Source organism: Tyto alba, unplaced genomic scaffold (assembly GCF_018691265.1).
Source record: "Tyto alba isolate M040663 unplaced genomic scaffold, T.alba_DEE_v4.0 Super-Scaffold_24, whole genome shotgun sequence".
NCBI classification, from domain to species: Eukaryota; Metazoa; Chordata; class Aves; order Strigiformes; family Tytonidae; genus Tyto; species Tyto alba.
In genome coordinates this window covers 29,274-97,274 of record NW_024881298.1, presented here as the reverse complement: position 1 = coordinate 97,274, position 68,001 = coordinate 29,274, and the positions used below count along the sequence as shown (strand labels likewise).

The 68,001-nt window shown below is 60.8% G+C and overlaps 4 protein-coding genes across 11 annotated transcripts in view; all 4 read left to right on the top strand.

The window, feature by feature from the left end:
- Positions 1–7,533, top strand: part of LOC122153849 (rRNA 2'-O-methyltransferase fibrillarin-like) — an 8,198-nt gene extending 665 nt beyond the window's left edge. Inside the window, exons 2-9 of the mRNA XM_042797231.1 lie at positions 267–311; positions 1,170–1,313; positions 1,579–1,673; positions 2,286–2,456; positions 3,268–3,400; positions 4,698–4,810; positions 6,663–6,808; positions 7,317–7,533. Coding sequence (XP_042653165.1) covers positions 267–311; positions 1,170–1,313; positions 1,579–1,673; positions 2,286–2,456; positions 3,268–3,400; positions 4,698–4,810; positions 6,663–6,808; positions 7,317–7,338 — 869 coding nt within the window. The 3' untranslated portion in view covers positions 7,339–7,533. The remainder of the gene's footprint in view (positions 1–266; positions 312–1,169; positions 1,314–1,578; positions 1,674–2,285; positions 2,457–3,267; positions 3,401–4,697; positions 4,811–6,662; positions 6,809–7,316) is intronic.
- Positions 7,534–8,360: 827 nt separating this feature from the next.
- LOC116963033 (dual specificity tyrosine-phosphorylation-regulated kinase 1B-like) lies at positions 8,361–24,451 on the top strand. Of its 7 annotated transcripts, none has more exons than XM_042797216.1 (12): positions 8,361–8,560; positions 10,107–10,225; positions 10,958–11,088; positions 11,510–11,629; positions 12,580–12,768; positions 14,333–14,480; positions 15,530–15,816; positions 17,424–17,570; positions 19,223–19,363; positions 20,182–20,485; positions 21,387–21,493; positions 23,723–24,451. In XM_042797216.1, exons 3-12 carry the CDS (start codon positions 11,026–11,028, stop codon positions 24,416–24,418), a joined length of 2,202 nt encoding a protein of 733 aa, XP_042653150.1. In that variant the 5' UTR covers positions 8,361–8,560; positions 10,107–10,225; positions 10,958–11,025; the 3' UTR covers positions 24,419–24,451. The 7 variants fall into 7 exon arrangements, with proteins under 7 accessions (XP_042653150.1, XP_042653153.1, XP_042653151.1 ...); XM_042797219.1 differs by having other exon boundaries at positions 10,945–11,088; XM_042797217.1 differs by having other exon boundaries at positions 10,093–10,225.
- Positions 24,452–32,603: 8,152 nt separating this feature from the next.
- On the top strand, positions 32,604–38,953 carry LOC122152401 (kallikrein-8-like). 2 transcript variants are annotated; one of them, XM_042797207.1, is made up of 6 exons: positions 32,604–33,559; positions 35,669–35,727; positions 36,665–36,812; positions 37,665–37,918; positions 38,218–38,354; positions 38,607–38,953. In XM_042797207.1, exons 2-6 carry the CDS (start codon positions 35,685–35,687, stop codon positions 38,757–38,759), a joined length of 735 nt encoding a protein of 244 aa, XP_042653141.1. In that variant the 5' UTR covers positions 32,604–33,559; positions 35,669–35,684; the 3' UTR covers positions 38,760–38,953. The 2 variants fall into 2 exon arrangements, with proteins under 2 accessions (XP_042653141.1, XP_042653140.1); XM_042797206.1 differs by lacking the exon at positions 32,604–33,559 and adding an exon at positions 34,592–34,759.
- A 6,567-nt stretch (positions 38,954–45,520) lies between these two features.
- LOC104357932 (transmembrane protease serine 9-like) lies at positions 45,521–64,551 on the top strand. Its single transcript, XM_042797182.1, has 11 exons — positions 45,521–45,628; positions 46,161–46,283; positions 49,436–49,598; positions 50,514–50,761; positions 51,142–51,278; positions 52,458–52,606; positions 56,127–56,179; positions 58,500–58,662; positions 59,960–60,213; positions 61,930–62,066; positions 64,243–64,551. The coding sequence occupies exons 2-11, from the start codon at positions 46,163–46,165 to the stop codon at positions 64,402–64,404; spliced, it is 1,587 nt and encodes a 528-aa protein (XP_042653116.1). The 5' UTR covers positions 45,521–45,628; positions 46,161–46,162; the 3' UTR covers positions 64,405–64,551.
- The last annotated feature ends 3,450 nt before the right edge of the window (positions 64,552–68,001 follow it).

The following is a 68,001-nucleotide window of genomic DNA, read 5'->3' as shown; positions in this document are numbered from 1 at the left end:
CTGGGGGGGCTGGGGGGGCTGGGGTGTACTGGGAAGCACTAGGTGACTGGGAGATACTGGAGGGTACTGGGAGGGGGATGGGGTGTGCTTGGGGGGTAACTGGGAGGGACTGGGAAGGCTAGATGTAACTGGAGTTCAACTGGAAGGGTGGTGGGAGGGTGCTTGGGCCAAACTGGGCCGACTGGGAGCCCGGCGGGGGGTGACTGGGAGCCTCCTGCCGCCGCCCCAGTGCTCCCAGTTGCCCCAGTCTGATGCCATCCCCGCAGGTTTCAGCCCCCGGGGAGGGCGCGGCGGCTTCCGGGGGGGCCGAGGTGAGCGGGTCCCCTCCCAGTAAGGCCCATCCTGCCTCTACTGGGAACCCCCTTTCCCCCCGCATGCCCAGTTTCCCCTCCCAGTATGCCCAGTCCCCTCAAAGTTCTCCTCCTGCCTGCCCTTTTCCCCCCCAGTTCTCTCCCAGTATGCCCAGTTCCCCCAACTACCCCCCAGTTCCCTCCCAGTCCCCTTCCCAGTCTGTTCACTTCCCCTCCCAGTATGCCCAGTTTTTCTTCCAGTATGGATCATTCCTGCCCAGTCTCACTCCCAGTTTGCCCAGTTCCCCCCACATACCCCCCAGTTCTCCTCCCAGTATGCCTAGTTCCCTTTCCAATACCTCCAGTATACCCCAGTTCCCCTCTCAGTATGCCCAGTTCCCCCCCAGTGCCCCCTAATCCCCCTCCCAGCGTGCCCAGTCCCCCCCAATTCCCTCCCAAATATCCACCAGTCACTTCCCATTTCCTCCCAGTCCCCCTCCCAGCATACCCAGTCACCCCCACTTCCTCTCCCAGTACGCCCAGTTCCCCCCTAAATACGCACCAGTCCACTCCTATTCCCCCCCAGTCCCCCTCCCAGCATGCCCAGTCGCCCCCAGTTCCCCTCCCAGTATGCCCAGTTCCCTCCCAAATATCCACCAGTCACTTCCCATTTCCTCCCAGTCCCCCTCCCAGCATACCCAGTCGCCCCCAGTTCCCCTCCCAGTATGCCCAGTCCCCCCCAATTCCCTCCCAGGCCCCCCCCAGCATGCCCAGTCCTCCCCAGTCCCCCTCCAAATACCAAGCAGTCCCCTCCCAGTCCCCCTCCCCGCATGCCCAGTCCCTCCCAGTTCCCCCAGTAAACCCAGTTGCTGTTGGCAGGTGGTGGCTTCCAGCCCCGGGGGGGCCCCCGGGGGGGCGGGGCCCGGGGGCGGGGGAGGGGTGGCCCCGCCCGGGGCGGGAGAGGTGGCCGCGGCGGCTTCCGAGGGGGGAAGAAGGTGACGGTGGAGCCGCATCGACATGAAGGTACCCGGGGGGGGGGTGGGTGTGTTTATGGGGGGCCTGTGGGGCAGATTGGGGGGGTTATGGGGCCGTTTTGGGGGGCTGGGGGGGTTATGGGGGGCTATGGGGCAGATTTGGGGGGTTATGGGGTGGTTTGGGGGGGGCGATGGGGCAGAATGGGGGGGTTTTGGGGGGATGGGGGGGTTATGGGGGGCTATGGGGCAGATTGGGGGGGAGTTATGGGGCAGTTGGGGGGCACTGACCCCCCCCCCCCCCCCGCCGCCGCCAGGGGTGTTCATCTGCCGCGGGAAGGAGGACGCGCTGGTGACCCGGAACCTCGTCCCGGGGGAGTCAGTCTATGGGGAGAAGAGGATCTCGGTGGAGGTACTGGGAGGGACCTGGGGGCAACTGGGAGGGACCTGGGGGCAACTGGGAGGGACCTGGGGGCAACTGGGAGGGACTAGGAGGGACTGGGAGGGGCGGAGGGGCAACTGGGAGGGAGTAAGGAGAGACTGGGAAGGAACTGGGGTTGGTTAGGAGATACTGGGGGTAACTGGGATGGACTGGGAGAGGTGGAGTAGATCACCAGAACCTTCTTAGACTCTGTACTGGGAGCGCTGGGAGGTGGAACTGGTGGGCACTGGGAGGCTGGGGGTGTCTCAGTGGGGGGGTGACGTGTCCCCCAGTGTCCCCGTCCCCAGGGTGGGTGACACCAAGGTGGAGAACATCTCCAGAACCTCCTCAGAGCCCATACTGGGAGCACTGGGAGCTGGCACTGGTGGCACTGGGAGCACTGGGAGGTGGCACTGGGTGCCCACGGAATGTCCTGGGTGGGGGGTGACGTGTCCCCCAGTGTCCCCGTCCCCAGGGTGGGTGACACCAAGGTGGAGAACATCTCCAGAACCTTCTCAGAGCCCAGACTGGGAGCACTGGGAGGGGACTGGCTGAGGGTGACACGTGACGTGTGTGTCCCCGTCCCCGTGTCCCTGTCCCCAGGACGGTGACACCAAGGTGGAGTACCGCGCCTGGAACCCGTTCCGCTCCAAGTTGGCAGCGGCCATCTTGGGTGGCATCGACCAGATCCACATCCGCCCGGGGACGAAGGTCCTTTACCTGGGCGCGGCCTCGGGGACAACCGTGTCCCACGTCTCCGACATCGTGGGACCGGTAAGGACACGGGCCACCGCGCCCTTGGGGACATCAGCGAGGGGTCGCGGGGTGAGGGGACAACAGGACAGGGTCATCAACCCCATGGGACAACCTGGAGGTGGCACCTTGGATGTTCTGGAGAACATTTGGGGACGTCACCATGGGGTGAGGGGACAAGGTGGTGGCACTGTGACCCCTTGAGGACATCACTGTGGGGTCACGGGGTGAGGAGACACCGGGACGGGGTCATCAACCCCATGGGACAAACTGGAGGTGGCACCTCGGATGTTCTTGAGAACATCCTTGAGGTCGTTTGGGGACATCGCTGTGGGGTCAGGGGACATTCCAGTGGCACTGTGACCCCTTGGGGACATCGTTGTGGGGTCACGGGGCGAGAGGACACCAGGGCGGGGTCGTCAACCCCCATGGGACAACCTGGAGGTGGCACGTCGGATGTTCTGGAGAACGTTTGGGGACGTCACCGTGGGGTGAGGGGACATTCTGGTGGCACTGTGACCCCTTGGGGACATCGCTGTGGGGTGAGGGGACATTCTGGTGGCACTGTGACCCCTTGGGGACATTGCTCTGGGGTCATCAACCTCATGGGACAACCTGGAGGTGGCACCTCAGATGTTCTTGCGAACATCCTTGAGGTCGTTTACGGACATTGCTGTGGGGTGAGGGGACATTCTGGTGGCACTGACCCCTTGGGGACATCGCCATGAGGTCTCTGGGTGGGGGGACGTGTCTTGGGGACACCTGGGATGTCCCCAGGGGTGGTGGCACCGTGTCCTGGCGGTGTCCCCCACCCCGCTGTCCCCGTCCCCAGGAGGGGCTGGTTTACGCCGTCGAGTTCTCCCATCGCTCGGGCCGGGACCTCATCAACGTGGCCAAGAAACGCACCAATGTCATCCCCGTCATCGAGGACGCCCGCCACCCCCACAAATACCGCATGCTGATTGGTGAGCCGGGGGGGGGGGTGGGGCCAGCAGGGGGCGGGGCCGGTCCTGCGGAAGAATTTGGGGGGTCTTGGGAAGGTCTAGGAGAAGATTTTGGGGGTCTTCAGGGTGTTCTGGAAGTCTGGGAGAAGGTCTGGAGGCAGCTCGAGGTATCTGTGGAGGTTCTTGAGGTGATTTTGGGTGTTTTGGGGGATCTGAGGTGGATTTTGGGGTGTTTTGGGAGACCTGGAGAAGAATTTGGGGGTTTTGGGAAGGTCTAAGAGAAGATTTTGGTGGTCTTCAAGGTCTTTTGGAGGTTTGGGAGAAGGTCTGGAGACACCTCAATGTATCTGGTGAAGGTTCTTGAGGTGATTTTGGATCTCGATGAGGTTTCTGAGGTAATTTTGGATTTCTTGAGGGATCGGAGGTGGGTCTGGCAGCATTTGAGGGTTCTAGAGAAGAATCTGGGGCTCTTGGGAAGGTTTAGGAGAAGATTTTGGGAGTCATCAAGGTCTTTTGGGGGTTTGGGAGAAGGTCTGGTGGCACCTCGAAGTATCTGATGGAGGTTTTTGAGGTGATTTTGGATCTCAATGAGGTTTCTGAGGTAATTTTGGATTTTTGGGGGGATCTGAGGTGGGTTTGGCAGCATTTGAGGGTTCTATAGAAGAATTTTGATCTCTTGGGAAGGTCTAGGAGAAGATTTTGGGAGTCTTCAGGGTGTTTTGGAAGTTTGGGAGAAGTTCTGGAGGCAGCTCGAGGTATCTGATGGAGGTTCTTGAGGTGATTTTGGGTGTTTTGGGGGATCTGAGGTGGATTTTGGGGTGTTTTGGGAGACCTGGGGAAGAATTTGGGGGTTTTGGGAAGGTCTAAGAGAAGATTTTCGTGGTCTTCAGGGTGATTTTGAAGTTTGGGAGAAGGTCTGGAGGCACCTCAAGGTATCTGATGAGGTTTCTGAGGTAATTTTGGATGTTTTGAGGGCTCGGAGGTGGGTCTGGCAGCATTTGAGGGTTCTAGAGAAGAATCTGGGGCTCTTGGGAAGGTTTAGGAGAAGATTTTGGGAGTCATCAAGGTCTTTTGGGGGTTTGGGAGAAGGTCTGGTGGCACCTCGAAGTATCTGATGGAGGTTTTTGAGGTGATTTTGGATCTCAATGAGGTTTCTGAGGTAATTTTGGATTTTTTGGGGGATCTGAGGTGGGTCTGGCAGCATTTGAGGGTTCTAGAGAAGAATTTGGGGCTCTTGGGAAGGTCTAGGAGAAGATTTTGGAGCTTTTCGTGGTGTTTTGGGTCCCCCTCACCTTGGGGTGTCCGTGTCCCGCCCCAGGCATGGTGGACGTGATCTTCGCGGACGTGGCGCAGCCCGACCAGACCCGGATCGTGGCCCTGAACGCCCACAACTTCCTGCGCAACGGCGGCCACTTCGTCATCTCCATCAAGGTACCAGTACGCTCCAGTCCCCGCCAGTCCCCAGCACTGGGAACCAACACTGAGCTGCAGCAGGGCAACAGGAAGCAGAAAAGGGACGGGAGGAGACAGTAACGACCAGTCATGTGGCACTGGAAACCAGTAAGGACCAGTATTAGATCACTAGAAACCAGTCAGGACCAGTGATGGGGCCCTGGGAATCAGGAACAGACAACTGGGAACCAGTATGGTCCAGTGTCAGGTCATTAGGAATGAATAAGGAGTAGTGATGGGGCACTGGGAACCAGTAAGGACCAGTATTAGATCACTAGAAACCAGTAAGGACCAGTATTAGATCACTAGAAACCAGTAAGGACCAGTATTAGATCACTAGAAACCAGTAAGGACCAGTGTTAGATCACTAGAAACCAGTAAGGACCAGTGTTAGATCACTAGAAACCAGTAAGGACCAGTGTTAGATCACTAGAAACCAGTAAGGACCAGTGTTAGATCACTAGAAACCAGTAAGGACCAGTGTTAGATCACTAGAAACCAGTAAGGACCAGTGATGGGGCCCTGGGAACCAGTAGACCTCCAGAACCTGCCCGATCTCCTTCAAAGCCCCGCCCCCATATCCAAGCCCCGCCCCCCCACCTAATCTCCCAGTCAAAGCCCCACCTCCAAACCACGCCCCTCAGCCAAGCCCCGCCCCTCTCACCACGCCCCACCCATCCCTACAAACCCAGCCCACTCACCTCCCTTCTCCCTTTGCCCTGTCCTCCCCTGCTGAGCCGTGGCCCCCAATAAGCCACGCCCCTCCCGCCTCTAAACCCCACCCCCATGAACAAGCCCTGCCTACCCCAAACCCCGCCCCTCACCCAAGCCCTGCCTCCTATGCCTCCCCCCACCCTATCTCACCTCCAAACCCCACCCCCTGGCCAAGCCGCGCCTATCAGTTCACCTACCCAATCCCCAACCCAAACCACGCCCCCCTTGCCAAGCCCCGCCCCATCTCTCCAAACCCCGCCCCCCTCCCCTGCCTTCCCCCTGCCCTGTTCTCCCCATCAAGCCCCTCCCATGCTAAGCCCCGCCCTCTCACAAACCATGCCCTCTGACCAAACCCCACCCCCTGGCCAAGCCCCGCCTACCAGTTCACCTACCCAATCCCCAACCCAAACCACGCCCCCCTTGCCAAGCCCCGCCCCATCTCTCCAGACCCCGCCCCCCTCCCCTGCCTTCCCCCTGTTCTCCCCATCAAGCCCCTCCCATGCTAAGCCCCGCCCTCTCACATACAAACCATGCCCTCTGACCAAGCCCCGCCCACCTGCTCACCCACCCCAAGCCCCACCCCCTTTCTAAGCCCTAGCCCATCACTCCCAGCCCCACCCTCCTTCCCCCTTTGCCTTGCTCTCCTGCACCAAGCCCCGCCCCCCTGGACAAGCCCTGCCCCCCCATTCAGCCACCCCAAGCCCTGCCTTGAAGCCACGCCCCTCTGCCAAGCCACACCCCCTCTCCAAGCCCCTCCCTCCTTCCCCATTGCCCTGCTCTCCCCTGCCAAGCCCTGCCCATTCAGCCATCCCAAGACTGATCCCCAAGCCCCGCCCCCTTTCCAAGCCCCGCCCCATCTCTCCCAGCCCCGCCCCTTCCCTCTTGCCCTGCTCTCCCCTTTCCAAGTCCCGCCCCCTTTCCAAGCCCCGCCCCATCTCTCCCAGCCCCGCCCCTTCCCTCTTGCCCTGCTCTCCCCTTTCCAAGCCCCGCCCCCTCTCCAAGCCCCGCCCCATCTCCCAGCTCCACCCTCCTTCCCCCCCTTGCCCTGCACTCCCCCCCCCCCCCCCGGCCCAGCCCCGCCCCCGGTGGGCGGGTCTGAGGGCGGCCCCGCCCCCAGGCCAACTGCATTGACTCGACGGCGCCAGCGGAGGCCGTGTTTGCGGGGGAGGTGCGCAAGATGGCGGGGGAGCGGCTGCGGCCCCAGGAGCAGCTCACGCTGGAGCCCTACGAGAGGGACCACGCCGTGGTGGTGGGCGTCTACCGGTGCGACTGGGAGGGGACTGGGTGAAGCTAGGAGGGACCGGGACAGACTGGGAGGCGATGGGAAGGGAATTGGGAGGCGATGGGAGGGAACTGGGAGGCGCGGGGCGTGGATCGGGTGAGGCTGGGAGGGACTGGGAAGGGGTTGGGAGGCGATGGGAGGGCATCGGGTGAGGCTGGGAGGGATGAGGGGGGCACTGGGAGGGGACTGGGTGAAGCTAGGAGGGACTGGGACAGACTGGGAGGCACTGGGGAGGGATTGGGAGGCGATGGGAGGGAATTGGGAGGCGCTGGGCGTGGATCGGGTGAGGCTGGGAGGCACTGGGACAGACTGGGAGGGGCTTGGGTGGCGCTGGGAGGGGCTTGGGTGGTGCTGGGAGGGGCTAAGGGGGACTGGGAGGGGCTACATGGGGGTGTGTCTATAGGTGGCACTGGGAGGGCACTGGGATGAACTGGGCGGAGCCAAAGGGGGGGGTCATGTGACCGGTGTGCCCCTCCCCCTTGTCCCCAGGCCCCCCCCCAAACAGAAGTGATGCCTCTTCCCTTCAACCCCCCCTCCCGCGGGGGGGGGGCGGATCCTGCCCGGGGGGGGGGGAGTGGGCGGGGCTTCTGCCCCTCCCCCCCCCTCCCCCCTTCACTTTTGGGGCAAATTGTGGCGATTTTGGGGTTTTTTGTGTTTTTTTTTTTGGGGGGGGGGGAGGGCAGAAAGAGTGGGTTATTAAAATAAAGGGAAAAATACAGTTTGTGGTTGGGGGAGGTAATTAAATCTTGAAGGGGTTAATTAATCCCTGGGGGGTGGTAATTAATCCCCGGGGGGTTAATTAATCTGGGGGGAGGGTAATTAATCCCTGGGGGAACAAATAGGGGGTTAATTAAGGGGCAATTAACCCCTGGGGGGGTGCGGGGGGGGGGGTGTGGGTGGTGTTAATTAGTCCTGGGGGGGGGGGGATTAATTAGCCCATGGGGTGGGGGGTGGGGGGGCAGAGGAAGAAGATTTATTAGCCCCTGGTGGGTTTAATTGGTCCCTGGGGGGGGTGTTAATTAGCCCTTGTGGAGTCAATTAGTCCCTGGTTGATGTTAATTAAGACCTTGGGGGTCAATTATTCCCAGGTTGTTAATTACTCTGGGAGGGCAGTTAATCCTTTGGGGGGGCTGTTAATTATCCCCTGGTGGGGTTAATTAGACTGTGAGAGGTGTTAATTACTCTGGGAAGGCAGTTAATGGAGGGGGGTGTTAATTAGCCGCTGGGGGGCGTTAATTAGCCCATGGGAGGGTTAATTAGCCCCTCTGGGTGGGTTAATTACCCCGGGGGGATGATGGGGGCGGGAGGAGCCTTCCCCTCCCCCGCCGCTGAGGGGCGGGGCAGAAGGGGGCGTGGTTTGGCGGCGCCCCACCCCTACCCGGAGCCGGGGGCGTGGCTACGCCGAAGGCCCCGCCTCCCCTCTGGGCGCCGGGAGGGGCGGGCGCACCGCCGTGATGGATGGGTGAGGATGGGCCGGAGCGGCACTCTGATTGGTCGGGCGCACCCCGGCTCACTCGCCGCTGATTGGTGGAGGGCGGGGGGCGGGCGGCGCCTGCGCCCGCTGGCGGAGCGGCGGCGGCGGTTTGTTGTGGCCGCCATTTTCCCTGGGCATTACTGGGAAATTCGCCGCAGCTCCCGCTCCCGTTCCCGCCGCTTCCCGGCCCCGGCCCCGGCCCCGCCGCTCCCGCTCCCGGCCCCGCCGCCTCCGCCCAGCGCCGCCGCCGCCGCCGCAGGTGAGACCCTTTCCCGCCCCCCTCCCCCCCCCCCCCCCCCCCCTCCACGGTCCCCTCAGGGCCCGGCTGCGCCCTCAGGGCCCGAACCGGGGGAGGGGGGGGGCAGGTACCGGCTCCCCCCGGGCTCCCAGTGCCCGGCACTGGCACCAGTATGGCCCTGCCAGCACCAGCACGGGCTCCTCAGGACCAGTACGAGCTCCTCAGGACCAGTATGGCCCTGCCAGCACCAGTACGGGCTCCTCAGGACCAGTACGAGCTCCTCAGGACCAGTATGGCCCTGCCAGCACCAGTATGGGCTGCTCAGGACCAGTATGGCCCTGCCAGTAACAGTGTGGGCTCCTCAGGACCCACATGGCCCTCCCAGTAACTGTGTGGGCTCCTCAGGACCAGTATGGCCCTGCCAGCACCAGTACGGGCTCCTCAGGACCAGTACGGGCTCCTCAGGACCAGTATGGCCCTGCCAGCACCAGTACGGGCTCCTTAGGACCAGTATGGTCCTCCCAGTACCAGTATGGGCTGCTCAGGGCCAGTATGGCCCTCCCAGTAACAGTGTGGGCTCCTCAGGTCCAGGTTGGCCCTCCCAGTAACAGTGTGGGCTCCTCAGGTCCAGGTTGGCCCTCCCAGTACCAGTATGGGCTCCTCAGCACCAGTATGGGTTCCTCAGGACTGGTATGGTCCTCCCAGTAACAGTATGTCCCTCTCAGTACCAGTATGGGTTGCTCAGGACCAGTATGGGCTCCTCAGACTGGTATGGCCCTCCCAGTAACAGTATGGGCTCCTCAGACTGGTATGGCCCTCCCAATAACAGTATGGGCTCCTCAGCACCAGTATGGGTTCCTCAGGACCAGTATGGCCCTCCCGGTAACTCTATGGGTTCCTCAGAACTGGTATGGCCCTCCCAGAACCAGTATGGGTTGCTCAGGACCAGTATGGCCCTCCCGGCACCCATATGGGTTCCCCAGGATCAGTATGGCCCTCTCAGAACCAGTACAGATTGCTCCGGACCAGTATGGCCCTCCCATGACCGGTACAGACTTCCCGGGACCAGTATGGCCCTCCCCATACCAGTATGGATTTTTCAGAACCGGTATAGCTCTTCCCATACCAGTAGGGACTCCTCAGCACCAGTATGACCATCCCAGTACAAACATGACCCTCCCTATCCCAGTATGGATTGCCTGGGACCAGTATGACCCAGTGCCATTATGGATTCCCCAAGACTGGCATGAGTCCCTGTATCAGTATGACCCTGCCACTACCAGTATCGATTCCCCAAGACCAGTATGACCCTCCCCATACCAGTATGGATCCCCCAGGACCATTATGATTCTCCCAGTACCAGTACATATTCCTCAGAACCAGTATGACCCAGTATCAGTATGGATCCTGTGGGACTAGTGTGACCCTCCCATTACCAGTAGGGATTCCCCAGTACCAGTCTGACCCTCCCAGTACCAGTAGGGATTCCTCAGGACCAGTATGACTCTCCCAGTACCACCATGGCTCTCTCAGTACCAGTATGGATCCCCCAGTTCTCCCAGTACAGGTGTGACCATCCGAGCACGACCATGCCTCTCCCCATACCAGTACGGATGTCCCAGTCCCACCCAGTACCAGTACAACCCTGCCAGTACTAGTGTGGGTCTCCCAGTTTTCCCAGTACAGGTATGTGCCCACCCCCCCCACTGGTTTGGGTCCCCCAGTACCGGTTGGACATTCCAGTCCTGGCCTTGTCCCTGTTCCTCCCAGTTCCAGTTTCCCCCCTCACCCCATCCCAGTCCTGTCCCCATTCCTCCCAGTCCCATCCCAGTTTCCTCCTCATCCCATCCCAGTGCTGTCCCAGTTTTCCCCTCATCCCATCCCAGTCCCATCCCAGTTTCTCCCCCCACAGTGTCCCAGTTGCCATCCCAGTTCCTTCCAGCTCCCCCCAGCTCCATCCAGCCCCATCCCAGTTTCCATTCCAGTTCCCCCAGCCCCATCCCGGTTCCCCCAGCCCCATCCCAGTTTCCCCCCAGCCCCATCCCAATCCCCCTCCCCCTCCATACTGGGCCATACTGGTTTTCCCTGGGTCCTTCACCCCTTTTAATGCCTCGGTGGGGGGGTGTGTGGGGGGGTATTGCTGCTAATTACCCCCTGGAGGAGGGGGGGGGCCGGATTTGGGAGGGCAGCACCTGCCCTGTTCACTCTGGGCCCTACTGATGGCTCAGAAATGGCTCCCCCCAGGCACTGGGGGGGGGGTGGGTGCTTGTTACGTTCACTCTGAACCCTACTGATGGTCAACAGCGACCATAGCTCCCTAGAGTGGGTTTGGGGGGTGGTTTTTTGAAGGGGGGGGGTGTGTGGTATGCGTGTGTGTGTGTCCCCACAAACCCCCCCACCCCCAGTTTTTCCCCACAGGTGGCGGCAGCAGCGCAGGATGCCCGGGGCCGGCCTGGCCGGGCGTTTGGCTCCGCTCTGAGCCCACCATGTCAGGTCAGCCCGGCCATGCCCCCTTCGCCAGCCTCCAGCCCATGGCCGAGCCCCCCCAGGTACCCCCAAAACGGGACAGGATGGGGGGGCACGGGCACCCCTGGGACCCCTGGAATGGGGATGGGGGGGGCACTAGGACCTCTTGGACTCCCGGGGGGGGGGACGGGACATGGACACCCCTGGGACCCCTGAAATGGGGTTGGGGGGGGGCACTAGGACCCCTCGGTTTCCCTGTGGGGGGGCACGTGGACACCCCTGGGACCCCTGAGATGGGGACGGGGGGCACTAGGGCCCCTCGGACTCACTGGGTGGGGGGGCACATGGACACACCTGGGACCCCTGGAATGGGGATGGGGGAGGCACTAGGACCCCTTGGACTCCCTGGGAGGGGACATGAGGAACCCCTGAAGTGTGTGTGTATGTGTGGGGGGGCAATGGGACAGCCCCCCCCCCCCAATAACTGTGACCCCACCCCCCCAGATCCTGCCAGAGCTGAGCCTGCTGCCGCGGCGCCTGCCCCCCCAATTTCGGGACGCGGGGAGCGCCCCCCTCCGCAAACTCTCCGTCGATCTCATCAAAACCTACAAACACATCAATGAGGTGGGGGGGGGGGCGAGGCATGGGAACCCCTACAGGCCCCCCCCCCTCCCTCCATGTCAGCCCCCCCCAATCCCTCCCCAAGTCCCTCTCAACTGCCCCCCCCAATTCCTTCCCTTCCCCCTTAACCCCTCCACCCCAAACCCCATTAATGACCCCCCAAATCCCACGTCCCCCCTCCAGCATCTTAACCCCCCTCACACCTCTTCAATCCCAGAAACCCCCCCAAATCCCCTTTTAACCCTTCAAACCCCCCCAACCCCCCCCAAATCCCCTTTTAACCCTTCAAACCCCCCCCACGCCCCAAATCCCCTTTTAAGCCTTCAAACCCCCCAGCCCCCCCCAAATCCCCTTTTAAACCCTCAACCCACCCCCAAAACTCCCCCAAATCCCCTTTTAATCCCCCAAACCCCCCCAAATCCCCTTTTTACCCCCCAAATCCCCTTTTAACCCCCCAAAATCCCCCCAAATCTCCTTTTAACTCTTTAAACCCCCCCAAACCCCTTTTAAACTACCAACCCCCCCCCAAATCCCCTTTTAACCCCCCCAACCCCCCCCCAAATCCCCTTTTAACCCCCCCAACCCCCTCCAAATCCCCTTTTAACCCCTCAAACCCCCTAAAATCCCCCCCAAATCCCCTTTTAACCCCTCAAACCCCCTGAAACCCCCCAAATCCCCTTTTAACCCCTCAAAACCCCTCCAAATCCCCTTTTAACCCCCCAACCCCCTCCAAATCCCCTTTTAACCCTTCAAACCCCCCAAATCCGCTTTTAACCCCACAACCTCCCCCCAAATCCTCTTTTAACCCCTCCAACCCCACCCCAAATCCCCTTTTAACCCCTCAACCCCCCCTGCCCGAAATCCCCTTTTAACCCTTCCAACCCCCTCCAAACCCCTCTTTAATCTTCCCCCCCCTCCTCCCCAAATTTCCGTGCCTCCCCCCCGCCCCCCAGGTGTACTACGCCAAGAAGAAGCGGCGGGCTCAGCAGGGCCCCCCCGACGCCGCCGGCACCAAGAAGGAGCGGCGCCTCTGCAACGAGGGCTACGACGACGACAACCACGACTACATCGTCCGCAGCGGCGAGCGCTGGCTCGACCGCTACGAGATCGACTCCCTCATCGGCAAAGGCTCCTTCGGACAGGTCGGGGGGGGGTCCCGGGGGGGGCTGGGACACACACACACACACACGCCCCCCCCCCCAAATTCAACCCGCTGCACCCCAAATCTCTTGGTTCCTTCCCGCTTCAGCCCTGGGGGTCCCAACGTGGAGCCCTGGGGTCTCTCAGAGCATTTTGGGGGGGCCCCTGATAGTTCTGGGGGGCCCCTGAGAGTCTTGGGGTCCCCAAATTCTCCCAGGGGGGTCCTCACTGCGCCCCAAATCTTTGTTTCCTTACAGGTTCAGCCCTGGGGATCCCCACATCAGCCCTGGGGTCTCTCAGAGCATTTTTGGGGTTTCTGTAACAATTATGGGGGGGCTCTGACGGTCTTGGGGTCCCCCCAGGTCACCTCAAGGTCCCCAAATTCTCCCAGGGGGGTCCCCGCTGCGCCCCAAATCTTTGTTTCCTTACAGGTTCAGCCCTGGGGTCCCCACATCATCCCTGGGGTCTCTCAGAGCATTTTGGGGGGGGGGCTGTGATAGTTCTGGGGGGCCCCTGAGGGTCTTCGGGTCCCCAAATTCTCCCAGGGGGGTCCTCACTGCGCCCCAAGTCTTTGTTTCCTTACAGGTTCAGACCTGGGGGTCCCCACATCAGCCCTGGGGTCTCTCAGAGCATTTTTGGGGTTTCCCTAACAATTTTGGGGGCCCCTGAGAGTCTTGGGGTCCCCCAGGTCACCTCAGGGTCCCCAAATTCTCCCAGGGGGTTCCCCGCTGTGCCCCAAGTCTCCGTTTCCTTACAAGTTCATCCCTGGGGTCCCCAAAGCATCCCTGGGGTCTCTCAGAGCATTTTGGGGGGGGGCCCTGATAGTTCTGGGGTGCCTCTGAAGCTCTTGGTGTCCCCAGATTCTCCCGGGGGGGTCCCCACTGCGCCCCAAATCTCTCTTTCCTTACAGGTTCAGCCCTGAAGTCTCTCAGAGCAGCCCCGGGGTCCCCAAAGCATCCCTGGGGTCTCTCGGGGCATTTTTGGGGTTCCCCTGACAGTTCTGGGAGGCCCCCAACAGTTTTGGGGTCCCCCAGGTCACCTCAGGGGTCCCCAAACTGTCACCAGCATATTCCCCCTCCACCCCCAGTCCCCCAACTCCCTCCAATGCCCACAACTTTCAGGGTCCCCAACAACTTTTGGGGTCCCCCCCCCCGATTTTTGGCGCCCCCTCTCACTTTTGGGGTCCCCCCGGGGTCCCCCCAAATCCCTCCCCAGTCACCTCAGGGGTCCCCACCCCCTCCCCAGGACATCCCCCATCTCCTTCCAATTCCCCCCCATCCACTCTCAGGGGGTGTCCCCTGACATTTTGCAGGGTCCTCCCCATTTTTAGGGTCCCCCCCAGACTTTCAGGGCCCCCCTCAACTTTTGGGGTCCCCCCAAATCCCTCCCCAATCACCTCAGGGGTCCCCACCCCCTCCCCAGGACATCCCCCATCTCCCTCCACTTCCCCCCTCTCCATTCTCGGGCCGCATCCCCCCACATTTCACAGGGTCCCCTCCACCTTTTATGCTCCCCCCTCAATTTTCGGGGGGTCCCCCCTCACTTTTGGGGTTCCCCCCCTCCCAGGTGGTGAAGGCTTACGACCACCAGGCCCAGGAGTGGGTGGCTATCAAGATCATCAAGAACAAAAAAGCGTTTCTGAACCAGGCGCAGATCGAGCTGCGGCTGCTCCAGCTGATGAACCAGCACCACACTGAGATGAAGTATTACATCGGTCAGTGGGGGGGGGGGGGCACTTGGGGGGCTGGCCCCACAGTGGGGGGGGGGGGGGGGGGACGGGACAGGGAGAAGGGCGGGTTTTGCTGCGGGGGAGGGATTTGGTGGGTAGATTGTGCTTCTAAGGAGGGGGGAGGGCAGATCTGAGCATGGGGTGGGATTTGGGGGGGGGGGGAAGTTGTGGGGCAGATGCTGTTGGGGGGGGCAGTTGGGGGGTAGATTTTGCTGGGGGGGGTAGTTGTGTGAGGGGTTGTGGGGCTGATCCTGCTGGGGGGGGGCAGTTATGGGGTAGATCTTGCTAAGTGGGGGGCACTTGTGGGGCACGGAAATTCCAGGTGTCAGTGTGGGGCTGGGATTTGAAGGCGGTTGTGGTGTAGATCCTGCTGGTGGGGGGAAGTTATGGGTTAGATCTTGCTGGGGGGGCAGTTGTGGGGCTGATCCTGCTGGGGGGGGCAGTTATGGGGCAGAGACATTCCAGATGTCATTGTGGGGCTGGCATTTGGGGGCTGTTGTGGGGCAGATATTGCTTGGGGGGGGGAGTAGTTGTGGGGCACTTATGGGGCAGTCGTGGGGCTGATCCTGCTGGGGGGGGGGCAGTTATGGGGCAGGGAGATTCCAGATGTCAGTGTGGGGCAGGGATTCGGGGGTGCTTATGGTGCAGATCCTGCTGGGGGGGCACTTACGGGGCAGTTATGGGGTAGATCTTGCTGGGGGGGGGGCACGTATGGGGCAGGGAGATTCCAAATCTTGGTGTGGGGCTGGGATTTGGGGGCGGTTGTGGGGCAGATCCTGCTGGGGGGGGGGGGGGGCACTTATGGGGCAGGGAGATTCCAAATCTTAGTGTGGAGCTGGGATTTAGGGGCGGTTGTGGGGCAGATCTTGCTCGAGGGGGGAAGATCCTTCAAGGTGGCGGGCAGTTATGGGGCAGGGACACTCCAAATCTCCCCACGGGGCCAGGATTTGGGGCCAATCCCACTGGGGGGGGGGGAGGGGGGTTGTCTCCCTAAACCCCGCCCCCCCAAAACAAACAAACAAACAACCCCCCAGTGCACCTCAAGCGCCATTTCATGTTCCGCAACCACCTCTGCTTGGCCTTCGAGCTCCTCTCCTACAACCTCTACGACCTCCTCCGCAACACCAACTTCCGTGGCGTCTCCCTCAACCTCACCCGCAAGTTCGCCCAGCAGCTCTGCGCCGCCCTCCTCTTCCTCGCCACCCCAGAGCTCCGCATCATCCACTGTGACCTCAAGCCCGAGAACATCCTCCTCTGCAACCCCAAGCGCTCCGCCGTCAAGATCGTCGACTTCGGCAGCTCCTGCCAGCTGGGCCAGAGGGTGAGGAAGGAGGGAGGGGACACGCCAGGGCCGCCCGCCCCCTCTGGCTCCGCCCACCGGGCCAGGAGGACCCACCCCTGGGAGGTGGAGACATTGCCAAAGGGGATTTAGGGCTGTAAAACCACAAAGCCCCGCCCCCTCGTGAGTTAAGCCCCGCCCACACTTCAGAAAGACACACCCCTTGTCTCTAGCTCCACCCACCGGGTTAAGAAGTCCTGCCCCCAGGAGGTGGAGTCAATGCAAAAGGAGATTTTAGGGCTTTAAAACCACTAAGCCCCACCCGCGCGTGGGTTAAGCCCCACCCACACATGCTAAGGACACACCCCTTGTAGCTCCACCCACTAGGTTAGGAAGTCCTGCCCCCAGGAGGTGGAGTCATTGCAGAAGCAGGTTTAGGGGTATAAAACCACTAACCCCGCCCCCTCGAGGGATAAGCCCCACCCACACTTCAGAAAGACACACCCCTTGTCTCTAGCTCCACCCACCGGGTTAAGAAGGCCCGCCCCCGGGAGGTGGAGTCATTGAGGAAGCGGCTTCAGGGGTATAAAACCACTAAGCCCCGCCTCCTTGAATGATAAGCCCTGCCCACACACCCTAAGGACACACCCCTTGTCTGTAGCTCCACCCACTAGGTTAGGAAGTCCCGCCCCCAGGAGGTGGAGTCATTGCGGAAGCAGGTTTAGGGGTATAAAACCACTAAGCCACGCCCCCTCAAGGGATAAGCCCTGCCCACACACTCTAAGGACACACCCCCTGCCTGGGCTCTGCCTATCAAGGTGAGAAGTCCCGCCCCCAGGAGGTGGAGGCATTGCAAATGGGATTTAGGGCTCTAAAATCACTAAGCCCCGCCCCCTTGAGGGACCAGCTCCACCCACACACCATAAGGACACACCCCTGTCTCTAGCTCCACCCACTGGGTTAGTAAGTCCCGCCCTCAGGAGGTGGAGTCATTGCTGAAGTGGGTTTAGGGATATAAAACCACTAAGCCCCGCCCCCTTGAGGGATAAGCCCCGCCCAGACCTCATAGGGACACACCCCCCTGGCTTGTCTCCACCTACAAGGGTGGGAAGTCCCGCCCCCAGGAGGTGGAGTCATTGCTCAAGGTGGTTATAGGGCTATAAACCCACTAAGCTCCGCCCACTTTAGGTATAAGCCCCGCCCACACACTTCCATCACACAGCCCCTTCCTTGGCTCCACCCACCGGGATGGGAAGTCCCACCCCCAGGAGGCTGAGCCCCGCCCCATGTCCATTTGGGGGGGGGAGTGGGGTGTGCTAAGCCCCGCCCACCTGGAGGGCTAAGCTCCAGCCCCTGAATCTCTAAGCCCCGCCCCAACACTGTGAAGACATTCCCCCTGCTGTGGCCCCGCCCCCTCCTCTCCCAGCTCCTCTGGGTGGGTGGGTGAGCCCCGCCCACTTCACACCAAGCCCCGCCCTCTTTGGAGTAGCCACGCCCTCTGAGGCACTCACCCCTCACCTGTTTAAAGAGACAGACCCCCCTTTTCCTCCCGAAGGGGCTCTTTTATCGCTAAGCCCCGCCTCTGGGTGGCTTGGCCCCGCCCTCCCGGCACGGCCCCGCCCCCCATCATGACCCCGCCCCCTCCCCAGATCTACCAGTACATCCAGAGCCGCTTTTACCGGTCCCCGGAGGTGCTGCTGGGGCTGCCCTACGACCTGGCCATCGACATGTGGTCCCTGGGCTGCATCCTGGTGGAGATGCACACGGGCGAGCCGCTCTTCAGCGGCGCCAACGAGGTGGGCGGGGCTTGCGGGCGAGGGGGCGGGGCCTCCTGGGGGCGAAGGGGCGGGGCATGGGGAGAGGGTGGGGCTTGGAGTGAGGGTGGGGCTGGGAGCGGGGTCAGAGCTTGGGGGGATGCACACGGGCGAGCTGCTCGCCTGCAGTGTTAATGAGGTGGGCGGGGCTTGGGGGATAAGGGGCGTGGTCTCAGAGAGGGGGCAGGGCTTTGAGGGGAAGGCGGGGCTTGGGGCGGGGTCAGAATTTGGGGGGGTACACAACGGTGAGCTGCTCTGCAGCAGCGCTAATGAGGTGGGTGGGGCTTGGGATTGAAGGGGCGTGGCCTCCTGGGTGAGGTGGTGGGCCCTTGGGTGTGGGTGGGGCTTGTGGGGTGGGCGGGGCTTGGGGCAATGGGAGGTGGGGTCTGACCTTATTACTGGGGAGCTGGTCTTCATTAGTGCCCAGGGGGTGGGCGGAGTTTGGGGTGAGGGGGCGTGGCCATGCCCTGTGGAGATGCAGGTTGTGGCGGCTCTTTCACTTCTCCGTGGAGGTGGGCGGGGCCTCACTGGAAAGGGGCGGAGCTATGAGTGCAGGGGGTGTGGTCTCACTGCTTGAGGGGTGGGGCTAAGAGTGGGCGGGGCTTTGCCTGGATTGGCAGGACCAGCCCCCGGGTGGCCTTGTGGACCCAGGGGACACCCCAAGGGGGTTGCGGTGGCCTTGGGGACACCCCCGAGAGGGACGGGGTGGCCTTGGGGACCCTGGGGATGTCCCTGGTAGGGCTGAGGTGGCCTTGGGGACATCAAGGAATGTCCTGAGGGAGGCAGAGGTGGCCTTGGGGACCCCAGAGACCTCTCTGAGAAGGTCGGGGTGGCCTTTAGTGACAGACTTGTCAGCGCTGAGGTGGCTTTGGGGACATCAGCGATGTCCTGAGCAGCACCGAGGTGGCCTTGGGGATCTTAAAAATGTCCTGGACGGGACCAAGGTGGCCTTGGGGACCTCAGAGATATCCTGGACAGGGCCGAGGTAGCCTTGGGGACATCAGGGATGTCCTCACAAGGCCAAGGTGGCCTTGGGGACATCAGGGGTGTCTTTGGAAGGGTTGAGGTGGCCTTGGGGACCTCAGAAATGTCCTGGGAAGGGCCGAGGTGGCCTTGGGGACATCAAGGATGTGTTTGGAAGAGTTGAGGTGGCTTTGGGGACCTCAAAAATGTCCTGGATAGGAACAAGGTGGCCTTGGGGACCTCAAAAATGTTCTGGACAGGACCAAGGTGGCCTTGGGGACATCAAAGATGTGTTTGGAAGAGTTGAGGTGGCCTTGGGGACCTCAAAAATGTCTTGGACAGGGCTGAGGTGGCCTTGCGGACATCAAGGATGTCTTTGGAAGGGTTGAGGTGGCTTTGGGGACCTCTGGGATGTCCTGGGCAGTGTTGAGGTGGCCTTGGAGACTTCAGGGACATCCCAGGTGGCCTTGGGGACATCGTTGTCCTCGAGCCACCTTGGAGAACCACCACAGTGCCACCAAGGCTGCCACATCCCCCCTTTTCCTCTCCCCCACTTCTCTTGGGTGACCTTGGGGGACACCACGGGCGTCATCACCGGTGGGGTGGGCAGGGCCACGGGGACAGCAGTGACGTGTGTGTGTGTCCCCTCCCCCCTGCCCCCGTGTCCCCAGGCCGACCAGATGAACCGGATCGTGGAGGTGCTGGGGCTTCCCCCCCCCCACATGCTGGAACAGGCCCCCAAAGCCCGCAAGTACTTCGAGAAGCTGCCAGAGGGGGGGTGGGCCCTCAAGAGGAACAAGGAGAGCAAGAAGGTGAGCAGGAACCTCCCAGTATGGACCAGTAGGCCCTTCAGAACCTCCCAGTGTGGCCCAGGAGATCTTCAGAACCTCCCAGGTTCCACCTAGTTGCTCCCTGGTGCTTCCCAAGATGTCTTAGTGGCTCTGGACTGTATCCCAGTATGGCCCAGTGGCCCTTTAGGGACTCTCAGTATGGCCCAGTAGCCCTTTAGCAACTCCCAGGGGCCCCCCAAACCCCTCTGATCACCTCCCAAAGACCCCCAAACCCATCAGATCCCCCCAAGGACCCCAAAACCCCTCAGATCTCCTCCCAAGGACCCCAAAACTTCATCAGATGTTCCCCAAAACGCATCAGATGCCCCCAAAGACCCCGAAACTCCTCAGATCTCCACCCAGGGACCCCAGAACTTCATCACATGTCCCCCCCAAACCCATCAGATGACCCCAAAACTCCTCAGATCTCTACCCAAGGACCCCAGAACTTCATCAGATGTTCCCCAAAACCCATCAGATGCCCCGAAGGACCCCAAAACTCCTCAGATCTCCTCCCAAGGACCCAAGAACTTCATCAGATGTTCCCCAAAACCCATCAGATGCCCCCAAAGACCCCAAAACTCCTCAGATCTCAACCCCAGGACCCCAAAACTCGATCAGATGTTCCCCAAAACCCATCAGATGCCCTCAAGGACCCTGAAATTCCTCAGATCTCCAACCAAGGACCCCAAAACTCGATCAGATGTCCCCCCCCCAAACCCGTCAGATGCCCCCCAAAGGAGACCCCAAACCCCTGCAAATCTCCCCCCTCCCCGCCCCACCTCCTGTCCCCTCCCCAGGAGTACAAGGTGCCGGGGACGCGACGTCTCCACGAGGTGCTGGGGGTGGAGAGCGGTGGCCCGGGCGGGCGCCGGGCGGGGGAGCAAGGCCACGCCCCCTCGGACTACCTGAAATTCAAGGACTTGGTCTTACGGATGTTGGACTACGAACCCCGGAGTCGCATCACCCCCTTTTACGCTCTCCAACACAACTTCTTCAAGAAGACCAACGATGAAGGTACCAACACCAGCAACAGCACCTCCACCAGCCCGGCCATGGAGCACAGCCACAGCACCAGTACGACCAGTTCCATCTCCAGTTCGGGTAGGGAACCCGACCCCCACCCCTCCTGCACTTTCGGGGTGGTGGGATTTGAGGGCTTTGGGCTTGTGGGGCGGCGCGGTGGGCTAGTGACGTGCTCAGGTGGGGTTGGTGATGGTCTAGAGCCAGCGTTGGGCCTCCTGGTTCCATGTTCTGGGTGATGGCTCCTTGGGCCACCACCAGATGACCACCAGGGTCATCTGTCCCCTCCCTGTCCCACCAGGCTCCAGATGGTGGCTCTCCAGGCTACCATGAGCTTCTGGTCATCTCCTGTCTCCATCCCTGTCCCACCAGGCTCCATGTCCTGCTGGATGGTGGCTCCCAAGACCACCACAAATTCCTCATCCTCTTCCATCCCCATCCTTGTCCCACCAGGCTCCATGTCCTGCTGGATGGTGGCTCTCCAGGCCACCATGAGCTCCTGGTCATCTCCTGTCCCCATCCCTGTTCCACCAGGCTCCATGTCCTTCTGGATGGTGGCTTCCAAGGCCACCATGAGCTTGTCATCCTTTCCCATCTCCATCCCTGTTCCACCAGGTCCCATGTCCTGCTGGATGGTGGCTCTTCAGGCCACCACAAGTTCCTCATCCTCTTCCATCCCTGTCCCTGTCCCACCAGGCTCCATGTCCTGCTGAATAGTGGCTTCCAAGGCCACCATGAGCTTGTCATCCTTTCCCATCTCCATCCCTGTCCCACCAGGCTCCATGTCCTGCTGGACGGTGGCTCTCCAGGCCACCACAACCTCCTGATCATCTCCCATCTCCATCCCCGTCCCACCACCCTCCGTGTCCGGCTGGATGGTGACATCTCCCCAGGCCACCCCATCCCCTCGGGGACCTCCCTGTCCCGTGCCACCGCTGCTGATGTCCCCCCGTTGTGTGTCCCCCCCCCGTCCCCCCCGCAGGTGGCTCCAGCGGCTCCTCCAACGACAACCGGAGCTACCGCTACAGCAGCCGCTACTACGGGAGCGCGGCCGCCCCGCACGGCGACTGCGAGATGCAGAGCCCCCAGGTACCGCCGGGGACACCCGGGGGTGGCCCCACCCCACCCCGGGGACACCCCGCTGCCGGGCGGGTGGGTGATGGGGACCTTGGGGACAGCCTGGTCACGGTGGGTGGGAGACATTGGACCTTGGGGACCTTAGGAACCCCTCTGGTGACACCTGGGAGGGTGACATGGACCTTGGGGACATCCTGGTCACGGTGGGTGGGAGGACATGGACCTTGAGGACCCTTGGGATCCCTCTGGTGACACCAGGAGGGTGACATGGACCTTGGGGACATCCTGGTGACACCAGGAGGGTGACATGGACCTTGGGGACCCTTGGGACCCTTCTAGTGACACCAGGAGGGTGACATGGACCTTGGTGATGGCCTGGTCACAGTGGGTGGGTGACGTGGACTTTGGGGACCCGTGGGATCCCTCTGGTGACACTAGGAGGGTGACATGGACCTTGGGGACCTTAGGAACCCCTCTGGTGACACCGGGAGGGTGACATGGACCTTGGGGACCTCCTGGTGACACCAGGAGGGTGACATGGACCTTGGGGACCTTAGGAACCCCTCTGGTGACACTGGGAGGGTGACACGGACCTTGAGGACCCTTGTGACCCTTCTAGTGACACCAGAAGGGTGACATGGAACTTGGGAAAAGTTGTGGTGACACCAGGAGGGTGACATGGGCCATGGGGACATCCTGGTCACAGTGGGTGGGTGACATGGAGCTTGGGGAGAGCTTGGTCACCAGTGGGGGGGTGACATGGACCTTGGGGACCTTTGGGCTCCCTCTGGTGACACCAGGAGGGTGACGGGGACCTTGGGGACCTCATGGCATTAAGGTGGGGACCCTGGAGACCCCATAGCCACATGTCACCTACCCAGGCCACCCTGGGGACCGTGTGGCCACAAGGTGGTGACCTTGGGGACACCATGGCCTCAAGGTGGGGACATTGAGGACCTCATGACCTCGAGGTGGGCACCTTGGGGACCCCGTGGCCATCACGTGGGGGTCTTGGGGACCCCATAACCACGTGCCACCCACCCCAAAATATTTTGGGGACCCCTTGACCATGACTTTGGCATCTTGGGGACCCCGTGGCCATGACGTGGGGACCTTGGGGACCCCATAACCACGTGCCACCCCCCCAAAATATTTTGGGGACCCCTTAACCATGAGTTTGGCATCTTGGGGACACTGTGGCTTTGACTTGGGGACCTTGGGGACCCCATAACCACATGCCACCCTTCCTCAAAATATTTTGGGGACCCCTTGACCATGACTTTGGCATCTTGGGGACCCCGTGGCCATGACGTGGGGACCTTGGGGACCCCATAACCACGTGCCACCCCCCCAAAATATTTTGGGGACCCCTTAACCATGAGTTTGGCATCTTGGGGACACTGTGGCTTTGACTTGTGGACCCTGGGGACCCCATAACCACATGCCACCCTCCCCCAAAATATTTTGGGGACCCGTTGACCATGACTTTGGCATCTTGGCGACCCCATGACCACGAGGTGGGCACCTTGGGGACCCCTTGACCATGACTTGGGGGCCTTGGGGACCCCGTGGCCATGACATGGGGAATTTGGGGCCCCTTAACCACGTGCCACCCCCCCCGAAATATTTTGGGGACCCCTTGACCATGACTTTGGGATCTTGGCGACCCCGTGGCCATGACGTGGGGAATTTGTGGACCCCATAACCATGTGCCATCCCCCCAAAATATTTTGGGGACCCCTTAACCATGACTTGGGGACTTTGGGGACCCCGTGGCCATGACGTGGGGACTTTGAGGACCCCATAACCACCTGCCACCCCCCTCAAAATATTTTGGGGACCCCTTGACCATGACTTTGTCATCTTGGGGACCCCATGACCACGAGGTGGGCACCTTGGGGACCCCGTATCCATGACTTTGGGATCTTGGGGACACTGTATCCATGACGTGGGGACCTCGGGGACCCCATAACCACGTACCACCCCCCCGAAATATTTTTGGGGACCCCTCAGCACCTTGGGGGACCCCATGACCACGAGGTGGGCACCTTGGGGACACCCTTGACCATGACTTTGGGATCTTGGGGACCCCGTGGCCATGACGTGGGGACCTTGGGGCCCCCATAACCACATACCACCCCCCCCGAAATATTTTGGGGACCCCATGAGAAGTTGGGGGGACCACCCCTTTGCTCTAACCCCCCCCTCTCTCTCTCTCTCTCTCTCTCTCTCTCCCCCCAGGCCCCCCCAGCGCAACCGCCCCGACCTTGGCCCGGGGGGGACCCGGCCGCACCCCCCGCCTGCACCGACGCCTTCACCCCTTTGGGACCCCCCAAGCCCCCCCAGATCTTACCTGGGGGGGGAGGAGGAGGAGGAGGAGCCCCCCCCCCTTTCCCACGCCCCCCCCCGGCCCCCCACCCCTCCCAGCACCACCAGCACCACCAGCAGCACCAGCACCACCCGCCGGGGCCCCCCCTTTCTCTCCCTGGGGGGGGCTCTTTAAGCGAGCGGATGATGGATTTGGGGGGGCCCCCCCCCGCCTCCTCCGCCGCCCCCCCCCCCGCCGCCACCTCCGTTGCCCCCCCCTCCTCCTCCTCCTCCTCCTCCTCCCCCCCCACCCCGCCACCACCCGGACTGTCACCCCTTTGCCCCCACAATTTTCCGGACTCGAGGGGGGGTCACCGGTTTTGGGGGGGGCGGGGGGGGGGGGCGAGACGACGCACGGCACCACCGCGGCGGCGGGGGGGGGGGAGCACACACCCCCACCATCCCCCCCCCCTCCCCACCACCCCCACCGCCGCCACCATGACAACAGGGGGGGCGGGGGGGGGGCAGCACCCCCCTTACGGGGGTCCCCATTTCCGGGGGCGCCCCGAGCACGAGGACTCGGCCATTTTGGGGGGGGGCGTCCCCCAAAGTACGGCCGCCAGCTCTTGACAAACCCCTCCCTCCCCCCCCCCCCCTTTTTTATTTTTTCAACCCCCCCCCAGCGGCGCTTTATTATTATTATTATTATTGTTATTAATTATTATTAATTATTATTAGAGGAGGGGGGGGCGGTAGGAGATGCACAAACTGGCAGCTCGGGGCGGGGGGGGCACCCACTTATTTTGGGGGGCGGGGGGAGGAGCACCCACTCCTTTCCGGGGGGGGTGAGCACCTATTTTGAGGGGGGGGCACCCACTCCTTTTTTGGGGGGGGGGTGGGGGCAACCACCCATTCTGGGGGTGCACCCACTTATTTGGGGGGGGGGGCACCCATAATTTTGGGGGGGGGTGTCACCCACTCCCCTTCCTTATTTTTCTCAGCACCTCCCCCCCCCCCCCAAGCTCTCTGTGGGGGCACCCACGGGGGGGGGGGACACCCACGGCGGGGGGGGGCTGTGCCCCCCCTCCTCCCCGTCTGTTTTTGTCTAATTCATTGTACCAAAGACGGTGCCCCCCCCCCGCCACCCATGGGTGCACCCCCCCCAACCCCCCCCCCATGGGTGCTGCCCCCCCCCCCCGCCCCGTGGGGGCGTGTCCCTGGGTGGGGCCGGTGAATAAACTGGTGACAGCAGCACCCGCGGGTCCCCTCACTGCTCCGGCCATAGGGGGTGGCTATAGGGGCCGGGGGGTGCTATAGGGGCTGGGGGGGGCTCTGTAGGGGGTGTAGGGACTTGGCGGCTCTATAGGGGCTGGGGGGCTATATGGACCAGGGGGCTTTATAGGGTATAGGGGGGCTATAGGGTATAGGGGGGCTATAGGGACTGGGCGGGCTCTATAGGGTATAGGGGGGGCTATAGGGACTGGGGGGGCTCTGTAGGTTATAGGGGGGTATAGGGACCGGGGGGGCTTTATACATTATAGGGGGCTATAGGGACTGGGGGGGCTCTATAGGGTATAGGGGGGCTGCAGGGACTGGGAAGCTTTATACAGTAGAGGAGGGTATAGGGACTTGGGGGGGCTTTAGAGGGTATAGGGGGCTATAGGGACTGGGGGGGCTTTAGAGGGCTATAGAGACTGGAGTCTCTATAGGATATGGAGAGGCTATAGGGATTGGGGGGCACTACAGAGTATGGAGGAGCTATATGGATTCAGGGGCTCTATAGGGTATAGGGACTTGTGGGCTTTATAGGAGCTGGGGGCTATAGGGACCAGGGGGGCTTTATATTGTGTAGGGGGGTATAGGGACTGGGGGGCTATGTAGGGTATAGGGGATATAGGGACCAGGAGGCTTTATATAGTAGAGGGGGCTATAGGGACTCAGGGGCTCTATAGGGACAGGGGAGCTTTATACAGTATAGGAGGCTATAGGGACTAGGGGGGCTCTATAGTGTATAGGGGGATATAGAGACCAGGAGGGCTTTATATAGGAGGATATAGGGACTGAGGGGCTCTATAGGGTCTGGGGAATGCTATAGGGACTGGGGGGCTCTATACAGTATCGAGAGCTATAGGGACTGAGGGGTTTATAGGGTATAGGGGGCTATAGGGGCTGGGGGGGCTCTATAGGTTATAGTGGGCTAAAGGGACCATGGGAGCTTTATACAGTGTAGGAGGCTATAGGTACCAGGGGGGCTCTATAGGGTATAGGGGGGTATAGGGACCATGGGGCTTTATACAGTACAGAGGGGTATAGGGACTGGGGGGCTCTATAGGGTATGGGGGGGCTATAGGGACCACTGGGCTTTATACAGTATAGGAGTCTATAGGTACCAGAGAGGCTTTATAGGGTATAGGGGGCTATAGGGACCGAGAGGCTTTATACAGTATAGGCAGCAGGGGGGCTTTATATCCTATAGGGGACTGTAGGGATTGCGGGGCTCTATAGGGTATAGGGAGGGTATAGGGACCAGGGGGGGATCTATAGGAATGGGCGGTTATAGGTACCGGGGGGGGCTCTATAGGGTAAAGCTGGAATATAGGGATTGAGGGGGGGCTTTATATGGTATAGGTTATAGGGGCTGGGGGGGCTCTATAGGGTACAGGTGGGTATAGGGACCAGGGGGGTCTCGACAGTGTATAGGGGGGTAAGAGGCACGGGTAGTATAGGGACCAAGGGGATCTATAGGGTATAGGGGCTTCAGGGGGGCTCTATATAGAGTATAGGGACTAGGGGGGCACTATAGGGCATGGGGGGGTATATGGACTGGGAGGAACCCTATAGAGTATGGGGGAGCTATAGGGCCGGGGGGGGGGCAGGGTTGCTATAGGTACAGGGCCTGGAGAGGGGTCCCTATAGGGTATATAGGGGAGCTGTGGGGATGGGAGAGGGACCCTGTAGGATATAGGGAGCTATAGGGTTGGAGGGGTCCCTGTAGGGTCAGGGGGACCTGTAGGGGTTGGGGGGGGACACACCCTATAGGGAATAGGGGAGCTATAGGAACTGGGGTAGCTGGGAGAGCTATAGGGACCATGTAGGGTCAGGTGGGGCTATAGGGGGGCTGGGAGGGACTCGACAGGGTATAGGGGAGCTATAGGGACTGGGCGGGGAGGGGGGAAAACACTCTAGTGTATGGGAAAACTATAGGGGCCAGGGAGGGGGCACATCCTATAGCATATGTGGGCCCTATAGGACCTTTAATAGCTTCAGAGGGAGCTGTAGGGACTAACGGGGGGACCCTATAGGATTGAGGGGAGCTATAGGGACCAGATAGGCCTTTTATAGGGGTGGGGGGAGCTGTAGGGACTAGAGGGGGATCCTATAGGAGACCTATAGGGCCTGGGGGGATGACACGCTCACAGTTCTGTAGGGGCCGGGGGAACCCCATAGTGTATAGGGGACCTATAGGGTTGGGGGGGACCGTCTGTAGGGCCGGGGGGAGCTACATATGGGCTGGGGCAGACTACAGGGTGTAGTGAGTCCATAGGGAGCCCAATCTATAGGGACCCTGGGGGAGCTGTGGGGACTAGATGGGAGGGAAAGACACTATAGTGTATGGGGAAGCTATAGGAACAGGACCTTTCACAGGGTTGTGGGAGCTATAGGGACTAGGGAGGACCCTATAGGTTATAGGGGAGCTATAGGGTTGGAGGGAGCATGTATAGAATGGAGGAGAGGTACAGGGAGCAGGGGCACCCTATAGAATATAGGGGAGCTATAGGGACTGGGGTGACCATGTAGGGCCTGGGGGAGCTGTAGGGACTGGGGAGCTCTCTATAGGGTCAGGGGGAGCTATAGGGATGTCCCTATAGGGTGTAGAGGAGCTGTAGGGATGGGGGAGAGACCCTATAGGGGAGCTATAGGGACAGGGTTGTTGGGGGAGGGGTTGGTGGGGTACCCTATAGGGTATGGGGATACTATAGGGGTTTAGGGAGACCCTATAGGGTATAAGGGAGCTATAGGGAGCAGGGGGATCCTATAGGGTCAGGGAGAGTTATAGGGGCTGGGGGGACCATATGGGCTTGGGGGGTGCTATAGGAGCTTGGGTGGAGGGGTCTGTATAGGGTATCTATAGGGACTGCTGGGACCCTATAGGGTCAGGGGGAGCCATAGGGACTGGTGGGACTATAGGGTCAGGGAGAGTGATAGGGGCTGGGGGACCATATAGAGAATGGGGGTACCCTATAAGGTGGGGGAGAGGTATAGGGGCTGAGGGGGACAATATAGGGTCAAGGGGACCTATAGGGCCTGGGGGAGTATAGGGGATGGAGGGGACCCTAGAAGTTATGAGGGAGGACCCTATAGAATAAGGGGGATCCATAGGGTCTGGGGGACCCTGTAATAGGGTCAAGGAAGCTGTAGGGACTATATGGATCATATAGAGCCTGGGGCTGCCATAGGGACTATGCTGACCATATAGGGACTAGGGGGGAGACCCTTTAGAGTTAGGGGGAGCTATAGGGGTTGTAGACACTCTATAGGGTCAGGGGGAGCTATAGGGGCTGGGGGGAGGACATGGACCCTATAGGGTGAGGAGGAGCCGAGGGAGTGGTGTGACCTGGGGGGTGCTATAGGTGCCGGGGAGCCGTAGAGGGGCTGTGTCACACAGTGGCTCTGGGAGGGGGTGGTATATACCACTCTATAGGGGCCATATAGGGGCAGGGGGGCCCCTATTGAGGCTGGTTTCCCATCCCCCATAGTGAGGGACTTATGGCTCCTGGGGGGGATGTATAGGACCCTGGAGCAGCTATAGGTGTGGGGGAGGGTCCTATAGGGGGTGGGTCCCCCCCTGCCACATGCCTGCTGGACCATATAGGGCCTGGGGGGGGCTCTGTAGGGCCTGGTACCCGCCTTGGTGGGGTCTATAGAATGTCCAGGGGTGGGTATAGAAGCCACTATAGTGCCTGGGAGTCCCTATAGCTCCAGGAGGTCCCTAGGGCACCTGGGGGTCCCTATAGGGCCTGGGAGGAGCCCCTATAACATCTGGGGGTGTCTATACAGTCCTGGGGGCTCTCTATAGATCCCAGGAGCCCCTATAGCCCCTATAGAGTCCAGTGTTATCTCTAAATACTTACGGGGACCCCCCCTATAGCCTCCCCAGGGCCCCTAAATATGCCCTGGAAGCCCCTATAGAACCTCAGGTACCACCTATAGACCAAGCAGGGCCCCTAAATACCCTCGGGGGATCCCCTATAGCCCCAGCAGGACCCCTAAATAACCCCTGGCACCTCCTATAGCTCCCACAGGGCCCCTAAAGAACCTTCAGGGACCCCCAAAGAACCTTCAGGGACCCCCCTATAGACCCCCAGAGCTCCTAAATACTCATTGAGAACCCCTATAGACACCTCAGGCCTCCTAAATACCCTCCAGAATCCCCTATAGATCCCCCAGAGCCCCTAAATACCCCCCTGTGCCCCCTATAGCCCCACCCACCCAAGCCCCTAAATAGCCCCTGGGACTCCCTGGAGACCCTAAAAAACCTCAGAGACCCCCTACGGCCCCTAAATACCCCCTATAGCCCCATATAGCCCCCCAGGGCCCCTAAATGCCCCCCTTGGACCCCTATAGAATTTCAGAGCCCCTAAATACCCCCTGTAATCCCCTATAGCACCCCAGGGTCCCTAAAAACCCCCCTTGGACCCCTATAGACTCTACATACCCCTTATAGCCCCCCATGGCCCCTAAATACACCCCTTGGACCCCTATAGACTCTCAGAGCCCCTAAATGCCCCCTATAGCCCCCCAGGGTCCCTAAATGCCCCCCTTGGTCCCCTATAGAATTTCAGAGCCCCTAAATACTCCCTACAATCCCCTATAGCCCCCCAGGGTCCTTAAATACCCCCCTTGGACCCCTATAGACTCTCAGAGCTCCTAAATACCCCCTATAGCCCCCTATAGCCCCCCAGGGTCCTTAAATGCCCCCCTTGGATCCCTATAGACTCTCAGAGCCCCTAAATACTCCCTACACACCCCTATAGTGCCCCAGGGTACTTAAATACCCCCCTTGGACCCCTATAGACTCTCAGAACCCCTAAATACCCCCTACGACCCCCTATAGCCCACCAGGGTCCTTAAATACACATCTTGGGCCCCTATAGAATCTCAGAGCCTCTACATACCCCCTATAGCCCCCTATAGCCTGCCTATAGCCCCCCAGGGTCCCTAAATGCCCCCCTTAGACCCCTATAGACTCTCAGAGCCTCTACAAACCCCCTATAGCCCCCTATAGCCCCCCAGGGTCCCTAAATGCCCCCCTTGGACCCCTATAGAATTTCAGAGACCCTAAATACCCCCTACACACCCCTATAGCCCCCCAGGGTCCTTAAATACCCCCCTTGGGCCCCTATAGACTCTCAGAGCCCCTAAATACCTCCTATAGCCCCCTATAGCCCCATATAGCCCCCCCAGGACCCCCTGGGGCAGTTTTGCCCCTTCACTCGGCCCATTTTCCCTGTTTCTGCCCCTTTTCGCCTTAATTCTGCCCCTTTTTACCGTTTCTGCCACTTTTCGCCCCAAATCTCTTTTCACCTTAACTTGGCCCCTTCTCACTGACCCGGCGATTTGAGTGGGTTGGGGCAATTTGGGTATTTTGGGGGGCAATTGAGGGTGTTTGGGGGAAAATTTGGGTATTTTAGGGGCAATTTTGATATTTGGGGTGGGGCTATTTGGGTGAGTTTGGGGCAATTTGGGTGGTTTTAGGGCAATTTGATGTTTCAAGAGGCAATTTGGGAAGTTTGGGGGCAATTCGGTATTTTGAGGGGCAATTGAGGTTGTTTTGGGGAAAAAATGGGTATTTCAGGGGCAATTTCAATGTGGGGGGAGCAATTTGGATGAGTTTGGGGCAATTTGGGTGGTTTGGAGGAAATTTGATATTTTGAGGGGCAATTTGGGTATTTGGGGGGCAATTTGGGTGGGTTTAGGGTAATTTGGGGTTTCGAGGGCTAATATGGGTGATTTAGGGGCAATTTGGGGGGATTTGGGAAATTTAGGTGTATTGAGTGGTAATTCGGATGTTTTGGGGTCAATTTTCATCTTTCAAGGAGAAATTTAGGTGGTTTTTGGGGCGATGTGGTGGTTTGGAGGAAAATTGATATTTTGAGGGTAAGTTTGGGTGGTAGGGCAGTTTGTGGTTTCAAGAGTCAATTTGGGAAGTTTTGGGGCAATTTGGTATTTTGAGAGGCAATTGAGGTGTTTTGGGGAAAAATTGGGTATTTTGAGGGGCAACTTGGATATTTCGATGGGAAATTTGGGTGGGTTTGAGGCAATTTGGCTGGATTGGGAGAAATTTGATATTTTGAGGGGCAATTTGGGTGGGTTTGGGGCAATTTGAGGTTTCAAGGGACAATTTGGGAAGTTTTGGGGCAATTTGGTATTTTGAGGGGCAATTGATGTGTTTGGGGAAAAATTTGGGTATTTTAGGGGCAACTTGGGTATTTTAGGGGCAATTCGGGTGGGTTTGGGGCAGTTTGGGTGGTTTGGAGGAAATTTGATATTTTGAGGGTCAATTTGGGTGGGTTTAGGGCAGTTTGTGTGGTTTTAGGGCAATTTAGGGTTTCAAGGGGCAATTTGGGAAGTTTGGGGCAATTTGGTATTTTTATGGGCAATTGAGGTTGTTTGGGGGGAAAATTGGGTATTTTAGGGGCAATTTGGGTGAGTTTGGGGCAATTTGGGTGGATTGGGAGAAATTTAGTATTTTGAGGGGCAAGTTGGGTGGATTTGGGGTGGATTTGGGGAAATTTGGGTTGTTTTAGGGCAATTTGGCATTTTGAGGGATAATGTGGGTGATTTGGGGGCGATTTGGGTGGATTTGGGGAAATTTGGGTGCACTGAGTGACAATTCGGGTGTTTTGGGGTCAATTTGAATCTTTCAAGGGGCAACTTGGGCAGTTTTGGGGCAAATTGGGTGATTCTGGGGTAATTTAGGTCTTTTGAGGGCCAATTTGGGTGGTTTGGGGGCAATTAGGTATTTTGAGGGGCAATTTGCATGGTTTTTGGGCAATTTGGGCTTTTGGGGGGCAATTTGGGTGTTTTTGAGGGGTAATTTGGGTGGTCTGTGGGAAATTTGCTATTTTGAGGGGCAATTCATGTGTTGGGGGGGGCACTGGGGTATTTTGGGGCAATTCGGGTGGGTTTGGGGCAATTTGGATGTTTTTGAGGGGTAATTTGGGTGGTTTGTGGGACAGGGGAGAAGCTGCAGTGGAGGACTGGGACCAGTTCGGGTCCCTCTGCTATGTGGGACCAGTGCGGTCAGGACGCTGGGACCCCCCTAATTTCCCAGATCCCCCCCCAAATTAATCACACCCACACCCCCCCCCACCTAATCGCAGCGCAGGGTCCCCTCCCCGTCCCCCCACATTCTCCCTGACGCAAAGCATCGTGGGAGCTCCGTGCAGGCCGGGACAGCCCAGGTTAATTAGAGCCGAGTAATTATGACCCGTGAGGACTTGCCTGGAGCTCAATTAACACCTGAGCTCATTAAGAGGCCTCTTAATGAACCCGGAGCTGATTGGGTAACGATGGGCCCAGGGCAAGTCGAGGCGATCCAGGAGGGGCTGAGTCAGCCCAGCCCAGCCCAGTGACAGGGCAGGGTTCAACTGGGATTTCCAGCGAACTGGCAGGACCCGATCCAGTCGGCGCCTCCCTGCCCCCGAGGCTCCTGGGAGGTGCCCCAGGGTCCTCTGGGGTTGGACCGGGAGGAACTGGGAGGCCCCGGGGGGGGGTGGAGGAAGAGGAGGCGATGAGGGAACATCTCTTCTTCTTCTGGAGGGACCAAGAGAAATGGTCTGGTGGCGTGGCGTGGGGTCACCGTGTTTCCCCTCCACCCCCCAACCTTGGGGGGGGGGGCCACGTGAGGGGTTGGGGGTGGCCACGGGGAGCTGGAGGTGGCCACCGGTGAAGATGAGGATGGAGAGAAGGAGAGAGGCTGAAGGAGCCAGAGGGGAAACGCAGGAAAACGGGCGAGAGGAAGGATGAGCCACGTCTTGGTGCTCCTCGGCGGCCCGTGGCCAACCCAACGTTCTGCGTCCAAGGAGGAGCCACGGTTTGAGGTTGGACCTCATCAGAGCCACGTCCCAGCAGCTCTCGGGCAACCCTGGTCCAATGAGGAGCCATGGTTTGGGATCGACCCCTAAAGGAGACAGGTCATGGTGGTCTCTCGACCACCTTCTCCATCCTTAGGTCCTACATCCACCAAGGAGCTATGTTTTGGGGTCCAACCCCCCTTGAAGACGTGTCCTGGTGCCTTCTCAACCATCCCCACGCAACCCAAGGTCCCATGTCCCGCGAGGATCCACGTTTTGGGTTCGATCCCACCAGAGCCGTCTCCTGGTGCCTTCTCATCCAAAACCCCTGCTCATGCGCTGACCAGGGAGCTCCAGTTTGGGACCGAGCACACCACAGATGTGTCCTGATGTCCTCTCGACTGTCCTCATCTACCTGTGGGGTCCCACACCCAACCAAGAGCCACGTTTTGGGGTCCAGCCACAGCCTGGTGCCCTCTTGACCAGCTTTGTCCATCCTCGGTTTCTGCATCCGATGAGGAACCGCGTTTTGGGTTTGATCCCCGCCGAGCGGTGTCCCAGTGTCCTCTCTGCTGTCCTCGTGCAACCCCGGGTCTTGCGCCCAACGAGGAGCCACGTTTTGAGGTTGAGCCCAGTGGAGATGTGTCCTGGTGCCCTCTCGACCGCCCTCATCCAACCCCAGGTCCTGCCTCTGGTGAGGAGCCACGTTCGGGGGTTGAACCCCTAGGAGATGCGCCCTGGTGCCCTCCCAACCACCACCAGGTTCTGGTGCCCATTGAGGAGCCACATTTGGGGGTTGAACCACCTGGAGATGCACCCCGGTGCCCTCCCAACCACCCTCGGGTGTTGGTGCCCATCAAGGAGCCACGTTTGGGGCTCAAGCCCCCAAGAAGTTGCACTCTGGTGCCCACGCAACCACCCCCGGGTTCTGGTGCCCATTGAGGAGCCACATTTGGGGGTTGAACCCCCCTGGAGATGCGCCCCGGTGCCCTCCCAACCACCCTCGGGTGTTGGTGCCCATCAAGGAGCCACGTTTGGGGCTCAACCCCCCAAGAAGTTGCACCCCAGTGCCCACCCAACCACCCCCAGGTTCTGGTCCCCATCAAGGAGCCACATTTGGGGGTTGAACCCCCAAGAAGTTGCACCCCAGTGCCCACCCAACCACCCCCAGGTTCTGGTCCCCATCAAGGAGCCACATTTGGGGGTCGAACCCCCTGGAGATGCGCCCCGGTGCCCTCCCAAGCACCCTCGGGTTCTGGTGCCCAACGAGGAGCCACATTTGGGGCTCGACCCCCCAAGAAGTTGCACCCCAGTGCCCACCCAACCATCCCCAGGTTCTGGTGCCCATTGAGGAGCCACGTTTGGGGGTTGAACCCCCTGGAGCTGCACCCTGGTGCCCTCCCAAGCACCCTCGGGTTCTGGTGCCCAACGAGGAGCCACATTTGGGGCTCGACCCCCCAAGAAGTTGCACCCCAGTGCCATCCTGACCACCCCCAGGTTCTGGTCCCCATTGAGGAGCCACATTTGGGGGTTGAACCCCCAAGAAGTTGCACCCCAGTGCCCACCCAACCACCCCCAGGTTCTGGCGCCCATCGAGGAGCCACGTTTTGAGGTTGATCCCACCACCCCGGCCCCCTCCTGGCTCCGTGTCCCCCCCCTTCCCCATCCAGCGGGGTCACCCCACGGCCCCGGGGTTTCCTGGAGCCGGGCGGAAGATACCGGAGCCGCGGCTGGATTAGAGGAGAAGGCGGAGGAAGCCGTTTCCTCCTCCAGCCCCAGATAAAAACCCGGGGTTGGCCGTGGCAGGAGGAAGACGCGCCCGCGGCCGTGGTGCTTCACCAGCTCGGGTGGAGCTTCCCCTCCCCGTGGCCGCGCGGCCCCACGCCAACCCCCGGTAGGAAGATGGGGGGGACCAGGGGTTGGGGAGGGGGGAGGGGGGGCCCCTGGGGGGGGTGTGGGGGGGTCCCTGGGGTGGCCCTGGATGGGGGGAAGTCAGGGCAGCTCTTGGCCTTCCCTTCTTTCTTTCAGCCCTCCCCCATCCCTCCCTCTGGTCTTTCCCATCCTCCCGTCCCTTCCCCCTTTTTCCCATCCTCCCTCCCCCCCTTTTCCTGTCCTCCCTTCCCTCTTTTCCCCTGTCCTCCCTCTCCTCTTTTCCTTCCCCTTTTTTCCATCCTCCCTCCCCTCTTTTCCTGTCCTCCCTTCCCTCTTTTCCCCTGTCCTCCCTCTCCTCTTTTCCTTCCCCTTTTTTCCATCCTCCCTCCCCTCTTTTCCCTCCCCTCTTTTCCCTCCCCTCTTTTCCCTCCCCTCTTTTCCCTCCTCTCTTTTCCCATCCTCCCTCCCCTGTTTCCCTTCCCCCTTTTCCCACCCTCCCTTCCCTCTTTTCCCTTCCCTCTTTTTCCCTGCCCTCCCCCTCCTTTCCCTTCCCCTTTTTCCTTCCCCTTTTTCCTTCCCCTTTCCCCTTCCCTCTTTCCCCTTCCCTCTTTTCCCTCCCCTCTTTTCCCTCCTCTCTTTTCCCATCCTCCCTCCCCTGTTTCCCTTCCCCCTTTTCCCATCCTCCCTTCCCTCTTTTCCCTTCCCTCTTTTTCCCTGCCCTCCCCCTCCTTTCCCTTCCCCTTTTCCCATCCTTCCTCCCCTCTTTCCCATCTCTCTCTTCCCCCCTCCCTCCCTTTCCCTGCCCCCAGCCCCATTTACCTCCTCTCCTCCCGACACCCCGTGTCCCCAAAGATCCGTGTCCCCACCCTGACCCCCCACCCTGCCACGGGCCACCCAGGACTGGTGTCACCCCCTCGCCATCTCCCCACAGCTCCCGGCCCTCCGGCATGAAGGTCCTGCTGGTGTTGCTCCTGGCGCTGGTAGCCACAGGTAGGAGAGGTCCTGGGACCCCCCACGTCCACCCGTGGGACCCCCGTGTCTGCCCTAGAAGGTCCCACGTCCACCCGTGGCACCCCCACGCCCACCCCAAGGGGTCAGGTATCTTCCCCAGGGGTCCCACGTCTGCCCGCGGGACCTCCCCACATCTACCTTGGGTGACCCGTGTCCTGCCGCCGGACCCCCGTGTCCATCTTGCAGGGCCCGTGTCCACCCGTGGGACCCTCATGTCCACCTTGGGTGCCCCACATCCAGCTATGGGACCCCCCCCAACACGTCTTCTCCAAGGTGTCGTGTGTCTTCCCAGGGGTCCTGTTTCCACCCATGGGACCCTCCACAGCCACCTTGGGTGCCCCACATCCACCTGTGGGACCCCCGTGTCCACCCGTGTCCCTCCCCAGGGGCACCACAGCTGCTCTAGGTGCCCCACGGCTGTCTCAGGGACCTCCATGTCCCCCCGTGGGACCCCCCCTCCATCTACCTGGGGTGTCCCTTGTCCCCCTGTGGAACCCCCCAAGGCCCACCTGTGTCCACCCCAGGGGTGGTTCCACGTCTACCTGTGGGACCACCAAGCCCACCCTGGGGGCCCTCCTCTCTCACGGGAGTCCCCCTGGCACCCCAAACCCACCTTGGGTGCTCCCCCCACTGTACCCGAGACCCCACACCCACCCACGCCACCCCCATGCCCACCCCATGGGCCCCACGTTCACTCGCATCCACCCCAGGGGCCCCAGAGCCACCCATGGGACCCCCCCCCATTCACCCCAGAGACCCCCCCGGGTGTCCCCTGTCCACCCCACGGACCCCATGGTCTCTCCCACGTTGGACTGGCCTCTTCCACCCGTGGGACACGGGGCTGAGGCCACCATGTCACACCAGCGGGTCCCAGCCTACCCCATGCCCCCCGTGTCACGTCCTTTTGTCCCCGCAGCCTCGAGGAACGTCCTGTGGGTGATCGAGGGGACCTCCTGCGACCTGCCCTGGCAGGCTGCCCTCTTCAAAGGCGAGAAGTTCATCTGTGGGGGGACACTGGTGGCCAGGAACTGGGTGCTGACGGCCGCCCACTGCCACGTCCCTGGGTAGGAGGCCACAGGGCCAGCGGTGGCCGGTGGGTTCGGTGTCGATGGGCTGAGGCCAACCAGGAATTGATCCGGGTGGCACCTGGGCTCCTGCCAAGCAGGTTGGGAGGTTGATGGCATCTCGGCGGGCTTCGCTCTGCCCCTTTCCTGCTTGTTTTTAACCTAAAATTCCGCCCTTTTTTTGGGGGGAAAGACACAGCCTAAACTCTGCCCTTTTTTGGGGAAGCCATAACCTAAACTCTGCCCTTTTCTGGGGGGAAGCCATAGCCTAAACTCTGCCCTTTTTGGGGGAAAAACATAACCTTAACTCTGCCCTTTTTCTGGGGGAAAGACATAACCTAAACTCTGCCATTTTGGGGGGAATCCATAACCTAAACTCTGCCCTTTTTTGGGGATGTCATAACCTAACTTCTGCCCTTTTTTGGGGGGGGAAAGACATAACCTAAACTGCCTGTTTGGGCGAAAGACTTAACCTAAACTCTGCCCTTTTCTGGGGGGAAATAACCTAAACTCTGACTTTTTTGAGGGAAGCCATAACCAAAACTCTGCCCTTTTTGGGGGGGAAAACATAACCTTAACTCTTTCCTTTTTGGGGGGAAGCCATAACCCTTTTCTGGTCAAGCGATAATGTAAACTCTGACCTTTTTTTTGGGGGGGGGGGGCGGGGGGGGAAAGACATAACCTTGCCTCTGCCCTTTTTCTGCTTCTTCTGCCCTTATCCCCACCTCCTGGGACCGCAGCTCTGCCCCTGCTTTGTGTGGATCCCCGTGGCCCCTCCTGCGTCCAATGTGGACACCCCCCCCTTCCCCCCCCCCCCCCCCCCCCCAACCCTGATGCCTTTGGCTCCATCAGCATCATCAACGTGCGTCTGGGGGGCCAGAGCCACAAGGACTCGGGTGACACCAAGCAGTGGCGCCGCTCGGCCAAGGTCTTCAAGCACCCGCGCTACAACGAGACCAACAAGGACGGCGACCTGATGCTCATCAAGTTCCTCCTCCCCGCCCACGTCAACAAGCACGTGAAGCCGCTGCCGTTGGCCACCCACTGCCCCGTGCCCGGCACGACCTGCCAGATCTCCGGCTGGGGGTCCACCACCAGCCCTGAAGGTATGAAGCCGCTCGCCTGGTATCTGGAGGTGCACTGATAACCCTTCCCTGAGGTGTCCGGGCTCCCCCCAAAGTCCCTTTTCCCAGTCCTGTTGGTCCCACTCTGCCCTTTAGGCACCTGTGACCCCTGAGGGAACCCAAGGCGGCGGGGTGACTTCTTCAACAAGAAGCCTTGGAGCTCCTGCTGACCAAAGAAGGGAGATGAGCTCCAAGGCGAAGACCGAGCGGTCCAAGCTGGGTCACTGTGTCTGTCACACCCCCCCGCCCCGGGTGACCTCGTGCCCTCTTGTCACCCACAGTCACCTTCCCCGAGGACCTCCACTGCGCCAAGGTCACCATCGTCTCGGAGGAGCAGTGCCGGCGCATCTACTCTGACTCCATCACCACCAACATGGTGTGCGCGGGCGAGTCCCGCAGCCGGGCTGACTCCTGCCAGGTGGGTGTGGGGTCCAGTCGTTTCGGGGACACCCCCCTCCCCCCCTCCACTCCGGGGTGAGGAACCCCCCGAGGGAAAGTTTTGGGCTGAGAACGGGCCCAATTGGGTGAGACGGGGTCACTCGGCGGGGAGAGGAGGTGGGTGAAGATGCTGGGACAGCCCTGAAATGGCCCCCGGATTTGGGGGTCATTCTTTGGGGCAGGCCATTAGTCGCAGCTCTCCTTCCCCCCCCCCCCCTTTTTGCCTCATCAGGGTGACTCCGGGGGACCCCTCATGTGCGACGGGCGGCTCCAAGGTATCGTCTCTTGGGGTCCGGGCGTCTGCGGGGACCCCAAAAAACCCGGCGTCTACGTCAACCTCTGCAAATACACCTGGTGGCTCCAGGACACCATGAGAAGGAACTGAGCCCCCGGCCCCGCCAGCCCTGGGACGGACCCCACAGCTCCTCCTCCTCCTCCTCCCTGATGAAGGTCCCCAGAGCCGGCCGGTCCGAGCGCTGGGGCACAAGCCCTGGGCAGGGGTGGGGGCGGCGGGTGGAGGCAGGGGTTGACCATGGTGGGGGGTCCTGTTGAGACGTCCACGAATAAAGTTTTTTTCGACGTGGCTTTTCACCATGTCTTTAACAGGTGGAGCAGAGCTCAGGTGGGTCAAGGTTGCCCTGATGTTGCCCCACATCTCCTAGGGGCAGGGGAAGACCCAGCTCACCATCTTGGGGGTTCACCCGTTGGCCCTGTCATGGGCTTGACCTCTTGACCCCACCATGAGGTAGACCCATTGACCCTACTGGAGGTAGACCTCTTGACCTCACTGCAGTAGACCCGTTGACCCCCCCCACCCCCCATGGGGTAGAGCACCCCGAGGTAGACCCGTTGTCCCCGCCATGGGGCAGATGACCACCTTGAGGTAGACCCGTTGACCCCACCGTGGGCTAGACCGCCACGAGGTTGACCCTACTGCAGGTAGATCTGTTGCCCACCCCTCATTGGGCCAGACCTGTTGCCTGGTTTAGGGTCACCCAGAGTTCTTTGCACCACCACAAGGCGGGGGGGATGACGGCCATCTTGGTGTCACACCCCCCACCCCCACCCCCCCCCACACACACAAGCTCTTGCAATACCTTGAGGCCAGACCCTCCTTTTGGGTGCCACCATCCCAGCCCCATCTCCATGGGCCAACGTGTGACCGGGGGAGAACTTCCCATCCCCAGAGGGGACAAATTTCCCCATGACTCAGCGGGAGCAGAAGGGGCCAAATTTCCCCACCTGGGGTAACGCGGCAGCAGATCCGGGAAGAAATCACCCGCTGGAGGCCAAATTTACCCGCTCGCGTGGAGCCGAGGCCTCTGTTTCACAGGAGTGAGGAGGATTTTTTTTCGCCTCCGTGGGGGTTGGGGGGGGGGGGTCATCACGGCCCCATCTTGGTGGTGGGGGTGGGATGGAGAGCGCCTTCACCCCGGCGTGTCTACGGGACACGGCGGGAGGGTTGGCGGGCCGCGAGAGCGCCTCGCTGTCTTTCCCCGGCGCAAGAGGAGAACCTGGCAAGGTCAGACCAGCACGTGTCGTCCCCCATGGCTCAGCGGGGCAGGGAGCGACGCTGGTCGCCTTGCGCAAGGTGTCACCCTCCCTCTTCCCCCACGTGGCCGAGGCCCGGCGCGTTGGAGGGTGTGGGCCTCGTCTGGCCGCCGCGGTGGGGAAAGAGGTTTTGGGCCGGGTCCAAATCTCCAGGGAGGTGGAGGAGCCCACGGCGGCCACCGGTGACTTCTGCGGGCTCTCGCTCGGCGTTTCGCGGGAAGGTCGGACCACCTTTCAGCAGCCCGTGAAGGGCGTTTGACGGGGAGGGTCCCACCTTGGTGGCCGTCAGCTGTGGTGGGCTGCCACAGCGGGCTCCGGCACCGGCTGCTTTGGGTCCTCCATCATCCGGGGAGGGCTGGTCGAGGTGTTTATTGGTTCTCATCAACGTGTTCAGGGAGGGCTGGTCAATGCGTTCATGGAGGGGTGGTCGACGCGTCCACAGAAGGGTGGCCGACGTGTCCAGGGAGGGGTGGCCAACATGTCCATGGAGGTCTGGCCAACGTCTCCACGGAAGGGTGGTCAACGTGTCTATGGGAGGGCTGGTGGACATGTCCAGGGAGGTCTGGCCAATGTATCCAGGGTGGGTTGGTCGACGTGTCCGTGGGATCTCTCAACGTATTTCTGAAGGCACAACCAAGGCGTCCATCAGGGTCTACCTAAGACGGCCGCGGAGGTCTACTCCCCGTGCCCACGGAGGGTTGGCCATCACCTCGTTGGGGTCTATGCAACAAAGTCTGGTCACTGCAACCCTTGGGGTTAGGTCCAGCTGTCTGTGGAGGCGCAGGTGCCACAGTCATGTCCGTGGGGGGTGTCCAGTAAAGTCACTGTGTCCACGGAGGTGAAGTTCAACCATCCCTTCGTCGAGTCAGGACCACCACGGAGCCCAGTTCTGCTGCCTGGGGCAGTGAGCCACCAGCGGGGAAGGAGACACCCACCTTGGGTGCCCCAGGAGGTCTCCAGGTCCACGTGGCTTCAAGGGTGGCTGTGGGACCACGGTGGGGGAGGTTGGGGGTGGGGGGAATGGAATTTGCGTTAGCCTGAAGGTGAGGGTGGGCACGGCTCTGCCAACAGCCGGAGTGTGGCCACTGCCACCGCAGCCGAGAGCCGGGCACCGGTGTCACCACCCCCCCACCCCCCCCCCCCATTCTTGTGTCACCCGTGTCCCCTGAGCCACCTCCTGTGTCACCCGGGGCACTGCCACCCCCTTGTGTCACCCGGGGCACTGCCACCCACGGCGCTACCAGCCCATGTGTCACCCAGGGCCACCACCACCCCACCACCCCCCTGGGTCACCCAGGGCACTGCCACCCCCCTTGTGTCACCCGGGGCACTGCCACCCACGGCGCTGCCACTCCGCGTGTCAACCAAGGCCACCTACGATGTCACCTAGGGCACTGCCACCTCTCGTGTCACCCGGGGCCACCCTGGCCACAGCACGCCCAGGGCTGTGAGGACATCTGGGAGGGGACAGGAGATGGAGGAGGGGGGGGTGGCACGTCCCCTCCCTGTCACTGTAAGTCGGCAGGGGGGGGTGGGGAGGGGGGTGGGGGGGGGGTGTGTGTGCCAGGAGGTCCTGGGTGGCCCTGGCAGTGGGTGGCAGGCCCAGGCTGGCTCTGGGCTAATTAGGTAATTAGCACTAATTACGCCACCGAGATGGGAGCTGAGGAACTGGGAGAACTGGTTGGGCCCAGCCCCAGCCCCCAGCGCTGCGCTAACATCATCACCACCCCACCATCCCCCCCCCCTCCCCCCCCAAATCTCCGTGGGGCTCTGGGGCCCCTCGTGTCCCCACACCCCCTCGTGCCACCTCTTATTCCCCGCAGTGCCCCACGTCCCCTCACTTGCCCCCCCGCCCCCCCTTCCACCAGGGTCCCCCCGTGGGCTCCTGGGTCCCCCACGTCCCCCCCGGGTCACTTAATGTCCTCCCCTGCCCCCTCGACTCTCCCCACATCCCCTCCTGACCAGCCCCACCCCCCCCTCCATCTTCCCTTGTGGGTCCCCTCCACATCCACCCACGACCCCTTGTGTCTTCTCATGCTCTCATGTCTTCCCCCCTCCATGTCCCCTCACACATCATGTCCCCGTGGCTCCCTCATGTCACACACCCCCCCCTCTATGAGCTCTCCTCTCCCCTCACACATCCCCTGTTCCCCCCTCCCCCCCCAACCCAGGATCTCAGGGGAGCCCCCGTGTCACCTCACGAAGTCCCCCTCGTGTCCCCAGGGGATCAGGGACCCTCACACGTGGGATCTCTGGGGACCTTCATGGTGAGGATGTCCACCCAGCAGATCCCCACGGACAGGATCCCCGTGGACGGGACCTCTGGGGCCCACATCCCCACGGCTGGTGGTGTCTGTGGGGCGGATCCCTGTGGACAGGACCTCTGGGGCCCACATCCCCACGGCTGGTGGTGTCTGTGGGGCGGATCCCCGGGGACGGGATCCCCGCGGGTTGAAGCCTTGCAGAATTGACCTCCGTGGCCCAGGGTGACCGTGTCCTCTCCCTTCACAGGGGGCATCTCCATGGACGGGATCCCAGCGGATGAGATCTCTGCCCGCCACGTCTCCCCACCAGGATCGCCCCCGGGGTGGGATGCCCACGGCTGATCTCTGCAGCTGGCCACTCCACGGACAGGATCTCCACGGACCGGATCCCCGTAGCGGAGATCAATGTGGACCAAATCTCCACGGATGGGATTTCCACGGACCAGATCCCCATGGGTGGGATTTCCACAGACCAGATCCCCATGGGTGGGATTCCCACAGACACGGTCTCCATGGGTGGGATTTCCACAGAGCAGATCCTCATGGATGGGATCTTACTGAACCAGATGGCCTTGGAGCCTGGCGGACCGGATCCTGGTGGATGGGATCTCTGTGGACCAGATCTCCTTGGGAGAAGGTCACCATGACTGGTGGGTGACAACTCCACGGCATGGGATCTCTGCTGCACGGCCTCCTGGTAGGCGAGACCTCCGTGGGCCAAGCCTCCACAGATGGGCTCCCCAAGGCCACAACCTCTTCGTTGACGTTCTCCCCAGACCAGATTTCCGTGGATCTGCTGGGACAGTTGCTCTTCCAGGAGCTCCAGCTTCACTTCCAGGTTTAGGACCAAAGCCAGACCCAGGCTTCCGCTTGCCACCAGCAGAGAGCGAGATCAGCATCTCCAAACGGTGATTCATCCCAACCAGGCCTTTCCTTTCATCAGGACTCAGCTCCTGGGCTTCTCCGCCCTTAATTGCTCGTCAGGTTGTTAATTGCCTTGAGCTGCTCCCAGCCTCGGCTCCTCTCCCGGCCCTGCCAAACGGGCCGTTGAAGAGGCACAGAGGTGCCTCCACACCACCCCTGGAGCTCCTGCACCCACATCGCAGCTCCGGTCCCACCCCGTCAAGGATGGGGTGGCTTTCGAGGACCCATCGGTGCCACAAAACCTCTTGAGACCTTCCCACCGTGGGACGTGCCGGAGCTCGGACACGGCTCTTCCACAGGGAGGGGAACCACGGGCGGAAAAGGGCTTGAACCTCCCGGAAAGAGATTACTGGGGGCTAGCGACCGCTGCTGAGCTCAGCAGGAATTTCGGGCCACCCGCCCCGTCTGCCCGGTGCCTGGCACACGTCCCGGCACGCAGGCGAAACCCGCCCGGGGAAGGGCCGGGAGACGCCGCCGGGGTCCCCGGCTGTTGCCACCCCCCCCGGGCGGAGATGTCCCAGGTAGCCCTGGGGACGGCGGGTGACACTGTTTGCACCTGGGTCACCATCTCGAGGGGCGAGGGGTGGTCACCTCCCACTTTGGAGACTCCCCCCACCCCTCCGTGCCGTTGTGAGGAAGAAGGAGGTGACGCGCCTCTGGGGTTGGGGACAATTGTCCAGCCCGGGGAGTTGGGGGTGAGGTGGGGGGTGGTGTGTGACAAGTGGCACCCCCATCTCCGGTGTCCCCCTTGACTCACCAGAAGCGACTCGCAGGGTTGGCGACGGGACGGGGCCTCGCCCAGCGCTCACCCACATCCGTGGCGTTACTCATCGGGGACGTGCAACCGCTGCCGGGTGCCACCGGAAGGTGACACGTAGGTCCCTGGGGACCTCCAGGCTGGTGACATCCTCCAGGAGCCATGTCCCCCACCCCGGAGTTATTTTTTTTGGGGGGGGGGGTCCCTATTTTGAGGTGGCCCCCTGGGCTGGGAGAAGACCCCCGTGCTCTTTTTGCGCACGCCAAGCTGTTCTTGCACATGCAGGAGCATGTGTGTGTGGGGGGGGAGCGTGTGCACACGCTTGTGCGTGTAATGTGGTGTCTGCTGGGCTTGGGGTGTGGACGGATGGACAGATGGATGGGTGGATAGATGGACAGAAGGATGGAGGGAGGGATGGAGGGAGGGATGGAGGGAGGGATGGATGGATGGATGAAGGGATGGATGGATGGATGGGTGGATGGATGGATGAAGGGATGGATGGATGGGTGGATGGATGGATGGATGGAGGGAGGGATGGATGGATGGACGGAGGGATGGACAGATAGATGAAGGGATGGACAGAGGGACAGAGGGACGGACAAGTAGATGAAGGGATGGATGGAGGGATGGACAGAAGGATGGACAGAGGGATGGACAGGTAGATGAAGGGATTGACAGAGGGACAGATGGACGGATGGATGGATGAAGGGATGGATGAAGGGATGGATCAGTGGGTGGGCAGATGGGCAGACAGATAGGAGGACATACAGACAGACAGCTCACTGGAAAGACAGGTGGCAGGGTGGCTGGACAGACAGGCAGACAGCTGGGCAGATGAGGGAATACGGTGGAGGTGAACAGCTTGAGATGCGAGCGATTGACTGCTGGTGGGCAGACAGACGGGCTGATGGAGAGATGAATGATGGACAGACTGGCGAACAGACGGACGGACAGTGAAGCAGCTGGCTGGCTGGCTGGGACGGAGAGATGGACAGAGAAGCTGTTGGACAGATGGACTTATGGACTTGCAGTAGGATGGATGGATGGATGGATGGATGGATGGATGGATGGACGGACGGACGGACGGGCGGACGGATGGACTTACAGCAGGATGGACAGAGAGGATTATAGATGGATGGGGGACAGACAGACAGATGGACAGACTTACAGGTGGACAGCGGGATGGCCAGACTGACAGAGGGGTGGACATGGAGACAGATGAACGGCCAGGCAGGTGGGAGGACAGACAGACGGACAGCTATCCGGACAGGCTTACAGTTGCTTGGACAGACAGATGGCTGGGCAGGTGGACAGAGGGATGGGACAGAGGGATGGATCACCAGACAAACGGATGGACAGGCAGGAGGAAGATCCCCCGTTACCTCCCACCACCCCTGGGGGCTGGGTGGGCACCCCGACACCCCGGGTTGTTTTTTTTTTGGGGGGAGCGGGGGAAACAGACACACACAGGACTCCTCACCCTCCCCGTGTCCGTGGGGAGGGCTGGGCGGTTCCCCCGTTCGGCGAGGAGCCCGGCGGTGTTTCCTCCCGGACATCAAAGCGATAACCACCGGCGGGGCCGGGGAGACACCCACGGGCCACGCTCGTCCCGCTGCCGCGTGGCCCGGTCACCCAACCACTCTTGAGTCACTCCCCCGGAGACACAGCCTACTTTTCGCCCTGGGTATAAATACGCCTGAGCCACCGGCTCTCAGCTTCCCGACACGCCGAGCCGGCCCCATCCTTCTCCTCCGGCAGGTGAGCCCATCCCCGTGGACCTGGGCCACGGATTTCCCCCCCACCCCGCCGAAGGATGGACGCTGCGGGGCGGCGTGGGAACCAGGGGGTTCCCCAGCTCTCGGTGGGCGTTTCCCGCCAGTCGGCTCCATCTGTCCGCCACGCGCTCAGCCCATGCGGTGGGCTCTGGTTTGGGTGGGTTTGGTGGGAACACCCTCCATAGCCTGGTTTAGCCCGGATCTCCCAGTCGCACACCCATCGGAGGCGGGGTGGGCGGCGGGGGTGGTCCTTCCTGAGCTGGTGCGGGGGTGGGTTTGGTGCCACCGGAGAGCTCGACTCAACCAAAAACGGGGTGGTGGAGAGGGGCCAAGACCACCCCGAGGTCCGTCAGGGTGAAGGTCCACCAAAACACCACCAGCAGCTCGGTCACTTCGCCTCCATCCCGTGGGGAAGGCAGAAGGACACCAGTGAGGACCTTCCCCGTAGCATCCACGTGGCACCAGCCTCTCTCCTGCAGCCCCAGGGCTGATCCGGTTTGGTTTCTCTGCTCCAGGAATGGCTCGTGATGGCCACGGGACCTTCGGCTTCATCCCCATCTTCATCCTGGCAGCCGGCCTGCTGCTAACAGCCCTGCCGCCGGCGCGAGCTCAGGTGAAGGGCAATGAAGGCGACGAGTGTAAGTCAAGGCGGTGGCCAAGGAGGGAGGACGGGGCCACCACGGGCTTTCCCTGGGCATCTTGTAAGGGAACGTGTCCCATGGGATGGGGTGGGATGGGATGAGGAGATGCCTCCTCTTGGCTCGTGGGAATCTTGCCGACGGGGAGGTTTGGGCATGGCCCTACCGTTTCGAAACCTGTTTTGGTTTCGAGCTGAGAGAAAGCAAACACCCCCCTCGACGCAGAGAAATGGGCCCAAAAGATCCGCAGAGGAAAATTCCCGCATCCCATCGGAGGCACTGGGATTTCCGGGATCTAACCTTCTCTCCCACCTCTGGAAGTTCCGATGGGGATTTCTGTCACAGCGGCAAAAAGGAGACAAAAAAGGGAAAGAAAGGAGAGACCGAATCCTGATGGCACCATCCCCTTCCCTTCTTTTGGCCTCCAAAATGATGCGCTGCCAAAGGAGATCCCGACTGGACAGAAAGAGGAGGCCTGGGATTTCCAACGGTTGGATGCAAAGACCTCGGATCTGACCTGATCTCGGGGCCTTTTAACCCAAACTGGTGTCCCCAAGAGCTGAAGCCAAAATGCCCAGGTCCTGAGGAGAAGGAACAGGGTCAAGGCCAAACACGATGGCTGGATAATTTGTCTCCGTGACTGTTCAAGAACTGTTTTTTTTTTTGGGGGGGGGGGGGGGGCAGGGTTATCATTTGGGATGGAGCCACCATCTTCTTGGTTGGAGCTCTCCAGCTTCTGGAAATCCAGGCGATGGATTCTACCACAGGGCAGGATCCACCATCTTGCGTTGCCAACGTCACCGCTGATCCACCTTTGTTGACGGATACCCCTCCACTGTGGGGGAGCTCGGGGAAGCCTCTGAGATGCCCTCAAGATGCTCGGTGGAATCTAAACATGCTGATTGGTGTCCAAAGGCTCAAGGACGGCCCTCGGGATGACCATGGACGTTTCCCTCGATGAGCACTGGCGGGAGGATGATTCCCACCCTCCGACTCTGGCAGCGCTGCCGGGACCGGATAGGGGCGAATGCCAGGCGCCTTGAAACTGGGGCGTCTCCCACTGCCACCCGTCACAGGTTGCAATCCCCACCGGCACAAACCAGTCCCACCAGTAAATTCCAATGTCCCAACCTTCGGTGGAAGGCAAGATACCGTGGACCGGAGCCACCTCGCACACGTTCGGGATCAATACAGGGCTTCCCCAGGGCAGCCAACACTCAGAGGTGACACAACTGCGAATTCTCCCCAAAATAGCCAAAAAACGGGTGGGGTGCCCCAGGCCACGGCAGGGAGGACTCAGCCCCCAAACCCATGAGGACACCTCGGGGAGCAAGGACTTGATATCGCCCATTTGGAAGTCCTACTGCGTGTTTTTGGGGTGGGAGGAGGGTCTTTTTCTTGAAAGAACACCTTTTTTTTTACACTGATTATCCTCTTTTTCTTTTTTTTTTTTTAAAAAAAAAAAAACAAAAAAACAAAAAAACAAACAAAACAATCTTGCCTCCTCCCACTCGGACACAACTCAGCATCAGGGGTCTTCTCCAGTGGCCTTGGCGGAGTTGCCACCTGAAGTTCCCCAAAGGCCTGCATGGAGCTGTAGGTGGAGGCTAGGAGGGACACCGGGAGCACGTCTCAAGGCTTTGGACTCCCCTTGCGTGGCCACCCAAGAGGAGCTCTGCGTGGTCACAGCCTCCAGATGGCCACAGCCACCAAGACGGTTAGCGGCCTCAAGATGGTCACCCCACGAACCTCCTTCATCACAAATACCCTGACGAGGCGAGGGGCACCTCACCTTGTAGACACCTGATGGTGGATGGGGGTGGGATTGTCTCTCAGAATGGTCCCTTCCTCTCTCCAAGGACCATCAACGTTGGGCAACTCCAGTGGACACCCCCCACCCGCTGCAGCCACCTAAAGCAAAGAGAGATGCCTCCAGGGACCTCAAAAGGATGGCAGATGGATCCCGGGACCTCAAAAGGTTGGGAGATGGCTCCAGGGACCTCAAAAGATTGGGAGATGGCTCCCGGGACCTAAAAAGGTTGGGAGATGGCTCCCAGGACCTCAAAAGATTGGGAGATACCTCCCTGCACCTCAAAAGGTTGGGACATGCCACCAGAGACCTGAAAGAGCGAGAGGTCCTTGTCAGAAGCGGGGGCTGCAAGTGGCGCGACGCTTTTTCTAAGATCTGATCAAAGACCCTCCCAAGCCAAGGTGGTGGCACCTTCTTCTCAATCAACCCGATGAGACCAAGACATCTCGGCTCCAGAGCGACGTAAGGACTCGCGTTCCTGAGCGAACTCCTCATTTCTCTCTGCATCAGGGCTTCTCCTGGTCATGTTGATGCAACCATCTCCTACCCTGGCCCCGACGTGGGGACGTGAGCCACCCAGGAGGTAGGAGGATTTTCGAGCTGGTCCTACAGGCTTTCTCACCAACCAAGGACGGAGAAATCAGCTCTTTTAGAGGTGCGTCATCTCCCTTTTGGAGTCCAATCTTGGGCTGGGAGGAATCTCAGGGGTGGAACGGATGCCCCTCCCAGAAGCACATGGCGAAACCGGAGGAGATAAGTGGCTCCTGGTGACTTCCTGATGCGCGGTGACTTCCAGGACAGCTCATTGGCACAACGCAGCCTGACAGACCGGTCCCAGGGGTCTTCCTCCTGGGAGGTCCCACCTCAGTCCTCTGCCTGGGATGGGCGGGCAAGTCGTGGAGTCCATCAACCGGCGCCAGGAGAAAACAGACCTTCAAGGACCGGTTCAATCTTGGCTACAGATGGTTGGATCTCAACTCATCCCCAAATCATCGTTTTTTCAATAAAAAAAAAAAGCCTGGTGGGACCCCGGTAGGATGATAGGTGACTCAGTAAATTAAAAAAAAAAAAATATTAATTTTAGGTTTTTAAGACGCTTTTGAGTGTTCTGATGGGAGTTTAAGGCTGAAAAAAGAGCGACCTTTTCTTTTTCTCTTTCATTTCACCTTTTCAAAGACGTTTTTTGCAATGTTTCGCTGCCTTTTCAACCCAAAATGGCAGGTTTGGGGTTGGTTTTTGTTGTTTTTGTTTTGGTTTTGGTTTTTTTTTTTTTTTTTTGAAGAGTTTGCAGGCTCCATCCATGCGTCGCACTCACGGCACCCTTGGGTGCTCTGTGTTACAGTGCCGGAGGAGGACGAGTCCCGGATCATCGGTGGGAGACCCTGCTCCATCAGCGACAGACCTTTCCAAGTTGCCCTCATCAAGAGAGGTCAGATCCTGTGTGGGGGAAGCTTGATAGACGCCCAGTGGGTCCTGACCGCCGCCCACTGCAAGCAGCCAACCAGGTAAGGTGGGGCCGTGCTCACGTGACCCATGGCTTCCGGTGAGCCGATGTCACCTTTCCCAGGACTCCGCAATGACCAAGGGTGAGAGGTGGGTCCTCCAGGTGTTGGCGCCCAGCCGCTGGAAGATGATGCCTCCAAGTGGTGGCATCTGGAGATGCCCCAGATGTTGGCGTCTCCAGGGGTCCGTTGCCTCCAGATGTGGACACATTCAGATTTCGGTGGCCAGAAGTTGAGGCTGGCACCTTCAGGGGTTGGGAGCTCCAGGGCTGGGGACCTCCAGAGGTTGGTACGTTCAGATATTCATACCCCAGATGTTACCTTCAGAGCCTGGAGGTCCCCGTGGCCAGTAGCTCCAGATGTTGATGTTCCAGGCCTGGGTGTCTCCAGATGTTGGTGTCCAGGTGGTGGCACCTCTTGAGGGCAATGAAGGCACAGCCATCCCACCTTGGCTCGTCCCCCCCCTCCTCAAACCAAGTTTCTCCAGCTTCGCCCCAAGGTCCTGCGAGAGGGCGCTGGACCTTTTGGAGGGGAAATAATGAAAAAGAGCCGGCAAAAAGTCGGCAAGCAGTTGGGCTGAGGGCAACAGCGCTGAGATGTTGCAGGTGGGGCTCCTGGAGTCAGGAAGAGGAAGTCAAGACACGCCACAGTTTCCCGTGGAGATGGCAGACGCCCCCAGGGCACCTGGGCCATCAGGGAGCTCTTGGAGAAGAGCTGGCTCATGAATCCGCAAGGCAGTAGCGTGTTTTCCTGGCCTCCTCTCCAGGGGAAACGGGATATGGTGGTCACCTTAATTCTACCCGCTCAATGTGGAGAAGCTCCAATGGCCAGGTCTTGACCATCTCCTTGAGGCCAAGGGTTTATGAGTCCCCTCTGGAGGGACCAGCACTGATTTCTTGACCTTTTTCCCCTGGCCAGGGACCTGAGGGTGTTGATCGGGACGAACACGTTACAAGACGGGACAGGGGTAATGAGGTCGATTTCGAAGCTCCAGGTCCACCCGGCCTACAACCCCCACAAGAACGACAATGACTTCATGCTCTTGAGGTTGAACAAGCCCGTTCAGTTCAGCAATAACATCAAGAAGATCCGGTTAGCCACCAAGTGTCCCACGGATGGGATGAGGTGCAGCGTCTCGGGTTGGGGCACGACCAAGTCCCCTGGAGGTACTGACTCGTGACGGAGACCACGGTGGAAGAGGCGGGATGAAGGGTGGCAACTGGGTGGGGGGAGAGGGTTTGCCAAGGAGACCGGGTGACCTTCTCAACCGGGACAACAGGACAAGGGCTTACTTGGCGTCACCTTAACTCTGCCCAGCACCTTCCCACGGAGAACGACTCCCAGTTGGCTTTCACTTCCGGGGTTGGGTTTCCTTTGCTTTGACCTCCCCCTCTCTACTGGAAGCATCTCCGCCCTCCACCTCCCCAAGAACCCTACGGGAGGTGGCACGAGGTCTCCTCCAGCCTCAGTGTTGGCGGTGGTGGAAGGGGGGAGTTTCTCCTTCTCACCGCCCTCCTTCTCTCCCCATCCCCACCTCGTTCCACAGCCAAGCTGCCCCGAAATCTCCAGTGCGCCGCCATCCAAGCCTTCGGGAGGGAGAAGTGCATGAGGGCGTACGGATCCGCCATCACCCCCAACATGTTCTGCGCCGGCGTCCCCCAGGGGGGCATCGATTCCTGCCAGGTACGAAGCGGGTGACGTCCCTCAGGCCACCTCCCAGGATGCCGCCGGGGAGAGGAGGGTCTTGGTGTGGCTTTGAGGTCAAGGCCAAGGGGGTGAGCTGGGGTTTGGGTTCCTGCAAGGTGAGCCAGGAAAGCGAGGAAGGGCCACAGCGCGTGGGTGGTTCTATGCAAGGTTTGGGGTTCCACCAATGACGTTCTTCTTGAGCCACGGAGCTGGAGCTGGGTCCCAAGAGGTGGAGGAGTCCATGCAAGGTTTGGGTTCCTCCACAATTATCTCCAACCCAAGGCACGAAAGTGTGGAAGGTCCACAGCATGTGGACGGGTCCATGAAAGGTCCACGGTGGGTGGAGGGGTCCATGGAAGGTCTGAGGTTCCACCACCAGCCTTCTCCTTGACCTGCAGAGCTGGGTCATGGCACGTGGATGGGTCCACTCAAGGTTTGGGGTGCCACCAGTGACCTCCTCCTTGACCCACAGAACTGGGCCACAGCACGTGCTTGGGTCCACTCAAGGTTTGGGGTCCCACCACCAACCTTCTCCTTGAGCCACAGAGCTGGCGATGGGACACAGCACATGGAATGGGTCCACTCAAGGTTTGGGGTGCCACCAGTGACCTTCTCCTTGACCCACGGAACTGGGTCCCGGCACATGGAACGTGTCCACTCAAGCTTTGGGGTCCCACCAGTGACCTCCTTGACTCATAGAGCTGGGCCACAGAACTTGGTTGGGTCCACTCAAGGTTTGGGGTCTCACCCAAAAGTGACCTTCTCCTTGACCCACAGAGCTGGGCCACAGCACGTGGTTGGGTCCACTCAAGGTTCAGGGTCCCACCACCAACCCTACCCTTGACCCACGGAGCTGGGGATGGGTCACGGGACGTGGAACGGGTCCACTCAAGGTTTGGGGTCCCACCAGTGACCTTCTCCTTGGCCCACAGAGCTGGGCCACAACATGTCATTGGGTCCACTCAAGGTTTGGGGTCCCACCACCAACCTCCTTGACCCACGGAGCTGGGTCATGGCACGTGGATGGGTCCACTCAAGGTTTGGGGTCCCACCACCAACCTCCTTGACCCACGGAGCTGGGGATGGGTCACGGCACGTGGAACGGATGGGTGTGTGGGGGGGGTGTGTGTGTGTGTCCCAGTTGACCCCACCCCGTGTCCTTGTCCCCCCACTCAGGGCGACTCGGGGGGCCCACTGGTGTGCAATGGGGAGCTGCAGGGCGTGGTCTCGTGGGGGATGGCCGTCTGCGGGCGCCGTGGACAACCCGGCGTCTACTCCAACGTCTGCCGGGCCGTGCCGTGGATCCGGAAATACATCGGGAGGCAGTGAGACCCCCCCACGAGGGATTTCACCCACCCCCCCACGAGGGACTTCAAAACACGCCCTCCCCTTTTTTGGGGGGGGGGACGTGGGAGCAATGGGAATTTTCCCAGAATGCACCTGGGGAGCAGTGAAATGGCGGGGCGGGGCGGGGGGGGCCAGATGTGTGAAATAAAAGGAAAGAGTGAAACATGAGTGGGTGTGGGACACACACACACCCCCCCACGCGCACACACACACACACCAGTGGGTGTGGGGGGGTAACTGGTTTTGGGGGGCAGTGGGAATTGGGGGCACTGGGAGCACTGGGGGGGTAACTGGTTTGGGGGGGCAGTGGGAATTGGGGGCGCTGGGGAGGGGGCCCAGTGGGAACTGGGGGGTAACTGGTTTGGGGCGCGGGGGGGGGTCACCATCTGTTTAATGAGCAACATGGAGTGATTTCCCTCGTTAGCGTTAACGAGAAGAACCTCCATTTCCCATCCCCCTCCCCCTCCCCTCCCGCTGCTGGGAAAGGGCCTAATTAATCAGACTAATTAACAAAACTAATTAATAAGACGTCCTGATTAATAAGACTAATTAATGGCGATAATTAATCTTCAGTCCCGATCCGTTCACACCTCCTGGTGCTGGGACTCTCGAGGCAGCCATCGTGGGCTGCGGGGGCCCCGCCCTCATTAATTACCTAATTAATGACTGAATTAATTTGCAGCAGTCAAGGAGCGGAGGCGGCGCTAATTGGGAGGCTCGGGGAAAGCCGAGGTCACCCGTGGGAGGGGCAGTGGGGGGGGCGCTGGGGACACGGGGAGGCGGGGAGAGGGACAGGGCCACCTTGTTAGGGTTAATTAGTCTTCTAATGAGCTGAAGGCGGGGTGGGGGGAGCTCAGCCCACGGGTGACGTCAGCACCCCCGCGGGTGACATCGGTGCCTGCGAGGGGTCTGTCCCCACGGGGGATGCCTGACCTTGGACTTAGGGACATGTGTCGCCCCTCCGCTGGTGACATCAGCACCCCCACGAGTGACATCAGCACTTCCACAGGTGACAATAGCGCCTGCGAGGGGTCTATCCCCACTCGTGACACGTGACCTTGGACTTGGGGACACGTGTCCCCCTCCCACGGGTGACATCAGCCCCCCCCCCCCATGGGTGACATCACCACCCCCACGGGTGACATGGGTGCCTGCAAGGGGTCTGTTCCCACAGGGGACACGCCAGGGTGGGGGGTGTGGCTAGGGGGGAGTGGGCGTGGTTGGGGAAAGGCACCGCCCCCTCACCCCCGATGCCCCTCCTCCAAGTGGATCACCCCGCCCCTCACCCCCTTAGCCCCACCCCCCATTTAAAGGTTCCCTTAGCCCCACCCCCTCATTAGGGTTCCTGTAACCCCGCCCCCTTTGACTCCACCCCTTCCTTCCCATTCCCCTTAACCCCACCCCCTTCTAAATGTCCCCTTAGCCCCGCCCCATTGGGGGGCACTTGGCCCCTCCCCCTCTTTAGGGTCCCATTAACTCCGCCCCCCTTTGACCCCCACCCCCTTATTTCCCCGTTCCCTTTAGCCCCGCCCCTAATTTGGGATTCCCCCTTAACTCCACCCCCCGACCTCACGTGACCCCACAGTGGGAGGGGCCTGCAGGAAGGGGGGTAGCCCCAACACCCCCCCCCCCCCCCCCCCCGCAGAGAAGCAAAGGATTGTGGATCGTTTGGGGCTGCCTGGAGGTGACCTGGGAGGGGCACTGGGACATACTGGGAAGCAGAGGGAGGATCAGATAGGTGTGGGGGTGAACTGGGGGGCACTGGGGAGGTCAGGGAGGGCACTGGGGGGCACTAAGAAGGTCAGGGAGGGAACTGGGGGGCACTGGGAAGGTCAGGGAGGGCACTGGGGGGCACTGAGAAGGTCAGGGAGGGCACTGGGGGGCACTGGGGAGGTCAGGGAGGGCACTGGGGGGCACTGAGAAGGTCAGGGAGGGCACTGGGGGGCACTGGGGAGGTCAGGGAGGGAACTGGGGGGCACTGGGGAGGTCAGGGAGGGAACTGGGGGCACTGGGGAGGTCAGGGAGGGCACTGGGGGGCACTGGAAAGGTCAGGGAGGGCACTGGGGGCCACTGGGGAGGTCAGGGAGGGCACTGGGGGACACTGGGAAGGTCAGGGAGGGCACTGGGGGGCACTGAGAAGGTCAGGGAGGGCACTGGGAAGGTCAGGGAGGGCACTGGGGGGCACTGGGAAGGTCAGGGAGGGAACTGGGGGGCACTGGGGAGGTCAGGGAGGGAACTGGGGGGCACTGGGAAGGTCAGGGAGGGCACTGGGGGGCACTGGGAAGGTCAGGGAGGGAACTGGGGGGCACTGGGGAGGTCAGGGAGGGAACTGGGGAGGTCAGGGAGGGCACTGGGGGGCACTGGGGAGGTCAGGGAGGGCACTGGGAAGGTCAGGGAGGGCACTGGGGGGCACTGGGGAGGTCAGGGAGGGCACTGGGGGGCACTGAGAAGGTCAGGGAGGGAACTGGGGGGCACTGGGAAGGTCAGGGAGGGAACTGGGGGGCACTGGGAAGGTCAGGGAGGTCCTAGAGGAGCTCGGTGAGGGTGCGCTGGGATGCCTTGCGGTGTACTGGGACATCCTGGGAGGCCCCAGGGACACTGAGATGCAAACTGGGAGGCGCTGGGAAGCGCTGGGGCAAACTGGGAGGCGCTGGGAAACCCTGTGCAGCACTGAGATGATGTGCTGGGACGCTCTGGAAGGCAGTGGGACGTACTGGTTTGTACGAGGAGGCACTGGGATACACTGGGAAGCACAAGGATGCAATGGGAGCCCCTGGGTGGCACTGGGAGGACCCGGGAGAAGCTGGATTGAACTGGGAGGCACTGGGATGCTCCAGGAAGCCCCTGGAGGTACTGGGAAGGAGTGGGAAGCCCCTGGAGGTACTGGGAAGGAGTGGGAGGTAGGTGGGATGCCCAGAAGGGGCACACCGGGAAGGCACTGGGAGGCCCCAGGAGACACTCGGAGGCACTGGGATGCCTTGAAAGGCACTGGGAGGCAGTGGGGGGGGGACTGAGGAGGCACTGGGGGGAGCTGGAAGGCCCTGTGGGGGCTCTGGGAGGCACTGGGAAGTTACTGGGAAGGCACTGGGATGCCCTTGGAAGTGACTGGGGGGGGGCACTGGGAGTCTCTGGAGAGTCCCTGGGAAGCACCGGGAGGCCTTTGGAAGTTCCTGGGAAGGCACTGAGGGGCACTGGGAGGAACTGAAACGGCCTGGGAAGCCTTGGAAAGTTACTGGGAAGCATTGGGAGGCGCTGGGAAGGCACTGGGAGGCCCTTGGAAGTTCCCGGGAAGACATCAAGAGGGACTGGAACGCCCCGGGAAGGCACCGGGTGGCTCTGGCACCGCCCCGGGATGGGTGTGGCTGGAGGTGGCCCCGCCCCCTCCCGGTCAGGCCCCGCCCCTCGGCCAGGCCCCCGCCCCCCCCCCCCCGTCCAGGCGGGGCCCCCCGCGGGGATTTAAGGGGCCCGGCCCCGCGCCCCGCACCCTCCTCTTCCTCCTCTTCCTCCCGCCGCCATGGAGCGCCTCCTGCCGCTGCTGCTGCTGGCCACCGGTGGGGGCACTGGGGGGGGGCGCTGGGGGGCTGCTGGGGGGCGCTGGGAGGCACTGGGAGGGTGCTGAGGGGCACTGGGAGGGTGCTGGGGGGTGCTAGGAGGTACTGGGAGGATGCTGGGGGGCACTGGGAGGCTGCTGGATGGCGCTAGGGGACACTGGTAGGGTGCTGGGGGGCACCGGGATGGCACTGGGAGTGTGCTGGGGGGTGCTAGGAGGTGCTGAGGGGCACTGGGAAGGTGCTGGGGGGTGCTAGGAGGCACTGGGAGGGTGCTGGGGGGCACTGAGAAGGTGCTGGGGGGCACTGGGAAGGTGCTCGGGGGTGCTAGGAGGCACTGGGAGGGTGCTGGGGGGCACTGGAGAGGTGCTGGGGGGCACTGGCAGGGTGCTGGGGGGCACTGGGAAGGTGCTGGGGGGTGTAGAAGCCACTGGGGACTTCTGGGGGTTGCTGGGGGGCATTGGGTGGGTGCTGGGGGGCACTGGGGGGCTGCTGGGGGGTGCTAGGACATACTGAGGGGCACTGGGAGGGTGCTGGGGAGCACTGGGAAGGTGCTAGGAGGGTTCTAGGAGGCACTGGGAGGGTGCTGGGGGGTGCTGGGGGGCATTGGGAGGGTGCTGGGGGGCACTGGGGGGTGTTGGAAGGGTGCTGAGGGGCACTGGGAGACACTGGGAGGGCACTGTGGGGCACTGGGAGGGTGCTGAGGGGCACTGGTGGGCACTGGGAGGGTGCTGAGAGGGGGGGACTACAGGACACTGGGGAGCACTGGGAGGGCATTGGGGGGGTGCTAAGGGGTGCTGGGAGGGTACTGGGGAGCACGGGGTGGCACTGGGAGAGCACTGGAAGGCACTGGGAGGGCTTTGGAGGGCACTGGGGGTGTCAGGAGGGCACTGGGAGGCACTGGGGGTGAAGTGGGGGGGCACTGGGAGGGAATTGGTAAGCACAAGAAGGTGCTGGGGGGGGGACACCAGGAGGGAACTGGGGAGCACTAGAGGGTGCTGGGAGGGTACTGGGGGGGGGGGGCACTGGTTTGAGGAGGGGGATTGGAAGGTACTGGGAGGACTCAGGAGGCACTGGGGAGTAGTGGGAAGGGGGTGGAGGTGAACTGGGGACACTGGGAGGCAGTGGGAGTGCACTGGTGTGAGTGGGAGAGGAAGAGGAGGTGCTGGGGGGCACTGGGAGGCAGTGGCAGCACTGGGGGAGTGTAGAAGGGAATGAGGAGGGTCCTGGGAAGGAGCTGGAGGGGAACTGGGAGCACTGGGGCACGCTGGTGGCACGTGGGAGGGAAGGGAGAAGCACTGGGAGGGAGCTGGGGCGATCTGGGGGCGCTGGGAGAGAACTGGAGGCTACTGGGAAGACCTGGCAGGCAGCAGAAGGAAATAGTGTGACGCTGGGAGGCACTGGGGGCCACGGAGAGGGAACGAGGCGGCGTTGGGCAAGAACTGGGAGGCACTGGGAGGGCACTGGGGTAAACTGGGAGGCAGTGAGTGGGAAGCGGTAGGTCAGTGGGGATACTGGGAGGGAAAGGGGAGAGCTGGGAGGACGCGGGGGCGACACGGGGAGATGTTGGGTGGCCCAAGAGGGAACGGGGCGGGAACTGGGAGGCACTGGGAGAGAACTGGGAGGAACTGGGAGGGAACTGGGAGGCACTGGGAGAGAGTGGGTGGGAAGCAATAGGTCACTGGGGATACTGGGAGGGAAAGGGAGAGCTGGGACAACGCGGGGGTGACACGGGGAGATGTTGGGTGGCCCAAGAGGGAACTGGGAGGGAACTGGGAGACACTGGAAGGGCACTGGGGGACACTCGTAGGCGGGGTGTGGGAAGCGGTAGGTCAGTGGGGATACTGGGAAGGAAAGGGAGAGCTGGGAGGACGCGGGGGTGACACGGGGAGATGTTGGGTGGCCCAAGAGGGAACGGGGCGGGAACTGGGAGGCACTGGGAGAGAACTGGGAGGAACTGGGAGGCACTGGGAGGAACTGGGAGGGAACTGGGAGGCACTGTGAGACAGTGGGTGGGAAGCAATAGGTCACTGGGGATACTGGGAGGGAAGGGGAGAGCTGGAAAGATGCGGGGGTGACACGGGGAGATGTTGGGTGGCCCAAGAGGGAACTGGGCGGGAACTGGGAGGCACTGGGAGAGAACTGGGAGGGAACTGGGAGGCACTGGGAGACAGTGGGTGGGAAGCAATAGGTCACTGGGGATACTGGGAAGGAAAGGGAAAGCTGGGACGACATGGGGGTGACACGGGGAGATCTTGGGTGACCTAAGAGGGCAACTGGGAGGCAACTGGGAAGGGCTGAGCCCCATCTCCGCTCCCCCCAGTGGCCGTGGGGGACGAGAACCGGATCGTGGGGGGCCAGAGCTGCCAGAAGAAGCGTCACCCCTACCAGGTGGTGCTGCTGGGCCCCCAGAAGAACATCCACTGCGGTGGGGTCCTCCTGGGGAGGTCCTGGGTGCTGACGGCTGCCCACTGTGACACCAAGAGGTGGGGGGGGGCAGGGCCCTCGCTGGCCACGGGCTACTGGGAGGAGGGGTGGAGAAGTCCAGGGGGAGCTGGAGGTGGGCGTGGGGAGGACCTGGGCGGGGGGTCATCTCAATGGGGGTTGGCCACCTCAACCATCTAGGGGGGGCTTCCAGAATGATCATCTACTGGGTTGGCCACCACAACCATCAGGTGGGCTCCCAGAATGACCATTTAATGATTTGGCCACCACAATCATCAGGTGGGCTCCCAGAATGACCATTTAAGGATTTGGCCACCACAACCATCTAGATGATCTCCCAGAATGACCATCTAACGGGGTTGGCCACCATAACAATCAGGTGGGCTCCCAGAATGCCCATTAAATGGCGTTGGCCACCACAACCATCTTATTTGGCTTCCAGAATGCCCATTTAATGGGTTTGGCCACCACAACCCTCTTGTTGGGCTTCCAGGATGACCACTTAATGGGTTTGGCCACCAGAAACATCAGGTGGGCTCCCAGGATGACCATCTCACAGGTTTGGCCACCAAAACCACGCAGGTGCCTTCTCCTGAGCGTGGTCAGGAGCTCCTCAAAGCCCGGGGCTCCTCTGTCCTGAGGTTCTGCAGGGTCATGATGGCATCTCCCCACAAACCCTGGAGGTCTCTCCCTTTGGCCACTTGAGGCAACCAAGTGGTGGCCACGTGGGTCTCAAGAGAGGTCTCCTCTCCCCATTCTGGACCAGACCACGTTGGGTGGAGGGGACAAACCAGTTCGAAGAGCTCGTGGCAGCTGGTGGGACTGGCCTGGCCTGAGCCCCTGGGAGGACCACGGAGGCCACGGTGGCCCTCAGGCCATCTCCTCGAGGTAGAAACGGGGCCATTCCTCCATTTTTTGGGTGGCCCAAGCTTCTCCTGGCTGAGTACTGACACACAGGGAGGAGCTGTCAGAGAAATGGGGTGAAAAAAAAAAAAAACCAAAAAAAAACAAAAAAACAATTTTGGGGTTTGGTGGGGCCCTGGAGAGCAGCTGATCGAGGTCCTCAGGTTGGAGCTGGTTTCTCCTCCACCTTGAGTTGAAGAAAAGAGGAGCCACCTCGCTTTGGCCAACTCTCCAGTTGACCCGTTGGGTGACTTTAGGCTCCGTTGCCTCAGTTTCTGCCCCCCCCTCCCCCCACCCCCCCTCCCGGGTTGAAGATCCTCAAGGTAGGAGGAGAAACTTCTCCTGATCTCCACCGCGTGGACCTTCTCCTGGGAAGCGCCAGGTCCACTGGAGAACCTCACCGTGGTCCTTTCTCCATCCCACCCCGTTGGCCAGCTCCATCCCCATCCGCATGGGCGACCACAGCTTGAGGACCAAGGAGGGGACGGAGCAGTGCGTCAACTCGGCCAAGGCCTTCATCCACCCCGACTACAACCCCACCACCCATGATGGGGACATCATGCTCCTGAAGCTCCAGAAGCCCGTCCGCTTCACCGACCACGTCCAGCCGGTGGCCCTGCCCCAGCGTTGTCCTCCCCCCAACACCGAGTGTGTCGTCTCGGGCTGGGGCAGCACCAGCAGCCCTGAAGGTAGGTGGAAAGATGGCGGGGGGAGGTCCTTGAGGGTCTTGGGGACATCTCGGGGTCTTGGGGACATCTCAAGGTCTTGGGGACATCTCAGGGTCTTGGAGACATCTCGGGGTCTCGGGACCATCTCGGGGTCTCGGGACCATCTCGAGGTCTTGGGACCATCTCAAGGTCTTGGGACCATCTCGAGGTCTTGGAGACATCTCGGGGTCTTGGGGACATCTCAGGGTCTCGGGACCATCTCGAGGTCTCAGGACCATCTCAGGGTCTTGGGAACATCTCGGGGTCTTTGGAACATCTCGAGGTCTCGGGGACATCTCAGGGTCTTGGGATATTTCAGGGTCTTGGTGATATCTTGGCGTCTTGGGGACATCTCAATGACATGGGATCATTTCAGGGTCTTGAGACCCTCTCAGCATCTTGGGGACATCTTGGCATCTTGGGGACATCTCAGGGTCTTAGGACCTTCTCAGTGTCTTGGGGACATCTCAGAGTCTTGGAGATATCTTGGCATCTTGGGGACATCTCAGTGATTTGGGACCATCTCGGGGTCCTGTGACCTTCTTGGGGTCTTGGGGACATCTCAGTGACTTGAGACCTTCTCAGGATCTTGGGACAACTCAGGGTCTTGGAGATAACTCGGCATCTCAGGGACATCTCAGCAATTTGCGACCATCTTGGGATCTTGGGATCTTCTCAGCATCTTGGGGACATCTCAGTGATTTTGGATCTTCTCGGGGTCTTGTGACCTTCTCAGGGTCTTGGGGACATCTTGGGGTCTTGGGGACATCTCAGGGTCTTAGAGATATCTTGACATATTGGGGACATCTCAGTGACTTGGGAATATCTCGGGGTCTTGGGGACATCTCAGCGATCTGGGACCATCTCAGGCTCTTGGGGACATCTCGGGGTTTTGGGACCATCTCGGGGTCTTGGGGACATATTGGCATCTTGGGGACATCTCGGCATCTTGGAGATATCTCAGCATATTGGGGACATCTTGGGGACATCTGAGGGTCTTGGGACATCTCAGGGTCTTGAGGAAATCTCAGCATCTTGAGGACATCTCAGTGACTTGGGACCATGTCAGTGTCTTGGGGACATCTTGGGGATCTTGGGGAAATCTGAAGGTTTTGGGAATATCTCAACATCTTGGGGACATCTCAGTGTCTTGGGGAAATCTCAAGGACTTGGAGACATCTCAGCATCTTGGGACCATCTCAATGTGTTAGGGACATCTCAGCGTCTTGGGGACATCTCGGTATCTTGGGACATCTCAACAACTTGGCACCAACTCAACATCTCAGGATGATCTCGGCATCTTGGGGACATCTTGGCGTCTTGGGACCATCTCAACATCTTGGGGCCATCTCAGCTTCTTGAGGACGTTTCAGTGTCTTTGAGACATCTCAGCTCTCAAAGACGGGGACACCTCCGCATCTTGGGACCATCTCAACGTCTCGAGGACATCTCAGCATCTTGGGACCACCTCAACATCTTGGGTCCACCTCCCCCCGTGCTCCCCAGGGGTGGCTGCAGACATCTCCATTCTCCACCAGTTCCCCACCACAACCCTAGGAGACTCCAAAATACCTCCCAAGGCGGCCATCTTGAGACCACCATCCACGGCAGGCAGGTGGGGGGGGGGAGGAAGTGGGGGCTGGTGTCACCTTCGGGTGGGGCCCGTCCCCTGACCGTGTCCCCACCGCGTGTCCCCAGGGTACTTCCCCGACGTTCTCCAGTGCGCCATGGTCTACACCATCTCCAACGAAGAGTGCGCCAAGCTCTACCCCAAGGGCATCACCAAGAACATGCTCTGCGCCGGCGTCATCTCCGGCGGCACCGACTCCTGCCAGGTGGGGTCCTGGGGGGGGTGGGATGGGCTGCCCCACCCTAATGGGTGGGGTGGGTGGAGCCCCACCTCTTCAAGCCCTGCCCACCTGTGGAGATTCCCCCCCAAAATGGCCATTGAGGAGCAGTAGAAGAACCCAATGTGGGGGACGCACGTTGCATTAAGGGATGCACCCCCCCCCCCAACCTCACCCCGGGGGCTATAGGGACCTCCTGGCTTCCATAGGTGCACTGGGTGCTATAGGGACCCTTCCCCGAGCCCCACGCACCCCCAGGTGCTATAGGGGCCCTTCCCCGAGCCCCACGCGCACCCCCGGGTGCTATAGGGACCCTCCCCCGAGCCCCACGCGCACCCCCGGGTGCTATAGGGACCCTCCCCCGAGCCCCATGCACACCCCCAGGTGCTATAGGGACCCTTCCCGGAGCCCCCCGCGCACCCCCGGGTGCTATAGAGACCCTTCCCCAAGCCCCACATGCACCCCTGGCTGCTATAGGGGCCTCTGGGTGTTCTAAGACCCGCCCCCCTTCAAGCATCACACAGCACCCTGGGTGCTCTGTGGACACCCACCCCGCCAATTTCTGGGTGCTATAGGGATCTCTAAGCAGTATAGGGACTTCCTATAGGACCCTCCCCTTACCTGTCCCCAGTGCTTTAGGGGACCCCCAGCATTAGAGGGACCCCCCTGAGGCTGCGCAGCCCCATAGGGGCTATAGGGACCTATAGGCACTGTACAGCCCCACTTGGGTCCTATGGGGACCCTTAGGCTCTATAGGGCCCCCCGCATGCTATAGGGACCCTTAGGTGCTTCAGGGACCACAAGACAACCAACGTATAGCTTTCCGGGTGCTATAGGGGTCCCTGAGGTGTTACAGCCCTGCCTGGGTGCTATAGGGACCCCTAGTTGCTATAGGGATCCTCTTGGTGCCGTAGGGACCACCAAGCACTGTACAGCTCCTCTATGGGCTATAGGGACCCCCACAGCATTAAAGGGACCATAAGGCAACATTGCAGCCCCTCCCCAGGTGCTATAGGGACCCCTGAGCTCTATAGGGACACCTTGGGTGCTATAGGGACTCGCAGGGCATGTATAGTCTTCTTCGTGCTATAGGAGCCCCTAGGCACTATGGGAACCTCCTGGGTACTATAGGACCCCCAGGGTGTTATAGGAAAGCCTGGGTGCTATAGGGACCCCCAAGGACTCAACAGCCCCCCATGGGTGCTATGGGGTCCCCATGGCACTATAGGGATCTCCCCAGTGCTATAGGGACCTCCTGGGCCTCATCTCCAGCACCTTATAAGGCATGGAGGTCTCCATGCCCTGACCCTATAGGATATGGTGGTCTCCATGACTTGACCCTATAGGTTATGGAGGTCTTCATGTCTTGTTCCCATAGGTCATGATGGTCTCCATGCCTTTACCCTATAGAGCATGGTGGTCTCTGTGTCTTGATCCAATAGGGCATGGTGGTCTCAACACCTTGACCCTATAGAACATGGAGGTCTCCATGCCCTGACCCTATAGAACATGGTGCTCCATGCCCTGATCCTATAAGAACATGGTGGTCTCCACGCCCTGCCCCTATAGAACACAGTGGTTTCCACACCCTGATCCTATAGAACATGGTGGTCTCCACGCCCTGCCCCTATAGAACATGGTGGTCTCTATGCCCTGACCCTATAGAACATGGGCTCCGTGCCCTGTTCCCATAGGTCATGGTGGTCTCCATGCCTTGACCCTATAGAACATGGGGATCTCCACACCTTAACCCTGTAGAACATGGGGATCTCCACATCTTGGCCCTATAGAACATGGTGGGCTCCACGCCCTGACCCTATAGAACATGGTGGGCTCCACGCCCTGCCCCTATAGAACACAGTGGGCTCCATGCCCTGTTCCCATAGGTCATGGTGGTCTCGACACCTTGACCCTATAGAACATGGTGGTCTCCATGCCCTGACCCTATAGAACATGGTGGTCTCCACGCCCTGACCCTATAGAACATGGTGGTCTCCATGCCCTGACCCTATAGAACATGGTGGTCTCCACGCCCTGCCCCTGTAGAACATGGTGGTCTCTAGGTGGCCCCCATAGACCGGGCTGGTGCTGGAGGGGGGGTGGGAGGAGGGGGTCCCACCCATGGGTGGGGCGTCCCCTCACGGGGTTCCTTCTCTCCGCCCAGGGTGACTCGGGGGGCCCGCTGGTGTGCGGGGCCGAGCTGCAGGGCATCGTCTCGTGGGGGATGCAGGTCTGCGGCCAGCGCGGCAAGCCGGGCGTCTACACCCGCGTCTGCGAGTACACCGCCTGGATCCACGCCACCATGGGGGGCGACGGCCACGCCTGAACCCCCACGCACCGCCCCCCCCCCCCCCCCCCCAAAAAAAAATTGGAAGAGTCCACACCACCCCTTCCCCACCCCCTCCCAAAACACCAGGGGTCTTCTCCTCACGCCCCAGGGAAGAGCTTCTGGAATAAAGCCCTGCGAAACGTGGCCGCCTTCCACCATCTCGTGGCTCCTCCACGGACACGGGGGGCTGTGGGGCTTTGGGGGGGAGGATGGTGGCCACCGTGGAGGCAGGGGGAACTGGCCCCAGTGGTGAGGGTTGGGGTTGGTGGGTGTGGTGGGCAACCCGTGGCTGCGTCTTCGGGGGGTTGGTGGCCGCGGGCGGCAGCTTCCAGCCACGCGTCTGGTGTGGGGGTGGGCAGCTCGTGGCCGCACGTGTTTGGTGGTGGTGGCCGTGGTGGCAACTTCCAGCCACCTGCCTGGTGTCGGTGGCCATGGTGGGAAACTCGTGGCCACACGCGTCTGGTGTTGGTGGCCATGGTGGGCAACTCGTGGCCACACGCGTCTGGTGTTGGTGGCCATGGTGGGAAACTCGTGGCCACACGCGTCTGGTGTTGGTGGCCATGGTGGGCAACTCGTGGCCACACACATCTGGTGTTGGTGGCCATGGTGGGCAACTCATGGTCACACACGTCTGGTGTTGGTGGCCATGGTGGGCAACTCGTGGCCACACATCTGGTGTTGGTGGCCATGGTGGGCAACTCATGGTCACACACGTCTGGTGTTGGTGGCCATGGTGGGCAACTCGTGGCCACACGTCTGGTGTTGGTGGCCATGGTGGGCAAGTTGTGGCCACACATGTCTGGTGTTGGTGGCCACGATGGGAAAGTTGTGCCCACACGTGTCTGGTGTTGGTGGCCATGGTGGGCACCTCGTGGCCACACACGTCTGGTGTTAGTAGCCATGGTGGGCACCTCGTGCCCACACGTGTCTGGTGTTGGTGGCCATGGTGAGCAACTCGTGGCCACACCTGTCTGGTGTTGGTGGCCATGGTGGGCAACTCGTGACCACACGTCTGGTGTCGGTGGCCATGGTGGGCAACTCGTGGCCACATGTCTGGTGTTGGTGGCCATGGTGGGCAACTCATGGCCACACATGTCTGGTGTTTGTGGCCACGGTGGGCAAGTTGTGCCCACACACGTCTGGTGTTGGTGGCCATGGTGGGCAGCTCATGGCCACGGTTATCTGGTGCTGGTGGCCATGGTGGCAACCTCCAACCACCTGCCATGGTTGTGGCCATGGTGGTAAGCTGCAACCACACGTCTTGTGTTGGTGGCCATGGTGGGCAACTTGTGGCCGCACGTGTTTGGTGGCGGTGGTGGCCATGGTGGCAACTTCCAGCCACCTGCCTGGTGTTGGTGGCCACGGTGGGAAACTCATAGCCATGGGTATGTGGTGCTGGTGGCCATGGTGGCAACCACCAACCACACATCTGGTGTTGACAGGCAACCCGTGCCCAGGTCTGGAAGACACATGTCAAAGTCTGAAGGACACGTGTGTCCAGATGTGGAGAAAACAGCTGGCAATCCATGGCCACACATGTCCAGGTCTGGAGAACACATGTGTCCATGTCTGGAGGACACGTGTCCAGGTCTGGAGGACATGTATGTCCAGGTCTGCAGAACACGTGTGTCCAGGTATGGAGGACATGTGTGTCCAGGTCTGGTGAACACAGCTGGCAATCCATGGCACATGTATCCAGGTCCGGAGGACACGTGTGTCCAGGTGTGGAAAACACACATGTTGAGGTGTGGAGGACACATGTCCAGGTTTGGAGGACACGTATGTCCAGGTCTGGTGAACACAGCTGGCAATCCATGGCCAGACATGCTCAGATCTGGAGAACACGTGTGTCCAGGTCTGGAGAACATGTGTCCAGGTGTGGAGAACAGGTGTCCAGATCTGGAGGGTACATGTGTCCAGGTCTGGTGAACACAGCTGGCAATTCATGGCCACATGTGCCCAGGTCTGGAGAACACGTGTCCAGGTCTGGAGAACACGTGTGTCCAGGTCTGGAGAACACGTGTGTCCAGGTCTGGAGAACACGTGTCCAGGTTTGGAGGACACGTATGTCCAGGTGTGGAGGACATGTGTCCAGGTCTGGTGAACACGTGTCCAGGTCTGGAGGACATGTATGTCCAGGTCTGGAGAACACGTGTGTCCAGGTCTGGAGAACATGTGTCCAGGTGTGGAGGACACGTATGTCCAGGTGTGCAGGACATGTGTCCAGGTCTGGTGAACACAGCTGGCAATTCATGACCACACGTGCCCAGGTCTGGAGGACATGTATGTCCAGCTCTGGAGAACACGTGTGTCCAGGTCTGGAGGACACGTATGTCCACAGCAAGAGGACACACACATCCAAGCCCGGAGGACACACGTGTGCAGCTCGGGAAGCCACAGCTGCTGACCCACCACCACGTGTGTCCAGCCTGGTGGCCCCAGCTGACACGTCACCACCACGTGTGTCCGTCCCTGAAGGCCACGCCCAGCACCGCGTGGGCCCACGTGTGTTCCCCCCCCGCAACCACGGTCCCACCACCACCTGCTGGTGTCACCCCCCCCCCTCCCTGCTCCCTGGGGGTTATCGCGGGCTGTGTAAACCAGGAGTAAAGCAGGGAGATGGCTCCTCCTGGGAGTGCGTGGGCGCCCTAATTGGTGCCAATTAAGACTTGGCTAACGAGGAGGCCGCTAACGAGGCCCCCCACCGAGAGAACCAGTTGGGCCAAGCCCGCGAAGCCGCACCGCCCTGTTTACACCACTTACACCCAGCGGGACTGCTTGGGATTTGCACAGAGAGAGGAGGGGGGAAGCCCCGCCCTTCCCACCTCCGGCCACGCCCCCTCTCCATGAAGCCCCGCCCTGCTGAGGGTGCAAGCGGCACAGGGTGACGGCACCCTCTAGCGCGAGTGGGCACCCAGGGGAGTGCACAGGGAGATAAGTGCGTGTTGTGGGCGTGCGTCGCGGATGCGTGGTGTGGATGTGTGGGCGTGTGTCATGGATGTGTGGGCGTGTGCCATGGATGTGGAGATGTGTGTCATGGACATGCAGACATGTGTCATGGATGTGTGAACACGTGTCATGGATGTGTAGACATGTCATGGTAGTGTGGACGCGTGTCATGGATGGGTGGGCGTGTGTCACGGATGTGTGGGCGTCACGGATGTGTGGGTGTGTGTCACGGATGTGGAGATGTGTGTCATGGACATGCAGACGTGTCATGGATGTGTGAGCACATGTCATGGATGTGTAGACGTGTCATGGTAGTGTGGACGCGTGTCATGGATGGGTGAGCGTGTGTCACGGATGTGTGGGCACGTGTCGTGGATGTGGGGATGTGTGTCATGGATGTGCAGACATGTGTCATGGATGTGTAGACATGTGTCATGGTAGTGTGGACGTGTGTAATGGATGTGTGGGCATGTGTCACGGATGTGGAGATGTGTGTCATGGACATGCAGACATGTGTCATGGATGTGTGAGCACGTGTCATGGATGTGTAGACATGTGTCATGGTAGTGTGGATGCATGTCATGGATGTGTGGGTGTGTGTCACAGAAGTGTGGGCATGTGTCATGGGTGTGTAGACATGTGTCA

Coding starts and splice junctions, on each gene's coding strand:
- LOC116963033 (XM_042797214.1), top strand. CDS start 10,040: ATGACTCTCCCAGTACCACCATGGCTCTCTCAGTACCAGTATGGATCC. Junction 15,817..17,423: donor CCTGCCAGCTGGGCCAGAGG/GTGAGGAAGGAG, acceptor CCCCCTCCCCAG/ATCTACCAGTACATCCAGAG. Junction 21,494..23,722: donor GCGAGATGCAGAGCCCCCAG/GTACCGCCGGGG, acceptor CTCTCCCCCCAG/GCCCCCCCAGCGCAACCGCC.
- LOC122152401 (XM_042797207.1), top strand. CDS start 35,685: ATGAAGGTCCTGCTGGTGTTGCTCCTGGCGCTGGTAGCCACAG. Junction 35,728..36,664: donor CCTGGCGCTGGTAGCCACAG/GTAGGAGAGGTC, acceptor TTGTCCCCGCAG/CCTCGAGGAACGTCCTGTGG. Junction 36,813..37,664: donor GCCCACTGCCACGTCCCTGG/GTAGGAGGCCAC, acceptor TGGCTCCATCAG/CATCATCAACGTGCGTCTGG.
- LOC104357932 (XM_042797182.1), top strand. CDS start 46,163: ATGGCTCGTGATGGCCACGGGACCTTCGGCTTCATCCCCATCTTCATC. Junction 50,762..51,141: donor CACGACCAAGTCCCCTGGAG/GTACTGACTCGT, acceptor CTCGTTCCACAG/CCAAGCTGCCCCGAAATCTC. Junction 51,279..52,457: donor GGGGCATCGATTCCTGCCAG/GTACGAAGCGGG, acceptor CCCCCCACTCAG/GGCGACTCGGGGGGCCCACT.